The sequence below is a fragment of the Trachemys scripta genome, chromosome 2 (assembly GCF_013100865.1).
Source record: "Trachemys scripta elegans isolate TJP31775 chromosome 2, CAS_Tse_1.0, whole genome shotgun sequence".
NCBI lineage: Eukaryota > Metazoa > Chordata > Testudines > Emydidae > Trachemys > Trachemys scripta.
This window is the reverse complement of record NC_048299.1, coordinates 97,196,986-97,269,074: the sequence shown is the minus strand read 5'-3', so window position 1 is coordinate 97,269,074 and position 72,089 is coordinate 97,196,986.

Genomic DNA, 72,089 nt, shown 5'->3' with positions numbered 1-72,089 from the left:
CTGAGGCTGGCCCATCCTAGCTGATTCAGGCTCACAGGGCTCAGGCTTCAGAGCTGTTTCAGTGCTGTATAGACTTCTGGGCTCGGGCTAGAGCCTGAGCTCTGGGACACTCCCACCGTGCAGGATCCTAGAACCCAGGCTCCAACCTAGGCCAGGAAGTCTACACTACAGTGAAACAGCCCCACAGCCCAATCCCTGAGAGCCCTAATTGACTTGCAAGGGCCAGCTGTGAGTTTTTCTTTGCTGTGTAGACATATCCTTCAATTTTAAGTTTTCTGGGGCGAGGACTATCTGTTATATGTTTGTATAGCACCTAGCACAATGGGGACTTGGCCTCTAAGTGCTACCATAATATAAATAATGAGAACTAGTATATTGTGCTAGATAAAACCACAATATTGTAAAGGCAACTCCCTACAAGAGAAATACTTCATAAGAGGCAGATTCAGCACATTTTGGTGAACTTTGCCCTTGAATGGTTGTTCTGAAAACCAGTGGAGTTTTTCTTGGTTTCTATTTTTATGTTTCTAATTTTATTCCAGTTAAATAAACTGACTACAAATCGAGACCGGCTACCAAAATTATCTTCTCTAGCCACACCCTTATATAATTTCTTCTGTTCTGCCACCTGAATTTCAGGAGGTGTCCAGATTAGAGCTTGGCCAGCACACTGAAATAAATCAGGGGAAATATTTGGTTCAATTCTGAAAATATCTGGAATTTGTCAGAAAATTAGAAAAAAATCATTTTGGTCCAGAACATAGGAAGTGCTCCCCTTTTAACCTAGTGGTTGAGGCACTTGTCATGGATGTGAAAGACCCAGATTTGAATCCCCCCCTCTCTAGCACAGGGACTTGAACTCAAGCATCTCCCACCATGTTAGTGCTCTTACCCTCAGGCTAGAGGCTACTTTGTGATGGGGCTCTTGCAATCTCTCCTACTGAAGCAGTTCTACTTTGTAAAACTACTTAAATTTTCATTGTGCCATAGACTGAAGGTGAGAACAACTCTATAGCCTGGTAGACAAGGCTCTCCCCTTGGGGTGGGGGGTTGATGCTATGAATAAGGAAGATGACCATTTGTATAATTGTTGCTACCACTGTTATACAGTTGCAACAAATCTTATACAAGGTATGTCATGTAAGGTAGGTTTCAATGGAAAATGTACAATCTATTAAATATAGATACATGTACCATCTTTATATGTAAAGTTATGAATATTGGCTATGTATTTGATCCCAGATGTGTTTGTTCCTGGGTGACAGATAAGATTTACATTAGCACCAGGGAGCATTATGTTAACAGTTCATTGAAGGACACTTCACTCTAACGATGGGCCATAGAAGAAGCTCATCCCACTCCATGAGTTTTCCTGTGGACTCCCCAGCCAGAATATGGGTAATGGCTTCCTCTGTGAGTCAGCAAGCCATGTAAGGGCATGTGACTTGCTCAAGTGACCCTGAACTCCATCTTGTGCCTGTAACTTTCCACAAACTGAGGCTGTGGCTTTGTCTGAAACAGAAAATTATATCTTTGCCAGGTGCCTGGAAAAACACTGGAAACATCTCCATCTTGCCTCTTTCCTGCTATGATTCTCTGGACTTACAACTAAAAGGAGCATTCTAATCTATGGACTGAGGACCTTCCAATCTTTGGAACCAACCAGAGACTTTACAAGCCAGCAGTCCAACATCATTGCTACAAACCTAAGACAAGAACTTTGCAATGATTGTATGTATATGATCTATTAGCCAATTAAACTCTCTTCTTCTTTTCTCTTATAAATAAACCTCTTGATTTCAGCTACTAAAGGATTGGCAGCAGTGTGATTATTGGGTAAGATCTGAGTTATATACTGACCTGGCTTTGTGATTGGTCTCTTGAGATCAGAAGAACATTTTGTTCGATGAAACTGGTTTTCAGTAATCACTCATCATAAACTCTAGTGTCTGGGTGGTGAAATAAGGGCTGGGATGCTTAAGGAGACTGCAGTTTTTACTTCTTATTAATTGGTGTGGTGAGACAGAAGTTAACTTTTGTTACTGGCTTGGTATATTAATGATAGCATAACCACCAGTCTGGGGGTAAGCCTGCCCTATTTCTCAGCAGTTTGTCCTGAATCTGGCATCCTCAGCTGTTACCCACTGAGGCATGGTGACAGGTAGTCGGAGCTGTAGCTTCAAATCTTCTCTTTTCCTGATTCAAAGAACAGATCTGAGTTCCACATCCCCGGTAAGTCCCCTCCCTACTGAGCTAAAGTTTATAAAAGGGGGGCCAAGCGCACGCATACACACACTTTAGTTTTAGCTGGGGAAAAGATTTCAGGATCAATAATCAGCTAAAATTTGCAAATAGTTTGGGGTTGGCCAAAACTGCATTTTTTTTATGAATAAACTGTTTATGCCTCCAAAAAAAATTGTCCAGTTCTAGTCCAGATAGACAATACTCATATTCGAGAGACACTAGCAGCAGCAGTAGTGCAGTGTGCCCTGCTTCTAACTCTCTTTAACCAGCAAAACCTGTATAAATGGGACCCCATAAGGGTGGCTGTCTCATTAGTGATTTTCCCTTTTTTTTTCATTTTGCTTGACATTTTTGAGATTGAGATTTGTTATTGACTAGAATCCTATGACAGAGGGCTGAGAGATGAGTCTTCAGTGACAGAGAATATATAGCAAAGAAAGAAAGCAAGCTAGAAATTGAAATGACAGCTGTATTAATAGCTTGCTGTTGATGTTGCTTATTGTGCAGTGATGTAGTCAAGTGAACTATGTTCCCAATGTACCTGAAAAGAAATTTCAAACAGCAGCAACAAATTGCTATTTCTTTTTTACTATTATTAAGAACATATGTCTTTGGTGGTATTGCAACTTGTATAAATGAAATTGGTATTGAATGCTCACAATAATACAGCTAGTCATTACCAAACATTTTTGAAAAAATATGCAACTTGTACAAAACCACAAAATGCTTTCCAAGAAAAGTTTATTTGGGTAGCTGCTGTCCTCCCTGGATCTAATCCCTTATTCAGTCACCTGTTCAACTAGATCTATACTCCATGAAATTAGAGATCCTCATTTCAAACACCCAAACTCAGGGGAATATAGGAGGTGTCATAGATGTGGAAGTTTGTTTCAAGCCATTAGAAATAGGGACCAGTTATTACATTCATATCTGAATTTAGATGACCCCCCTACTCCAAATTTCAAGAGACCTTGCATTCGGAGTTTGCTTTGGGTCCATAATTAAACAGAAATAAAATACCAGGGGTTCCCAGTTGCCATATGTATCTTTTTTATAAGAGGATTCAGCTTAGAAGATGGAAAGTGGGGAGGTGGGTTGCAAGCTGGAATAAAACTGGAAAATCAAGATGGTGAAGAACAGATAGCATACAGAAAGCACAGCTACTAAAATAACAGCAGAAACTACAGGCAATCACTCCGTTGTGATGGCACAGGAATGAAACAAATGATGGAGTAATACACTAATAAAAATGGGCCAAATGAGAGATGGAACAGCACAGACATAAAATAAATCTCTTAAACCAGTTCTCTGTAAATTATTAAATAAGGATAGTTATAAAATGTTTTATTTAATACTGTGATTTTCATCCTAAGGCTGTTTAAAGCTGAGAGTATGGTAGTAAGTGTTTAATTATGCTTCCATCAGACGTCAGGATGCCGCATTATTGGAGTGATGGGGGCCATATAATCATCTAGTCAGACTGGTGTTCATGTGTGGGAGTTCTAATACTGCCCCACATTGACAGTGATGGGGAGCTGCCCTAACGCAGGAGGTATTGTGCCTTAGGACACATTCCCTTTGGTTATCTTCTTTTCACAAGAGCACTTATGCACCTGCTGTGCTACCCTTAGAATGATCTCCTTCTCAGATAGACAGCTATTCTAGACGGTGTGGAGATGACAGTCTGAGTCATCCTCTTGGGCTGGCTTTTGCCTCACAGATTGCTAGGAAAGAGAAGTTTGTGGACTCAGGGGAGCACTGGGACTGTTGTTCCTAGCTATTTTTGCCTGCTTAGAGAGGCACAATCTAGCCCTTAACTTCCTAATGCTACATCTGATCAGGCTGATTAAATATAAACTGTTCCATATATCATCATCTACTGTACAGAATAGCACATTGCCAGCATGTCATTTTATATTAGTGTGTAGTAGAGTTGATGGCCCAGGTCCCAGATATGTAAATCTCTGCACATTGTACATACATGTGAAATCTGAATGAGGTATTTGCCCAGTGGTACTGAATGTCATACTGCCTAGCACATGAGACACGCTGGAAGAAGTTATAAAGCCCTTCTCCTCTAATGTAATTGTTATTTACATAAATCTGAGCTCTGGTACATTCTGTAACTTCAGTAAAGAGCTGCATCAAAAACACACACATTGTTTTTTAATGTATGAAGTCAAACCCTAATACAATTCATGCACAAACATTTCACTGAACATCCAGTACCTTGTGAGATCAGCACCTTGATTTTTTTTTTTCTTATCACAATCAACATGGTAACTTAAAAGAAACTTGGAGTCAAATTCACGCCTGGTGTTAGTGGATATAATTCCATTGAAGGCAGCCATTTCTCACTCATCAATGTGTTCTCTTAATCCAATAATGCTTAGTCTTAGATAACACTTATTTTCTACAGATCTCAAAACACTTTACATAGGTCAGTATCATTATACCCCCTTCACAAATGGGGAAACTGAGGCACAGAGAAGTGAAATGACTTGTTTAAGGTCACCCAGCATGGCAGTGGCAGAGCCAGAACTTGAAACTAGAACTCCGGTGTCCCAATCTAGGGCTCTGTCACCTGGACCACACTCTCATAATGTCGTATCCTATGACATGCAAGAGATTGGCCCCTTAGAGAAGGACTTGAGATTCCAAGATGTATATTGCTTTATGTCTTGTGAACCTTTTTTTCCAGAATGCCCGCTTTGTTTTTTTTTTTTTAAACCCTAGCTAAACTACTCTATTGTTGCTTAGTGCTACAGTATTTCAGGACCACATGTTTGTGCAGCAGTCAAAGTAAGCATGCTCTGGAAAGTTTAATTATGAATATATTGAGATCTGTTAATTTAATTTATACCTTTGAATATTATTTGAACAAGAACTTTTACTCTGAATGAATAATGTTAATGATTTACTGTAAACCAATCATGTAAACTAATTTCTGACCTGCCATTAAATCTTGCATGGAGGTGTCATACTCTGAACTAATATTTCAGTAGAAAAAAGGACTAAAGGTCATGGGATCAAGTAGTCCAATATTTAGTATGTTACAATACAGATGCACATACATGTGCATGCAGTGTGATTACTGCTTAAAATGGAACCCTGCACTTCTCCTGTAGTGGGGGAAATTAGGAAGAGTTGCAAGATAAAAGAGAAGCTGGCTGTTTGGCTAAACAGCTCTATTATGCCACTACCCTCAAGGTGGGGAAGCTGCCATTCTGTCCATCTCCCACCCCCATAACTTTTCTCTGTACCCCCCCCCCCCCAACAATTTCTTCTTCCACTATTTCAGTCTCCCTCCTGCTCCCATTACTGCTCTCCCTTTAGATTCCTCCTCCCAGCACCTTTCCCCAGCCGCCCTCCATTCCCCATGCAAGTGCTAGATCTGGGCTCCTGTTCCACCAGTTCCATGCTCATCCCCTCAGTCTTTGCTGCTCCTCACAGTCCATTTCCTCAGAGTGTCCTGCCCAGCCCCATAAACCATACAGTGGCAGCCATTTTGTCTGTGGACATGGCTTCAGTCTTATTGAAAATATTGGGAGGTGGCAGCCATTTTTATTAGCAGCAGCTTCACTTAGGGTGACCAGATGTCCCCATTTTATAGGGACAGTCATGATTTTTGGGTCTCTTTCTTATATAGGCTCCTATTACTCCCCACCACCGTCCCGATTTTTCACATTTGCTGTCTGGTCACCTTAACTTCACTTCCACGTGCAGATAAACTTCAGGGAAGCAATGGCCATCTTGCTGGCTTCCTCTCCAATGACATGAGAGATGGAGGCCATTTTGAATAAGGGAAAATTTGTGAGCTGGAAGCCTTTCATCACATTTTCATGAGACAAATTAAAATAAAAGAAAAAGATCACCCCAAAATTGCTAGACTCATGACAAAATCATGAGATTTGTCAACATCGTATGTCTCATTTGGAGTATCACCAGATGCGTCACCTCTCAGGCACTATGGGCACATTCTTCTCTCAACGATGAGAATGCAGCTCTCCACTGGCTTCCATGCAGTGATTCTCAATTTACATCAGTGTGAATAACAGTAGAATCTGGTCCTGCAATTTTTCCACCAAGTTTGTAATGAGCCAGTGACATGGTTTGCTCTAAATATTGTTTGTATCCACACACAACACTCTCAGTTATTAACTGTGGCAGCTAACCATTTGTTCCCCTGGCAATACCTAGGCTAGCACGTGGTTGTCATGCTGCAGTGAGTTTGGCCCCTAATTCTTTGGCACAAAAAAAGCAAATTGAGAAGAAATTTATTTATTTTCTGAATTCAATTAGTAAAAGTGCCATGCCATTTTTTTGTTTTATACATGTTGGGAGGGTGCAAGCCATATGTTTCCTTTTTAAGACAAATATCTTCTGCATTGACTAGGGGGCTAAGTCAAATGGAAAAAACTGCCACTTATTTCCATGAAGTGAACATCTGACCAAACCTTCAGACTTTGTTCTTTTCAGAAACACAACTTTGTGAACTCAGCCTTGCATTTTGTGCTTTCTAATTCAACTTCTGTGCTTTTAAAAGCTGTAATGGTATGGTGGAGAACACTACATTACAGAAAAATGCAGATGGCACTTGTGAGACTTGACACAGATTTACAGACGAAGGCTCCTACTAAGTTAAAATGGGAAATCTCATGAGATTTGTCATGGTTGAACTTTAATTTAAAGCTTTTAATGTAGCTCAACTCAGGAGTAGAAAAAATACAGATCTGTGTTGGCTGATTGCTAAGTTACCATTCATTTCAGCTTCTAGAAAACAGTATAAGTTCTAAAAGAATGGAAGTTTTCAAAGGCAAACATAACTTTTGTACTAATTTTCACAGTGTGGAGGTCTTTATTAAGACATCAGAGATACCAGGACCAACTCTGACCGCCTCAAGCTCTGTTTTGGCAGCCTGCTAACCTTCCTCCTCAATAGGACAGGCTCCTCATGGGCCATTGAACAGCTACTAGACTACGTAAAACATGGTCCTGAACACCAGTATAACAGAGGAGCAATTTTTAAGGCCATAGGACAACATGAATGTTAATTCTGTTCCATTCAGCTTCTTATGCCATGGCTATTACTATGGTTATCTGAGGTTTGATCAAATTAGCACTCACTATGGGGAAATATAAGCAAATCTGAAAGCAAATATGAAGCAAATCTATAATAATATCCTACATTATTTAGTCTTTCATCTTGAAAGATCACAGAGGACTTTACAAATTGTGTACATACACGAATGACTTCATCTCTTCTGGGTTGTAAAGAAGAAGCTATTCTCCAATACAAAGAAAAACTTTACAAAATTTAGGAAAGCAAGGGAAGAATTGTGTATTCAGTGAAATTTAAAGAAGTCATTTAGGTATGTGGACTATAATTACCAAATTTTCTAGGACATTGGGTCTAACATCCACATTGTTAAAAAAATGGCCCAAAAGACCTTGATTCTGATGAATTCCCCATACAGCACCCCAAGTTCACTCTCAGATCAAAGAGTTGCAGAGCTTCTCCTCATGCTGTAGAATTTGAATCTAACTAGAACTGGTTAGAGAATGTGTGACAGAACCATATCTCATCAGACTATGTGGTTCCATCAAGATGGAATGTTTTGATCAATTTGAAACATTTTTTTTCAGAATTTTCCTTCATGAAGAATGTCAAAATGTTTGGGTTTCTTCCAATTCAGAATGAAGCCATAATTCTAAATCGCCAAATTGTTTGTGTTGACACTTAAAGAGAGGCAAAGAAAGATTGCAAGACTCCTATGATGCTTCATAGTTAAGATAAAGCTAACTTTAAAGAATGGTATTAACCAAGCAATAACCCCTAGCTTATTTTAAAAACCATTTAAGATATATTTTAAAATGTACCAACCACAAGATATATAATGGATGAAATTATCCAAAAAAGGGCATAGACACTGACTAACAACTAAATGTTGAGACAGTTGGACAATTGCAATGGAATAGAGATCCTTGGAAATACCCTAAGATAAGCAGAAGTATGTACCAAAAAAGAGAAAATAGGTAAGGGTTGGAATGATAAACAATGAAGGGCAACAAGGGTATAATTACCCTAAGAAGTCATGGGGAAGTAAGACCATCTGAACACAGGCTGTCAGAAACTACAGGGAAGGTCTTCCACAGATGTTGGTAACTGTATGCCTTTCTGTGTATGTGCTGTCTGTACTAACTGTTTGATTAATAAATCCAATCAAAGCTGACTTACCAAGGTTTATCAAAGCTGATTTATCTGAGGTTTATTATTAAACTAATCCAGATTCAGCAGAACACCTGTCACTAAACATAATCACAATTAAAATTTCTATCAATTATTGGCTATTGATAAATTATTGATCATGAGTTACTGATTATTAGCATTTGTGAAAAGGGACTTCTGTCCTCCACACAGGTCTAGATCTAAACCTGGCCTCCTACCACTCCGTCACCCTCCATTCTCCCATTGCAACATCCACATATGCTTTCTTCCCCCTTTGTTCTCTGTAATGCAGCCCCAAAAGGCTCTCTCACTACTTTCCCTAGCCAATTGCTACTTGTCCCACCACCGCTGCTCCTAGTGTACTTGACACTTATCCACCTTCCTGATGCCATTTCCCGTCATTTTGATTTTCCAGCTCTCTTCTTCCCCAAGCCCTTTCCTTCTGCTGGTCCAGTCAACAACTGGCTGAATCTCATGTAAGATTCCATTTCATCCTACGTAATTCAAGAACAAAGGGGTTAAAGACCAAAATGTGTCAAGACCCAGAGTGAAAAGTTGGCCCCACTGAAGTCCATGGGAGTTTTGCCATTGATTTCAATAAGGCTAGGATTTTACCCATAGACTTTATGTTAAATCCAAAACACAGAGGGCCTAATACATCAGGGGTGAAAGCGGGGCACATTCCCATCAGAGTCAATGGGAACTGTGCCAGACTGTATTTGATCCAGCATCTCCAGCACCAGTGCTAGGGCAATGGTTTAGTACTGACTCAGAAGAAAAAGTTCCACCTAGTGGATCATCAACATTTTCATGGAGCACCCTACATTTTCTTTGGGGTTTCTTCTTCAATTAATGACCAGGTTCTACCCAGCCTAACTTGGGAGATCTGATAAAATTACCGGAACTGGTATTTTTTTCTTACTCAAGAAACTTGAGACTAATTTCTCCTGATTGAAACTATGTTCCATTTATTTTTTTCTTTACTTTAGCAAAATGCCTTTGCTGCTAAATAGCTATGTTAAATTATAACTTCTCGCCCATGTGTGCCTTTCCTTACCTTTAATGCTCTCCACAACCTGCCATTGCCTTCTTGTCACTTATTTCATCATCCATCACTTCCCATCCTCCAACAGTGCCAACCTCGTCCACATGCATGTCAGCTTTTCATAAAAATAATTGTGCCTTCTTCTGTGATAGCTTTATGCATGAAAGGCCCTTGCTGATCTGACCTTTGAGGCCACACATTACTTTGTCCTTCAAATCCCTTCTCAAGACTCCAGGTAGAATTTTCAAAAGTGACATTAGGCCTTTAAATGAAACTTGGGCTCCTAAAATCAAATGTACAGGAAATGAGGCATCCATATCCAACAAAAGACAGAGAAATCTGGAAGGATATTGGAGAAGGTTTATCTGTTAGAAACAATATAAATTTGTACTAAGATATCACAATAATGGGTGCCCTATAAAACATGTAATAATGCATATTAATATCCTATATTATCTTGCAAATGTTATGTACTGTTAATTATACATTATCAGAGTACTGTCATCCTTCTTGGAGAAAATGGTACAAAGGATCTTTATGTATGTTAGGAACAAGTAAATAGCCAATGGGGGTGTTTGGAGGATACTGGTTTCAAGTTGATGGTACTTAGAAACTCCAAAGCATTTAAATTGCTGAAGCAGAACAAAATTACTTTCTAGGTTTCTCATACTAGCCTGGATGAAAGGCATTCTTGGAAATATGTGTATTTGGAACTGGCACAGTGTGAATGGCTGGCCCAGAATTGAGCCATATTTGTGGTAAGGCTTTGGCATGTCAAAACTTCTGGTCCCAGCTCTTTGCCAAACAACAGTGCTCTACACTTTCAGATACAGTCTTTGTTACTAACACCACTTATCCTTCAAAATTCAATAGGAAATCATTGCTAAGGTTAGGCTTCACAAAGTCAAAAAATACCTTTTTCTGGAGAAACGGAAGCACTTCACATACCAGCTTATAGTTTTTGGCTATAAATAGTATTTGCTCTTGCTCATATGCTAGTCTACAGCTGGCTAAAAATATTCATGAAGCCCAGAGCGGACAATAGATACTATATAGCATAACAGTATATGGCTGATCATTTTTTAAAGACTCGGATCCATTGCCAGATCTACAGCTGGGGCAAATCAGCACGGGTCCTTTGTCTTCAGTGCAGCTGTACTCCTTTACACCTGCTGAGAATCTGGTCGCAGTGTTTTAACGAGTGAAAAAAGGCAATGTAGTATTTTTTAGATCAAAATGTCTGAATTGCTGAAAATAAAATCTGAACATGTTCTTAGTTACTGATTAAACTCATAAGGTTCAAAGTTGGAATCTAGTTCAAAAAGTCAAATCTCCTGTGTCTGGGGAAAAAAAAAAAAAGTGACTGGAAATGTCTTAAGAAAAGGCTTTCTTGTAACGTTTCCAATACTTCCTGCTTCCAGTCAAGCAGAACACATTGCAAGAACAGCCTCCCTGGTGGGATTCAGGCATTCAGGTTCTGGTCCCAGCCAGAATTTAGACATGCAGAAATGCCCCAAAATGATACATAGTGAACAAAAGGGGAAAGGAACATCCAAATATTAATATTCCAGAACCATCCAAATTTGAGGTATTGTGAGTGCTGATTTCAAACTAGATTGCCAATCCCTTTTCCTTGTACTTTAAATATTTGTTTCCTTAGGGGTATATTTCCATGTGTATGTATTTCCAAAGTCATTAGCTGTGTGGGCTACTGGGAAAGGGAGTGATATGGCTACAGCCTCACATATCAAGTTGAGAACAATAAACCCATTAACTGAATTAAATAGCATGCAAGAGGATCAATTTCTGAGCTTGGGTGTTAATGAAAAGGCCAATTAAATCTTTGTGAAGCGTCTCATTGAGATTTAGCAGTGTGGTTGATGCACAGGGCATAGGATTTGGAAGAGTCAGGAGACCTGGATGCTATTCCTGGCTCCATTACTGACTCACTGTGTGTCCTTGGTCTAGTCACTTAACTACCGTGCAGTCCAGTTTCTCCATCTGTGAAGTGTAGATAATGATAGTTATCCACCTATGTGGATCAACTGAAATCTATGGATATATATGTGACTATTGTTACTAATTTTGGTAGCTTTCATAAGAGAACCCAATGGTTTCTAACAAACCGCTTTGCATCATTGGCAGACATAGGTATCTATATAGGCAGACCCTATATCTCAGGCCTTGTCTATAGAATGACATGTAGATTATATGTAGCTACACACCACAGTGAAAAGCAGGCTGTGTCCATACTGCACTGTGTAGCTACACATGGCAGTGAAAGGATCTGGTAGGGGGAGGCAGCAGGGAAAAGCTCCAGCAGTGGGGAGGTAGCAGGACACTACACTACTAAAATCAGCAGTGGGAGGCACGGCTAGGGTGAGTAGAGAGCCATGTAGGGTATATACCCTACGTTTGTGGTGTGTCTTTACTCTCTTCACCTAGGGAATGCCTCACCGTTTATAATGCTGTTTATACCTGTGCGCCTGTATGTACTCTACACGCCACTGTTAGTGTAGTCATAGCCTTAGTAGGGCTATAGTTATACTAACATTTGGGTTTATTTATTGTGCAGTATAAGAGAATAATAAAAGTTCTGGAGCTCCCTTGCATGATTACACTGGTCTACAATTTTTGAGAAGTCATCTGCTTCAGAGATAAAATGTGCTATTTATTATGAATTTTGATGTGCTGAATTCAAATATGACAATTAAAACAACTGATTGTCTACTGTTTCTAAGATATTTAAGTTTTTACATTTTATGTCTATGTATATTGGGTAGATAGTAGAGTTTTAATCATAAATTGTAAACCTAGGTCTTTTCATGTCTTTATGGTTGCTTTACATGATAATATTTCACCTGTCCTGTTTATGCAACGCTTTAAAAATCAGCAAAAGGGTTATAGAAATAAAATTTATTATGAAACAAAAGGCAAAAAATTATTATATACATAGTTTAGTCCTATTCAGTGTCTACTCAGCACTTCTTGGCTTGTCTCTTGTATTCATTAAATGGAGCATCTCTTGTCACTGTCCAGCAATAGTCTGCAAGCATTGATGGGCTCCATTTGCCCTGATAGCGTTTCTCCATTGTTGCAATGTCCTGGTGAAATCACTCGCCGTTCTCATCGCTCACTGCTCTGCAGTTCGGTGGAAAAAAATCTAGATGAGAGTGCAAAAAATGTATCATTAGTGACATGTTGCAACCAAGGCTTTTGTATGCCTTGAGGAGGTTTTCCACCAACAACCTGTAGTTGTCTGCCTTGTTGTTTCCGAGAAAATGTATTGGCACTAACTGGAAGACTTTCCATGCCGTCTTTTCCTTGCCACGCAGTGCATGGTCAAATGCATCATCTCGAAAAAGTTCACGAATATGAGGACCAACAAAGATACCTTCCTTTATCTTAGCTTCACTTAACCTTGGAAATTTTCCACGGAGGTACTTGAAAGCTGCTTGTGTTTTGTCAAGGCCTTGACAAAGTTCTTCATCAGACCCAGCTTGATGTGTAAGGGTGGTAACAAAATCTTCCTTGATTCAACAAGTGGTGGCTGCTGAACACTTTTCCTCCCAGGCTCCAATGACTGTCGGAGTGGCCAATCTTTCTTGATGTAGTGGGAATCTCTTGAACGACTATCCCATTCACAGAGAAAACAGCAGTACTTTGTGTATCCAGTCTGCAGACCAAGCAAGAGAGCAACAACCTTCAAATCATCACAAAGCTGCCACTGATGTTGGTCATAGTTTATGCACCTCAAAAGTTGTTTCATGTTGTCATAGGTTTCCTTCATATGGACTGCATGACCAACTGCAATTGATGGGAAAACATTGCCATTATGCAGTAAAACAGCTTTAAGACTCGTCTTCGATGAATCAATGAACAGCTTCCACTCATCTGGATCGTGAACGATGTTGAGGGCTGCCATCACACCATCAATGTTGTTGCAGGCTACAAGATCACCTTCTATGAAGAAGAATGGGACAAGATCCTTTTGACGGTCACAGAACATGGAAACCCTAACATCACCTGCCAGGAGATTCCACAGCGCCAGTCTGGAGCCCAACAGCTCTGCCTGACTCTTGGGTAGTTCCAAATCCCTGACAAGGTCATTCAGTTCACCTTGTGTTATGAGGTGTGGTTCAGAGGAGGAGGATGGGAGAAAATGTGGGTCCTGTGACATTGATGGTTCAGGACCAGAAGTTTCATCCTCTTCCTCGTCTGACTCAAGTGAGAATGATTCTGGTGCATCAGGAACCGGCAGTCCTTCTCCGTGGGGTACCGGGCGTATAGCTGATGGAATGTTTGGATAATGCACAGTCCACTTTTTCTTCTTTGACACACTTTTCCCAACTGGAGACATCATGCAGAAGTAACAATTGCTGGTATGATCTGTTGGCTCTCTCCAAATCATTGGCAATGCAAAAGGCATAGATTTCCTTTTCCTGTTCAACCACTGGCGAAGATTTGTTGCACAAGTGTTGCAGCATATGTATGGGGCCCACCTCTTGTCCTGATCTCCAATTTTGCAGCCAAAATAAAGGTGATAGGCTTTCTTAACCATAGTGGTTATACTGCGCTTTTGTGATGCAAAAGTCACTTCACCACAAACATAGCAGAAGTTATCTGCACTGTTCACACAAGTACGAGGCATCTCTGCTCACTTTGGCTAAACAGAAATGTGTCCCTTTGCAAAATCAAACACTGACAAATAAGAGAGCACGACATTGTATGATTTCTAGAACTGATATAGGGAAATTTGTTCAGCAGAGTGATGTAAGCTTTGTTATGATTGCATCATCCATGACTTCTAGGAATAACATGATGCAATTCATATCAAGTATGACACAATACCAGCTTCAGATTGCATCATTCATTGTTTTGCCTAAAAAGCAAGTACTGTCCAAACCCAGTCATAGATTTATTCATAGATCCAGTCAAAGATGTATTTTAGTCATTTCTGGTTTAAATTGAGATCCCTTCCCTTTATAACTCACTTATCCTCCGCCCTTCCCAAGTCAAGGGTCGTGTATACTGACCCAATAGCATATCTTGAAAACTAGAGCCAACAATTTTAAGCATCATTTTCGTTCTCAATGACCCAGAATCAGGGCCGGCTCCAGCATTTCTGCCGCCCCAAACAAACAAAAAAAAGCTGCGATAGGTGACGGCAGTTCAGCGGCAGGCCCTTCGCTCCTAGAGGGAGTGAGGGACCTGCCGCCCCCAAATTGCCGCAGGTGCCACCTCTCTCCCTTGGCTGCCCCAAGCACCTGCTTCTTAAGCTGGTGCCTGGAGCCGGCCCTGCCCAGAATTAGTAAAGTTTGACTACATTTATTTCAGAAGCATTTTGGCTGTAGAGCAGTGTTATTCTTGCTAAATTGTTATTGCTTCCTACACCCCTGCAGAGTGATGAGACAGGTGTTGGTACGTCTCCAAACTACCCACTTATGTGTATTTTTAGGAGCTTCACAAGGCCTATCTTTCATGGCCAGATTGTTCTTTCAAACCTGTGTCACTCATTTGTTACATCTTGTCTTAAATTAAATTGTAAGTTTGCTGGGACAGGGGCTTATTTCATTATATAAGTTTCTAGCACTATGGTATCCCAATCTGGCTGAAGTCTCTCAGGACTACTGCAATACAAATAATAATAAGAAGAAAATTATCCAGTTCCTTGGTACAAAGATTTGGTAATTGAAGCCATTACCTTTAGCAGGGATTCTTCAGTACAGAAGATTTTATTCAACAGAAATCTTTTCAGTGGAAATCACTAGCAATCACATTACCACTTTCATGTCTTTTCATAATGATATGTGCTTCAGTGACAGTTTCCTGTGTTATTTCTGTCTTTTTACGTAACTGTTGATCGATATCATCCCATGAGATATCACAGTCATAGCTCACATGAAAATAGTGATCTAGACAAAAGTTTTTTTTGAGACCTGGATATCCCAGCTTTTGACAGTAAATTTCAGAGCACAGGGACCCCTACAACGGAAAGCACAAATAGAGGGAGACTGTGGTTTGCTTAAACCCCCAAACACCACTGTAATGCATGTAAGTATATATTATCACCATAGCACAATGCGCCAAACCCAAACTCAAATTGACTTCAATGGGGAAAGGATTTCACCCTGAAGCATTCAAGGTTCGCCTAACACTACTATCTATTTACCCTGATATTCCTGACTTTTGTCAGTTTAAGCAAGAGCCAATGTCAATTAGAACTCATAGCCTATTAAATCAATATTGCCTCCATTGCAAAATCGTATTATAAAAGACAGCATAAGTTACTTAAGGTAGGATTCAAAGTTTGCAATTGTTTCAACAAAAGGACTGTAATTATAGTGTGTTACAAAAGGCTATTAGGCTAAATTGCAATTTTGCATTGCTTGTAAGATGAAGGAGGTTTCTTAATTCAAGGGAGATAATAAATGTAATGGTAACAAAGACACCATTATCTGTAGTCAGGTATGCAGAGCAAGCATTTGAATTAGGTACCATGCTATTTACTTTCAAGGATGGGTGACAATTAAAGTTGTTTTGTGGAATGGTGTCCCTTTGGTAGAATCTTATAGCAGTAACTCCAGATAATGCAAAATAAACATCCTTGGAAGTGTCATTACTTGGAAACTTGTTTAGATAAAGGAGATGCTATTCCAGGTTGGTTTCATGAGCCTATTATCTTCAGACAGTATAAAGCAGAGCGCTTTAGCCAGTTCTTCAGTTTGTGAAGGCAATAAATAAATAAATTCAACTTGGTTAAGGCCCGGTCTCTACTTTAAACTTATGCTGACATAGCTACAACTGTTAGAGGTGTGATTTATTTATTTACTGACATAGCTATGCTGATATAAGTCCTACTGTACACACACTTATACCAGCATAAAAGTGCTTTTACCAGTATAGCTTGTGTCTCGCAGGGAACTGATGTAAACTATGCCAGCAGAACACTTTTTATGCCAGTAAAACCTGTGTCTGCACTAGGAGGATTTGTCAGTACAGTGAAACCATTATTGCTGTGACAGGAAACTTTTCTAATGTAGACAAGGCCTAAGAAGGAATTCATGTTGAACAGACATAGGCCAATCTTTTCTGAAGGAGCCTTAAAAGAATGCTTCAATTATATATATCTTTAAAAAAAAAAAAACTAACAAAATGAATACCTTTCCCACATGGAGAAGCACACACTCCTCATTGAGGACTATTCATGTACCATTTCCTAAGTTCAGTCATTTCACCTATAAAAATGTCAGTTTTCTTGCAACAGAAGAAACAATAGCTTGAGGGAAACAATATTCATTTTTAAAAGTAAAAGGTGGTTGAACAGGTTTCACATTTAAAGAAGAAGGTTTAAGAAGAAACTTCCTGTGGGGGTTCTGTAATAATTAAAATATTTTTTTTTATTATAGCTAGAGAAATAAATCTGACTGATGTACATTCATCAATTTTCTGCCAACAAGTCACTAGCCGAAAGGTTTATCCTAGTCAGCAGGGTTTGTGAGCAGTGTAAGGGAAATATTGGCTCTATTCCCCTTTACTTGCCACTATCAGATGCCTTCCCTTTAAGACAGAACTTCTGTGGTGTTTACAAGCATAAGTGCTGATACTGAGCTCCTGCCATGCTGGCAAACATCTCTGCCGCAGCATATGCCACCTATGAATTTTAACTCTCAAAATACAAGCAGTCAAGTGGGCATGAAGTATGAATGAAAGTTTAACTTGCTGGGAGGTTCTGTTGCTTCTTTAGCTGCTTATAAGTGTGTCATTAACTGGATTAAGAGGCCTGTGACCTGACCCTATTACTGCCATTGCAAATGATGGTTAGATTGGTGAGGCCTGTTACATGAAGTTTGCTGGCCAAGGTCAGAATCAAAGGTAAAGAGTAGCCCAGCCAGTCATATAGGTAAATGTAATCACTCACCAAAAGGTAAGACACTATTAAAAAAACACACACACACACACACAAGGAATTTATTTCCTAGACTGTGAAGCAGGATACATATTTTTAAAATATCAGAGAACAATTTTTTTGCATGGCAATGCATTGTGCTAGCAATCATTTTGAGAATGAAAAATTGGGATATTTTTAGTCTCAAAGATACTGAGCGCAAAAATGCCATTTTGATAACAGGAAATACACCAACAATCTCAAACTAGTTCTTAATCTCATAGATGGTATTTTTTAAAATACCCTTTTCTCAAATACTATACAAGTGTCTAATCAAAATTATGATTATATAGAACTATACGTCGCTTTGACTCATTAGCTAAGGAAACAGTTAATGCCTCTACTACTTGTCAATCTCAAAAAGATGGAAGGTTGGTGCAGGTACGGTTTGTTAATTAACTCTTTAATCACTGGCATCTCAGAACAGTCACACTGAAAAGTCCATCAGCTTTAATGGTGTTTACAGACAAATGAGAAACTAAACCCTATTGATCATGAGGAATCTATAGACAGTGCAAAAATTAAGACAAAGGAAGAAGAAATTAAATGTTTAATACAATATTATCAATATTTTCCTATGAAGGACCTATTCCCTTCCAGAAGCTGACCATGAGTAAAGCCTTCATCCTCATTGTCTATTTCTGTAGATGTGACTTAACTTTCTCTCATCCTGGCAGCTATCATGATACTTTCCTTCTTCAGGTTCAGTTTTTAGTGGCACAATTTGCAAAGTTACTACTCAAGAGAGTGATAACACAATTAGGTCCTTTGGGAGAGTAAAGGAGTATTTTTAAGATTAGATAGGAGAAGCAGGCTGCATGCTAAAGCTAAAGGTTGTGAAGTGCAGTTTCACTGCAGTAGTCCATGGAGAGGCTGGTCAAAGTAGAACACAGAAGGAAGGTATCTACATATGATGCGGCATTTCTTGTTTGGGGAAAGACGGTACAGACAAAAGCAAGCAGTCAAATTCAGGACAAAACTGAAGGAAATATGAGAGTTTTTTTCCCAGCCTGAAATGTGCACCACATCATTTCCCATTGCATATAACCCTGTGTACCACATTTGTGTGATGGTAACATTTCAAATATAATTGCATCTTGAAACAAAATAAAAATATTCCAAAATGGGGACAATAAAGGCTGTGCTTCCTACCTATAAATTGGCAAGCTCTGCTTCAGATATTGGTTTATCATCCCTTTTACCAGCGTTCAACCCTCATCTTCTGACCCATCTCAGAGCTCTCCCTTTTCTTTTGGCCAGGAGGGGTGGTGGTCCTAGATAACTTGGATATCAACCAAGAAATGACTTTCCAACACCTTCAGCAAAACCATTGACCACCAAGAGGAACCTGAGTGTTTCTACTATTCCAACTGACTCCAGCAGGCCTACCAGTGCCCACAACCAAGCCAGGCAGCTTCAGTTATCAATTACCACAAACATTGTTGGTCAACTCAACACTTATCACTTGGTCATTTGGGTTGGCCAAAACTCATGACAAATCATTATCTACCATTAGACTGCCCAGTGTATCCTCTTTTCTGTGGACCACCCAGGGGCCTATAAGTTCACTGTTCAACTGTCAGCCATCAAGGAATATTTAGAACTCATACAGTTTTAACTTTTAAGGGACCATACCCCAAACTGGCCCTCAATAAGGCCCACAATGTGGCTTAAGAGGACCTCTTGGTGACCATTGACTGAGTCAACAGTGCACAAGTCATCACTGGCCCCTAAGAGCATGGATATACTGTACCACCAGCTATTAAGTGACTCGGTAGGCGCTTCATCCCCATCTACGACCAAAGGAGTCACCACTCCCACCCAAACCTACTGGTATCAGGAATTCCCTTCAGCACCCACACTACAAACAATATTTAGGTAAGAGATCCTTCAACATTCTGAATGCAATTGGAGCCACTGAATGGGCTTGCCAATGCCCCCACTAAAGAGAGGCCACAAAGCAGCCCATCAGAATCACCATTATTTCAGTAATGCTCCTTTAGAACCAGCTTCAAAGACATAATAGTGACAAAATTTAAAAGATTTCTTCTAGTCAAAGTTAAGAAAAATTGACTGATACAGAGAGAGAGAGAGAGAGAGAGAGAGCTTATGATTCTGCATCCCTAGTTTTGCATGAAAACTCATTGTGCTTTGCAAAACTGGGCACACATTGTTTTTCATGCACAAATAGGAATACCCGTCCCTCTTCAGCCCGATTTGCTTGGTAAAAATACTTTTTTTAAAAAAAGGTTTAAGTTTGCAGCAAATTTTGCAGGCACAATCATTTTCATACACAAGATTAGCCATGAAAATGCAAAGGCTTATTGCGACTGCCAGAATTTTAGATCTTTGAACTTTAAATCCTTATGATTTCTGCTGTGACACGTCTCTAGCTTTTATTATGCCATTTGCATATATCTCTTCCCTGCTTTCAGGTAGAATTTGAATCAGGTGCTCACACTCCAGTTTTTTAGTAATCTTCACCATCAATTTCAACAGCACAAGCACAACATACGCTATAGATTTTTGTCTTTTTTTTTAAGCGAGGAAAGCTTCTGAAAATGATACTTCATCAAAATGACCCAGGTAAGTGAACCACGAAGCTAAGTCTGGTTTAAAAGCAGAATCGTAGCTTGGGAATGGTGAACTTCATGGAGGTTAAAGTCCTGCAGAAATTATGAATGACTTCTTGACTTTCAAAAGTTTATAAATGTTTTTCCCCACTGCAGTTTCATCCCATATTCTACATTTTTCAGACCTTGGTGCATAAAGGAGAGGAGAAAGGAGATGGAAAGGGCTTCTTTTCTAATTACAACTACATTAAACACTTGGGCTAAATTTGTCATCTTTATTTTATTCTCATTTCCTAGAAACATTAAATACTGAGAACTCATGGAGTAGGGATTTCCTTCCAATATAATCAGACTTGCCACCGTTTTGTTTCGAAATGAAGGACAAGTATATTGAGTGATTAACACCTGGTTGCCAGTTGCCCTTTCTACATCCCTGTTTCTGTTAAGTGGTTTCTCCAATAAGCAGGCAAATTGAGCCATCTTATTTTACAAAGTATCTATACTTACTATCTGTATATCATCTTCTGTCAGCCAGCACTTAAACAGATTCATACAGTTTACAAAGAAGGATAAATATAATTTTCCCATTATCTCAGAGAGGATAAATGGTTGGCCAAATGCCACATAGAAAGCCAGGAAAAAAATGTTGGTCCACATATTGGTTTCATGCCCTATCCATGGGGCTATCTGAAGCGCAATTCTGTCACCAGCTTTGACACACCCCTGTCCCCACTCCTTTTGGATTTGCTTGATCTCATGTGAGCAGTGGCACATAGAAAATTGCTAGTGTTGGCATACAGTAGTTGCATAAATTTTACAACACTTGAAGGTCAATGTTGTAGGCGCTCCAACTATTAAAGCATCTAATGCTAATTAAGATTACTCAAGAATGACACTCGCAGGCAGGGGTCTTAATAAATCCACTAATAATGTTTCTGGTACCACACTCAAAACTTAGTTAATGCACCTTCACAATATGAAAGATGGGAGGATATGCAATAACATTTTTGGAATGAAGAGGCAGTCACAGTATGCACTTTTCCAGTTCATAGCCCTATTGTGTGGCTCTGTACAGTGTTCCCCACAAACGCACACTCAGGGTATGTCTGTTCCTTAAGCTGGAAGGTGTAATTTTCAGCTTGAGGAGACATATCTGAGCTAGCTCAGATCTAGTTAGTATGCTAAAAATGGAAGTGTAGTCATGGTGGCTTGAACAGCAAGATGGGCTAGCCACCCAAGTACGTACCCATCTGAGATGCTAGGTATGTACCTGAGCAAAACCTCTTTTGTCTAAGCAAACCTTTTCCTCCATGGGTCCCTCTAGCTCACCTGAGCCCATCCCTGGCTCTTTGACGCCCCCTGTCCCCCCCCAACAACCCAAAGGTTCACATAAGCATGGCTAACTCAATCAGACCTTATCTTTCTTCATTTGGATTTCAGGTGCCCCCTGAATTTTTTTCCCATTCTCGTAAAGGGACCTAATGTTGTCTTCCTTCTTTCTGCTGGAAATCAGGCCATTGGTCTCAAGTGTCCCACCTCCATAAACTCATGATGAATGTAAGGCAACAGTCTCAGCCCATCCTGGAATCTGACTGACTGGTTCCAAAGGAACTCAACAATCCATCAAAACCTGCTCTGTTCCTGCTATTGAAAGGACAGTAATAATAGTCCTTTAGGGACCATTACACACAGGATCAGAATGGTTCAGTAAGTACAGTCCTTTTCATCCAAGAGTAGAACCACACTTTAATATGCAGCTGTCTGATGAAGTACCTTTGCTATATTTTATATAGTAACTGTAATTTTTACCTCTTATGATACTATTTTGTCTTTTCGCTTTTCCGAACCAGGGACAGTGTGCATCAGGCATAAACTTCAAGGTAATGAACATTAAAACTGATCACATGTTTTTGTCACTTTTGTACAGACTTCTCTACACATATTATTAAACTACTATGATGTGCGCAAGGCATTAACATTGTAACCTTCATACTCCCTCTTCCCTTCCCACCATGTTGCTTTCCCCCTCACTTCATGTGTCTTATATTTACTTTTATCTCTTTGGAACAGGGAATGTCATTCTTATGTGCATGCAAAGTGTCCAGAATACTTCTGGGAATCAGAACTATATACTACTAATAATAAATACACAGGGCTTTGCCTCAATGCTTTGCCTTACTATGGTTTGAAAAGCATTGACTTCCCAAGATGAGTACTCTCCTGAAGTGTGTACCTTATAACCTAACAGAAGATGCTACTGCACATGTGCAGTATGTAATTTTCAAATCCTCTTAACTCTATTAAGTAAAGCCTAATTTCTTTTGAACATAAGCAAGCATGCTGGAGGCTTTTCTGTGCTCATTTCTAAGTTCGACCATTGTTTGCAGTAGTCTGGGCAAGAGACGAATGGTGAGAATTTTCTAAAAATGATGTCATAGGTGTTGGAGTTTTGTGTTTGTTTCTTTTTCTTAGAAAAATCTCTTAACTCAAAAATGGCGAAGGAGTTTTTCTTGAAATTTCCCAATAAAAATAATTTCATTTTTGAATAAGGGTCCAAGCTTAGAAACTTACATCCACCCCAAGTGAATTTCAGAAAATTGTGAGTGACTGAAAGCAAAAGGTATAGTGTTTTGCAACCTTTACTAAGTACACCTCTAATGTATAATGCAACCTGATATAACACGAATTTGGATAGAACGCAATAAAGCAGTGCTCCGGGGGACGGGGCTGTGCACTCCGGCGGATCAAAGCAAGTTCGATATAACGCAGTTTCACCTATAATACGGTAAGATTTTTTTGGCTCTTGAGGACAGCATTATATCGGGGTAGAGGTGTATTAGTGTTTGTAGGTGAAGGATATCATCTGACATATTAGAGAAAGAGAATAGAGTTTTATGCAGTAATGTCTGAAGGATTCATTTATTAAGGAGACATTTGGAGCTTTCATAGAGGACTGTTTATTTCATTAACAGACAGAACAGCGAGAAAGGAGGAACAGGTCAAATGCATAAGAGCCTTCCTGAAGGAAAAATTATGAGCTTAAGGTGGTAAGTGTCTCTGTATTGAATAATGCTTATATTTCCCCAATTTGGGAATGTTCTGAGTAGAAAGAGGCCAACTATAGTCCCCAGTTTCCAACCACCTCCAGTCACTGGAGAAAGGAAATTCGGGGTGGAGGGGCATAAACCCAAACTTTTGGATAGGTGGCTTCATCTGAATAGTTTGGCAAAATCACTGATGCTGAATAAACTTACTGCATGTCACCAGAATTATATGGGAACACACTGGGAAAAGGGAAAGAAATTTCTACCCAGACTTGAGTTGACCTCCCTATTTCAAATGTTAAAGCCATGAAGCACCATAAATGAGATGTCAAAGCAGAGGAAAATAAAAAAGATTCAGGATTTCTAGAGACACAAGCAGGGGACCCTGATTCTGTGGGAATGGAGTTGGGAAACAATTATTTTAGAAAAGGATGAGTGGAGGGGGTTCTGGATGCGATAGGTCACACTCAAAAGGCATTGCCAGATTCCTGATGTTGCTCTCCTGGTGTCCTTTCTGTCTCTTTACATTTCACTTCCATAATGCACCAATCTAAAAATAAAATCACACTGAGCTGCTTTTACTTACTCTTAAACTGCATGTCCACTGCTATTCCCCTTTTAACAAACACAAAGCATGACCGCTTGGGGAGCCAGCCACCTCTGCCAGTCAATTTGGGGAAGTTGGGGCCTTCATTCTCCTGCACAACCTCAAGAGAGTTGTGTGAAGAATCCCTTCACCAGCAGGTATTGGGGGTGCAAAAACAAACAGCTTGAATAGAATGTAGTAATTTGAGGAAGGTAGAATAGAAACACACTCATTCAAAATGTTATCTTCTGGGACCAAAAAACCAAAACCATCCAGTATTTTTCTAAGAAACTTGTGTGGGAAGAAGTAGGATTTTCCTGAGGAAGCTGCCAGTGATGAACTGCCGGTGTTTTCCACAAGCAGAAGTTCAGGTTGGCAGAGTATCGTGTGAATAGCTAAAGGTCTTGTTTGGCAAGCTGACCTATAGGTTTGTTTCACTGTCAATGCTGTTTTAGAGTTTCTAAGATAATTTTTCTCCTATCTGAATTTTATTTTGAAACTCCAATTTGTTGAAGTGCTCTACCTTCTTGCAAGACACTTTAAAAATCAGAGTATCTTAATTATCTGCATTTACTGCATATTGGCTTCCACCTGGAAGTAACAGGGGTTATTTTTAATTTATAAAACCACAAACTGCTTGAGATGTGCCTAACTGAAAGCCCACCTCTCCCACTGTGCTTAACTGCCACAGTTACAATTGTCAGAGGCTCTTGAGTTTTTGTCCTTCATTATATAGCTGGTAAAATGTTCTGAAAACTTTCAATTCTCTCCACTTCAACATCTCAAATAGCCCAAATATGTTGACTGTCTTTTTAAATTATAGATTCATAAAATCATAGCATATCAGGATTAGAAAGGACCTCAGGAGGTCATCTAGTCCAACCCCCTGCTCAAAGCAGGACCAATCCCCAACTAAATCATCCCAGTCAGGGCTTTGTCAAGTCTGACTTTAAAAACCTCTAAGGAAAGAGATTCTACCACCTCCCTAGGTAACCCATTCCAGTGCTTCACCACCCTCCTAGTGAAAAAGTTTTTCCTAATGTCCAACTAAAACCTCCCCACTGCAACTTGAGACCATTACTCCTTGTTCTGTCATCTGCTACCGCTGAGAACAGTCTAGATCCATCTTCTTTGGCGCCCCCTTTCAGGTAGTTGAAAGCAGCTATCAAATCCCTCCTCATTCTTCTCCTCTGCAGACTAAATAATCCCAGTTCCCACAGCCTCTCCTCATAAGTCATGTGCTCCAGGCCCCTAATCATTTTTGTTGCCATTGGTGGAAGGCTAAAGCAGTTAAGAAAGTGGGAAGAGGGTGGCTTAAACTGTATTGGTCATGGGGTAGCTGATTAAATGATGGTGAGGTAAGGAAGGAAGTGCTGAGACTGTTTTGGATACTTTAGACCAGGGGTCGGCAACGTTCGGCACGCGGATCGCCAGGGTAAGCACCCTAACGGGCCGGGCCAGTTTATTTACCTGCTGACGCAGCAGGTTCGGCCGATCGTGGCCCCCACTGGCTGCGGTTCGCCGTCCCGGGCCAATGGGGGCGGCGGGAAGCCGTGGCCAGCACATCCCTTGGCCCACGCTGCTTCCCACCTCCCCCATTGGCCCGGGACGGCGAACCGCGGCCAGTGGGGGCCACGATCGGCCGAACCTGCCGCGTCAGCAGGTAAATAAACTGGCCCGGCCCGCTAGGGTGCTTACCCTGGCGAGCTGCGTGCTGAACGTTGTCGACCCCTGAGCTTTGGATGGGCACGCTTATGGAATATAAATAAATAAAAACAATTATGGCATGGGGTGGGTCATCATCTATGGGCTTGCATTTGGTACAATCTTTTACACTTCTACAAACAGTTAATGTCGAGGTATAAATACAAACATAGGACACGGAAAAGAGAGAAAATAGAATAGATGAGTGATATGCTACTGCTCAATATTCCACAAAGTCAGCATTCTCAGAGATGGGTTTTAGGACTTCATGTCATCAGGATTTTAGAATATAAATGAAATAATAGCTCACCATCCTCCTCTTCCTCCACCCACTAGATCCTGAGGAACTAGGAACACTGAATCCAAGTGGCATTCTCCCACTACTGCCCAGCTCCTTATATAACACTTTCCTGAATGACGCCTCAAATCACTGGCACCAGACAAGAGCATTAGCAGTCTGCACCCTCCTAATATCTTTTAGAATCTGTGTGTCTTTCTCCACTGCCATCAGAATCATTTCTTTGGAGAGGCACAGACTCTAGTCTCTAGTTGAAATAGTCAATAACTTACTCTTTCCTCACCATTGCACCCTGATAAATCATGCCTCCTACTAGTAGCCTCCTGATACTTAACCTCCATCTCCACTCTGTTTCTGATGTCTCTCCACTCAGAGCTCCCTCTCTACATCCCACTCCCCTCCACATCCCAGCATCCTCTTTCATCCGCCCCCTCCTTCACTCCAGTCAGTTTCACTTCCCACCAGCAAGAAAAGATCCCTTTTAAAATTAATTTAATTGGAGTGAAAAAGTACCTTAAACATATCTTAATTTTGAGAGGCACCCACGAAATTCCTAAGCAACCTTGGTGCTCCCTCCTCCCTCTCGACAGCCCCTCTCACTGTTTCTTGCTTTCACATGTTTTGTCTTATATTTATCATAGATGGTAACCTCCTTGGAGAAGGGAATATTATTATTTATTTGTGAGGTGCCTAGCACACTTTTGGGATACTGACATATAATAATAATCCTGCAAAGGGGTCCAGGTGGCAATAGATCGGTCCATATCTTGTTTCCTGATAAGAGCCAATTCAGAAATGGCAGTATCCATTTATTACTGGAAGCAAGTGGACTCCCTGCTGGGGTGCCCCCTTGTGGCTGGTGTGGTATAGTAGGTTTTTCTTCTCTAGCACCCCCGGCACCAGCTGCTCTAGCCCTGCAGTTGTCCGCCTCTTCTCATGTCCCAGGCCTCCAGCCAGGCCATGTTTAGTCACACCCCTTTCAGGATAAATAATAAATCACATAAACTAAGCCAAAATAAACATAGTTCTTCACCCTTACCTGGGCTCACACCACAGACTCTTCACTGGCTTTCTGAAGGGTCACTCTCCCGCCCTTGCACAGTGATGCCTCTCAGGGCTTTCCCCCTGGAGTCCAGGTCCATACTCCTTCTCCCCCTTGTGTCAGAGTGTTTCAGCATTACCTTTTTGGGGGGATTGGTAGGTAGGGTGACCAGATGTCCCGATTTTTATAGGGACAATCCTGATATTTGGGGCTTTTTGTTATATAGGCTCCTATTACCCTCCACCCCCTGTCCCAATTTTTCACACTTGCTATCTGGTCACCCTACTGGTAGGGGACCCCAGGCCCTCTCTCTACTCGGGATTCCAGTCCATGGACTCCATGGCAAGCAACTAAGGTCTGCGCCCTCAGACGCCTCCCTGCAACCTTGGACTTCCTCCTAACTTGGCCTTTCCTCCGGCCCTTTCCCACAGCCCCTCCTTGGGCTTACTGTACAGCTGTCTCTGGCTAGGTCTTTCCTCCACACTCTGCCAACCACAGAGGGACTGCAGAGTTCTTTCCCTCTCTCCATGCAGCCTCCTTCTCATCTGGGATTCCTCCCTTAATGGACATCATTCACCTCCTCCCCCACCTGGTCTTCAGTTTCATTTGGGCCTGGCCCACCCTCCAGGTATATTAATTACTCTGTCTCCAGTTAACTCTTTCATTACCTGTGTAGGGTACATACCTCATCACATTAATAAAAATATATTGAACAATAAAGATCAGGAAGTGTATTTTCTTTAGTGCTGATGTGTTTTTTGAGAGTGTAAGAAATCTCAGAACTCAAGACGTGAAAAGCCACTGAGCTCATTCAGGAGGCTATGGAGTGGCCCAATGGGATTCCTAAACTCTAAAGCCACAGGTTTTAGTGCGTTTAGCATTTTGGATTAAAAATGTGGTGGTGGTAGGATATTGTCCATTCTGAAGGTGGTGTGTTTGAATGAAGTACATGCTACAATTTGTGCATCACATGCACCCCTTTCCTGGGGCACTTTTCCTCCTGTTGTAGTACCCCTTCTACAGCATTACCATATGATGGTCCAAACTGTAGGTGAATTCAAAGTGCAGGTAATAATCTGATTTACATAGTTTAACTGAAAGAGCCACATTTCCCAGCCCATGGCTTTAAATCACGCAAAGCAGAGAGAAAGTAGGTGATAAAGAAATAAGGCCCTTAACATCTGGCATAAAGCTTTTTAAAACAATGGCTATTATTCTCTCTGCAAACAGCTGACTTGATACAGTAGAGATGAAAACTGGGTCACTTAGGGACAATGAGTCTCTGAAGTCAGGCAGAACTTTATTCCTTATAGTTAACAAAGAAACATTATTGACCTGCTACAAAGTCAACTGCATCCATTCCTCCTTTACTGGCTGACAGCTGGAGATGCCAAAGGCATCCTGTTTGCCATTCCCCACTCCTCTAACATACCAGCAAGCTGGGTTAATCTACTGTTCTGTCCCAGATGATACCCGGTATGATAATGTAACAACCCCCTCCTCCCTTATCTCAAGGCTACAGGTTGGGATAGCCAGGCTCTGAGACAGAGAAGAGAGGACGTGAGTAATTTTATTTATCTTCAGCTACATTTGGCAAAGCATAAGGATAACCTGAACATTCTAGCAGACTTGAGGTCCTGCAAATTGGTGAGTTGTATAAAATAGAACATAAAATTCACCAGTATGCACACGCAGCCAAATGGTGGCCATGGACTGCTAGTACTTCATTTTATATGAGATTTCCATTGTATGAGTTTTCCAATGTGACCAGTTAGTAGGGAGACATTCACTTGTGCTGTAGAGACAGCAATTGTGCCACACTATGAGAGATCCCTAATTCCTAGGAAAGCAATGCAGCTAGCAAAAGACAGAGCAGCCTTGGTATTTGGGGAGAAAAAAGTGCTATTTTGCTGCCTCTGTAATAATGTGTGGATCATGTAAATGACTCCCAGCTCAGCTTTGCATAAGGGGTACCAAGCAGTGACTTTTTTAGTTAAAGTACAAGTGATATTAATTGGATCCATTAAGTTCTCTTCCCCAACAGGGAAACAGCAGACAGAGAAAGCCTGGCGGGCAGCGGGGAAATATTTATCTGAGGAGGTCCAACATACAGGTGACTGAATTTTCCCTACTTCCACTCTGTATAAAAGTAATCTTGAAACAGGAAAGTTCTTTTACTGGCAGAATTCACCCTCCCCATTTCTGTCTATCTTTGCCATTCTCATCTTTTAACATTTGAAATACTCAGTTATTCCATTTAACCTTCCATTGGATTTAGCTTTCACATAACTTTCTCCCCTCTATTAAAAAGCGAGGTTATATGCTGTAGCATCAAATGAAAAGCCATCATTAAAGCCATCCCAGGTCAGATTCTATTAGTTAGTTAGCCGGTGGGCAAAATGGCCACTCAGAGGCTTACACAAATTAGACAGAATACTTCAAAGACTCTGTAAATCTTGGTAAAGCTTTATATATTTGTACAAAAGCTGTGATCTGTAGGCTTTGCCTCCAGCCAACATCCACTCAAAGTGAAATGGGTCTAAAAAAAACCCCTCACAATAAATAGACACCTCATGAGGTATTATAGCCTACATATCTTCTCCTTTGTGCTTGGAATAAAGACACCAGGAAAACTTTGAAAATCTTCCATAGAAAGAAAAAAAAGAGAGAGGGGAAAAAAAAGAAACAGGGGAATTGCTTTCTATTTTTTCCCACATTTGGTAAGTGGCTTCCTTTCTGCACACATGTCACAAAAGATCTATTTTAAAACATAACATGAGGGGAATGTGACCCCCTCAGCAAAGCAGCAAAGTCCACCATTTCTCCATCTATTTCATGTTAGTCCCCCAAGAGTTGGCTTTTACTTTCCTAAGTCAGTTGCTAGATTATATGCTACTTACAGTGGGCTGTGCACTTTTCAGAAACCATTGTTTCTGGCAAAGTATTCTACAGGCCTGCATAGCCTTGTGTGAAAAATCCAGGTTTTATTTTGCTGCTGACCCTCATGATATTGGGTATCAACATAATGGAGTAGAAAGCTTTAAGGATTGCATGAAAGGTGCATGTTGGGTATGGCAGAGTTAACACTGAGAACGTTCTGGGACACAAAGTTCAAAAAGACTTTTCACTCATTACCAGTTCTTTTTTGTTGATATTGTTGGTGCAAGATCCTTTCTAATTCTAACAAGATGCATGCAGATTTTTAAGATCATGCTTGGCACTTATACAACACCCACCAAAACTTCAAAACACTTTACAAACAATAGATTTACCTTCAGATACCCCTATCATAGAGGGACTTTTTGGTATCTTCATTCGACACATAGGGAAATGAAGTCTCAGAGAGGTTTCAGTCACGTATGCCAAAGCCAGATAGAAAGAATGGGGCAGAGCTGGTAATAAAAAAAGACACCTCCTGACATTCCCAAGAGGGACTACTGGGAAACCAAGTCTCCTGTTTAACCATAAGATCATCCTTCTTCTCTTTGAGAATATCTCATTTACCATGATATTCTATTATAGGTTTGATTCCCCTCTAGTGTACATCTTGTAGTGATTTACCTCTGATCATGGTGGCTGTGATGTGCTACCATTCTGATCTGGTAGAGTTTTACACCCATTTTACATGCCCACCACCTGGATCTCAAAATACTATATTTTGTGGACCTCTAATGAGCATCAGACCAGTTTGTGAGCCAGTTTGAGAATCAACGTATAAGGTGATAAGATGAGAGGGAAAAGTCAGCATGAGATCACAAATGTGGAGGGTGGGGGGAAGAGGAGACAAAATATAGTAATGGTGTGATGACTCAAGAAATAACTTTAAGATACCTTCAAACAAAGCCTATTTGCTAACTTTCAGATAGAACATACTAAGCTCTCAGTTCTGCTTCTAGCATTTAGGTGTTTATAGGGCAGTGAGTTCTCTATGTGTTGCATGATAAAGCAATTTTTTTCTAAATGGCAATATACACACCCTATCAGAAACAGACATCTTACAGTGGTATACTTAGGAACCTTCTTCTTTTCATACTCCCAATAGTAGTGATTAGCAAAAAAAGTTAAAATAAAGTAACTACTGGCTACAACCTTTAGCCCAATTTCAAACTGAACTCAAACTAAATCTTTTCTGAATTTTGGAAATATTTGAATAATTTAATTTTTTTGACAGTAGGAATTCAAAGAGACCTATTGGGTGGTCAGCACTTTTGACAATGAGACTACTTATTTAGATGCTTTCATATGGATTTAGGAGACAAACTTTAGCACCTATTCTTGAAAATCTCAGAGCTTGTCTACACAGTTCGTGGCAAGCTGGAATCCAAATCTACCCTGCACATGGAGCCTGATGACATGCATTCCAATTTGTTAATGCACTTAGATCTAGTCTCCTTTGAAACAGGACTAATCAAAGCACATCACCAATCTGTTAGAATCATAAAATATCGGGGTTAGAAGAGCCCTCAGGAGGTCATCTAGTCCAACCGCTTGCTCAAAGCAGGACTAATCCCCAACTAAATCATCCCAGTCAGGGCTTTGTCAAGCCTGACCTTAAAAACCTCTAAGGAAGGAGATTCCACCACCTCCCTAGGTAACCCATTCTAGTGCTTCACCACCCTCCCAGTGAAAATGTTTTTCCTAATATCCAACCTAAACCTCCCCCACTGCAATTTGAGATCATTACTCCTTGTTCTGTCATCTGGTACCAATGAGAACAGTCCAGATCCATACTCTTCAGAACCTCCTTTTAGGTAGTTGAAAGCAGCTATCAAATCCCCCCTCATTCTTCTCTTCTGCAGACTAAATAATCCCAGTTCCCTCAGCCTCTCCTCAGAAGTCATGTGCTCCAGCTCCCTAATCATTTTTGTTGCCCTCTGCTGGACTCTTTCCAATTTTTCCACATCCTTCCTGTAGTGTGGGGCCCAAGTGGGTTCAGGGAAGCAGCAGGAAACAGGAAGCTCCCTGAGAAGCCGGTGTTAATCAATTCAGGCTCCTGGGGGGGCTAGAGAGGTACATAAGAGGCTCCTCCTCTCTCTCCCTGCAGCTCTTGCCTGTTGTCTCTTGTCCTCCTTCCTCCAGCACAGCATTCCACCATCCCTGTGCATCTAGAGTAGAGAGAATACACATGCACCAGCAGCAGACACAATTTTCTACACTCTGGGTCCTAGTGGCACCCCCCACAGTCTGGCACCTGAGGCAGCCGCCTCAGTTAGCCTCACGGTAAGGCCAGCCCTGCATGTTCTCCTTCAATTCTCTCCTCAGTGAACAATTTCTGCAAGGCCCATCAATGCTAATTCCAATTTTGAAAGCTCTAACTGTAGAACAGGTCTTTCATGCATATAGATTTGAACTTTATTTGACCCAAGTAAGGAGTGTAAAGGGTATTTGGATCAATAAGTTCCTATAAAATAGTAACAGGCATAAACAGCAGTCCTAGTCTCAAATCAATCTGAGAACATGCCGAAGATTCTAATATACATGGTTAAATTAACCTCTTTCGTCAGACCATTCTTTCTTCCCTTCCCCAGTCTGAGTTGCTTTTCAAATCCTGCTGTTCTCTGAAGAAACAGAGGAAGTTTGCCCTCCACCCCTCAAAACCTCTTCTATGCCCCTCTTCTCACTTTAGTACCATCCTCAGTTAAACAATAAATAAATCATGATTGATCATGCTGTATGTATGTAACTTATAGGTACTAATCACAGCTAGGTAAATAATGCAACAAATAAATCACACATTTATTTGTATCCAAAATGCAATTTTGTTCTGCCATATTTGAGACGGGAGCTGTGTGTGAGGGAGGAGATGGGGGAATCATCAATCAGATATATGAAAAACGTCACCAAATACCCACAACTTCTTCAGTGCAACATGTCTGTGAGCAGTCTGCCCTGCTCTAGTGCTATTGATCCCATTTCAATACCTCACAGTACTTGGGTTTGAAGAGTCTTAGTCTCAGTTCTGAAGTGGGTGTGGGTTCAGCCACACACCTGTGAGTCTCAGACATTAGAACCAGACAGAACTTAGAGTGTGCTGGAAACAGAGCAGGAGCAGCACACAACTCCTCTTCCACAGGCTGTGAAAGAGGAGTCCCCTCCCCTCCCTAAGTACAGTGGCATGAGAAGTTTTAACATTGTACATGGCTAATAAGAGCAAGAGTATTAGAGATAATTAGAGAGCACAGAATTTGACTGTGGCTTCCTCTGGTGGATTAGGAGGCTTCTACCTGTTTCCTGTCATGGCTGAAATGGCTCCCCCTAAAAAAAGTGGGAAGCTACCCCACCAGAGGTTATTATATAAAACATAATCCATTCCTATATTTTACTGCGTGGCTGATTAGGTATGATAATCACTTTTTCCTCTCATGTCTTCCCAAGATGTCCCTATAGTCTCACCCCATTACTGACATTAGATTTTTTGGATACTGAACTCCATAGAGAGCCAAAACTTTCCATATTCTATAGATCTGGGTTTTTTTGAATGAAGTCCTCTATCCCCGAAATTTTCCTCCATCACAGCCACAGCAGTACTACTTCAAAGAGCATGTATTAACACATTCTCCAGCGGATGTCTTCAACAGAATCAATTTGATCTAAAGGAGTACCCTCATGACAACACTTGCTTGCAGTATTTTTATTACATGAGTTCTGAAGTTTCCCTTTGAATTGTGGTGTTAGCAAATACACACACACACACACACACACACACACACACACACACACACACACACATAAATACTGAGAAATCAAGAGCTTATAATGCATTATTATTATTAACATTTATATTGCAGTTGTGCCTAAAGGCCAAACAATGATTTGGGCCATTTGTGCAAGGCAGTATACAAACCCTGAACATATGAGATCCCTACTCCTAAGAGTATTACAAATTTAAGTACTGAACACCATGTATGCACAGGATTGAAACCATCAGCTGCCAGACTGATACTCATGAAACGCTGAAGGTAGTGAAGGTGTGGAGGGATGGCTGGAGCCTTCAACATGACACTAATGGAGGACTTTTTTTTCCCCATTACTGAGTAAACCCCCCTAATCCAAAGGAGGTTCAGATCAAGTCTAAGTTCAGTAGACCTCTCTACAGAAAGGATAGTCCCCAAGGAAAAGGATAAGTGACTCTTGAGCTTTGCTGCAATATAATTCTGTTCAGCTTCCTAAGCAAGCATTCTCTGCCTCTCTATATTCCTCCCTAACCCCACTGTCTCACCTACTTCCAACCAGGGTGCACCATTTTTTCAGATTTATAAAATGACAAATAGGTGCCCATTCAAAAGCTTTGGGTAGCCTGCCGTTACTTACATTACACAGCAATTAGATAGACATGGTTACTGTTTAATTAACTGCTTGTAATATATTCAGCATATAGTTTACCATATACTGTATGCCAACAAACTATGTCAAGTGACAAAAAACAGTGGGTTGTCAGATGATTTAGCTGTAGAAACTATTGATTTTTTGCTACTTGACATAATCTGCTGATTAAACTACAGTATATACTAAGCATAGGGACAAGTGAAACTTTCCTGATGAAGGAGCAGGGCCACCCGGGGGGGGGGGGGGGAGGAAAGTGGGGCAATTTGCCTCAGGCCCCCACAAGAGTTTTTCGGGGCCCCTGGAGCGGGGTCCTTCACTCGCTCCAGGGGCCCCGGAAAACTCTCACAGGGCCCGGGCCCCCAGAGCTTCTTCTGCTCCAGGTCTTTGGCGGCAATTCGGTGGCGGGGGGTCCTTTCGCTCCGGGACCCGCCGCCAAAGTGCCCCAAAGACCCGCGGCGGGGGGTCCTTCTGCCCTGGGACCCACAGCCAAAGTGCTGGCGGCGGGGGGCCCCCGCCACCGAAAACCCCAGGCCCCCTGAATCCTCTGGGCGGCCCTGTGAAGGAGCTGCTGCTACAGCAGTGGAGCACAGAATTGAAACACCACAACTTGATAAATTAGGATATTGTTGAAGAAAGTAAATAAACAAGGAGCTGAAATTAGATGATTATGTAGTTAAATTAGTATATTACCAGGTAGATCAACAATTTATAAACCAGATTCTACCTGGCCCTTCATGAGATCATAGAGCAGGCAAGATGTGCAAGGATCCTTCTCATCCCCTATACAGCCTGTATTAAGAAACAAGTAGATTTGCAGCTTCCCTGCTCCTTCAGTGACACCTGGTGCTCCAAATGGGGCAGGGAAGGGCAAGCAGGAGACCGAGGCCGTGACTCCCCCTCCCTCTCTTCCACCTTGCACCTCTACCCCAAAACCCTGTCCGGCAATGCTGGCAGCCTGTACAGGGTGGGTGCAAATTGAAGCCCACCAACAGATAGAGTAGAAGGCACGTTGAATAATGCCTTCCAGTTTCCCCCTCTGGACCACTGTGGATGTATACAGTCCTCACAGAGTTAAGTCAAACAGGCACAAGCAAGCTCTGCATGAAAAACGTCATTACTGAAAGATGCAGCATTGACAGTACGCAAAAAGTAAAGCGTGCAATTTGATCATTTAGGGTTGGCTCTGATCTCAGAATATACTTGCGTGAATGTGGATTGACTTTAATGGGTTTAAACTGGTGTAAATGAAATCACACTCTTGCCTCTTAAGAGTGATAATAAAGCCCATGGAGGGAATGATTCTTATCCTAAAAGTAACAATACCATGGGGTAATTCTGACAAAGCATATGATCAAGAAGAAATTCTTCAGAACAAATAAGTATGTAAAGGAATGAATGCTAGGTAGTAGGCAGGACAACTGTTTGGATTCATACAACCACTTCTCTATCTAATCTAATCACTTCTTGGTTGTTTTCCCCCATCATTCTTAGATATTTTTAAATGAATTTAGGACACAATCTAGGAAAGCACTTAATATGTATCTAACTTTAAACACGTGAGTAATCTCAAATATTTTGCAAGCTTAGGGTCTTAATACTCATAGAAGGTGTTGTCTTGACAATCCTAGAGACTGAAGTCCAGTCTGTGCACAAAACAGGTGTATCACAAGGGTAGTACATGCATCCCTTTCAGCAACCTGTTACCCGTTTTATATGTGCAGGTTTCTGTGTGCAAAGCACACGTGCATATTTTATAGATGTAACAGAAACCCATATTTGAAACTTTTAAAAGCAAGTTTACTCCAGTAATCCTTTAAAAAGATTTCATTGCATTTCTCTCTCCATTCTCAGGCACAGAAAGTGTTTTCTTTTTTGCACATTCTTTCAAGTAGGCTTCCTTGTGCATTTTCCTTCTACTTCAGTTTATACAAGTAGATCTGTAGTGACATGGTAAAAACATGTCAGCCATTGGCTATCCAAGGATTTTAAAAAGGAAAATTTGTCATTTTTTCATAGATCAGAGACAGGCTGTATTTTGTAACATTCTTTTTCTTTAAGTTTCAGCAATTAACCTGAACTAGTGGGCCATAGGGCTTGTCTACACTGCAAGTGGTGCGTACCAAAGTGCTGCACTGTAACTCCCTCGTGTGGACACTGTGGGCATGAATTAAAAGATACCTAGTTCACATCCACATAGGTTGCCAGGTGTCCAATTTTCAACCGAACACCTGGTCAAAAAGGGATCCTGCCCAGCCCGGTGAAAAGGAGCAAGTGAGTGGGGCTGGGGGAGAGCGAGCGACGGATGGAGGGGGGATGGAGTAAGCGGGGAGGGGCCTGGGATCAGGGGTGGGGAAAGGGTGTTTGGTTTTGTTTGGTCAGAAAGTTGGCAACCCTAATCATAGTCCAAACTGTGGGGCAGCGCAGACATAATGTAATTGAGTTCTGTTGACTAGAGCCCTTCTCTTTTTAGCAGTTTATTTAATATGTATTTGTAAAAAGCAGCTGCCTCATTTTCTATTTTTAATTCCAAAATAATTAAAACACTCTCAGCATTCCCCAGTGTCTACAATAAAGAAATAGGAGAACCTTCTCTTTTTTGTTTTAAATTTCATGTTGCATTATAAACATAGATCTAATATACTAAACTGACTAAGCAGGCCTCTACAGAAGATATGGTTGAGGTTACCAACCCTGGTGTGGAACTACATTGTGAAAAGCGTATCTGACAGCAACCCTGTCCCACATCCACAAGACATGTAATGTTAGCTTATAAGGAACTTATTTATGTATAATACAAACAGCAAGATTCTAATAGGAAACAGTGATAAGTCCATTTCACACAGGAATAGTTGAAGTTAATCTAATGACTAGTGAAACCTTAAATCCTAGCTCCTCCCATCCACCTCCAAAATATAGAGGGAAAATACACCTCTACCCCGATATAACGTGACCCGATATGACACGAATTCGGATATAACGCGGTAAAGCAGTGCTCCGGGGGGGGTGGGGCTGCACACTCCGGTGGATCAAAGCAAGTTCGATATAACGCGGTTTCACCTATAACGTGATAAGATTTTTTGGCTCCCGAGGACAGCGTTATATCGAGGTAGAGGTGTATCTATTCCCAAGAATAAGTAATTAGAAGTAGATACCATTTCAAATCTTTCAACCCTGTTAGGATAAATAAAGTGGTTACTGAGTCCATTATCTACATTTTGTACTCCACAAATTTCTGTTACTCTGGGAACATCATCTAGATGTGACACGAAGCGTGCTAAAAATTGGTTGTGTAACAAAAGTGGTCTTCTAATGAGATGAGTGGAATGTTATAGAATACGGGTGTAGGACTGCATTGCATGAGATCTCTTAGGACAGGAGGGTCCCTCAGACAGATGGCATCTAGTACAGATTTCACTCTATTTGGGAATGACAGTCAAATATGAAAAAAAATTGTCTTTACTCTCTGTGAACCTGTACATGGAACAAATGCAGTCTTAATCACTGCTTACTGGTCAATTTATGAAGAATTTTGAGATAGAATTTGTATGACATTGGTTAACCAAAGTACAGTTGTATTCTATTAGCGCTGGTGGGCATGAAGCTGCAGTATTCCAGTGATAGAAATTGTTATGCTTACAGCACATAAACAGAATAGTTAGATAAAAACATAAAGTACTCTTTTAGGAATAACAAGGAGTACTTGTGGCACCTTAGAGACTAACATTTATTTGGGCATAAGCTTTTGTGGGCTAAAACCCACTTCATCAGATGCATAGAGTGGAAAATGCAGTAGGCAGGTATAAATACACAGTACATGAAAAGATGGGAGTTGCCTTACCAAGTGGGGGGGTCAGTGCTAATGAGACAATTCAATTAAGGTGGAAGTGGGCTATTCTCAACAGTAAGATACCAAGGGAGGAAAAATCACTTTTGTAGTGGTAATGAGGCCAATGTAATCAGGGTGGCCCATTTCAAACAGTTGACAAGAAGGTATGAGTATCAGTAGAGGGAAATTAGTTTTTGTAGTGACACATCCACTCCCAGTCTTTACTCAGGCCTAATTTGATGGTGTCCAGTTTGCAAATTAATTCTAGTTCTGCAGTCTGTTATTGAGTGTCCATTGGCCAAACCTGACAGTCTACGCAAAAGAATAAATGGACACAAATCAGATGTCAAGAATTATAACATTCAAAAACCAGTTGGAGAACACTTCAATCTCCCTGGACACTCAGTAACAGACTTAAAAGTGGCAATTCTTCAACAAAAAAACTTCAAAAACAGACTACAACGAGAAACTCACAGTAACCAAAAACAGAGAGAGAAAGCAGGCTATTCCTTAAGGCAGAGAGGCACAACTCACCCTTCTTTACTCTAGGCTGGCTCTCTGTAGACTGTCTCTAATTCCACACTTCTCTACAGGGCACCCTAAAATGCAAGCAGGACCAGGAAAACCCTTAGTATTTAAAGTGACAGCTTATATTTTTGACACAGTTTTCAATAAATTGGTGCCTTGTCTAAAGTTTATTAAAGTCAATAGAAGTATTCCATTGTGTTCAGTGGTCTCTAAATCAGGCACTACTGTATCAATTCAGAAGTCTTTCTGATTAAAATAGAGATTCACATTGTTTCAGTTACTACATGTTGATCCAGCTGACCAGTTTTCTGGAGTTGTTTTAATAACCATGAAGGGCCAAATTGCACTCTTTGATGTTCACATGTAACTCTTGTTGACATTACTGGCTGTCATGCACATGCCTTCCAGGGCAGAGTTTAAATCATAGATAAATAAGACAAAGTTAGAAAATATCAGAATGCAGAGTAGCAATTTGACTGTGTCTGGAATTTCCTGTGCCTGTTTACATAGGGCTCCTTATACTTAATTATAATAAATAATCATTACAATTGTTTTGGACTGATCACGAAGAAGAAACTAATTGTGAAGGGCTTCTCACAAGACAAGCCATTCTACTTAAGTGAGTGAGCTCTAATGCTTCAAAAAGTTACTAAATGTTACTTTATCTCTCATTTACATCTCAGCAGGCCTTTCACTGTCTAGGGCCATGAGCCATGCAAAATTTTATCAGTGGGCTTCACTCAAAAGTGACCACTTGAAAATAGTCAAAGGATTAATTTTTTTTCTCGTATTTTATTGGTGTAATGAAAACCCATATTTAGGTTAATTCCCCCCTTCTGCTCCTGCATTTCATTAACATGGAAGCTATTGTGATGTGACAAAAGCCGGACTATGGCATCACTGAATGAATTGAGCAACCGGAATATGGCAATCAGGAGGGAGTTAGTGCTGTGGATTTCCAAATAGCTTTCTGATCAATGCAAGAATGGGAAAGGAAATATGGAAAGTGTGTCTAACATTACAGGCCCAGATTCACCAGAGAACTTAAATGTAGGCATATGCTAAGTCCATCCCTATTCAACAAAGCATTTAAACTTATGTTTAGCTTCAATGCAACATAAGCATATGCTTAAAGTTAATCATGCTGCTTAATAGAGATGAACTTATGTACAAGATTAAGTACTTTGCTGACTCCTTAGTACCTGATCCTGCAAGATGTTGAGTGCCCTCATCTATTACTGAGTCAATGAAACTGGAATGGCTAAATCTCTCACAAGGTCAAGATCTTAATTCGTTCTGGTAAAATATGTTTTTAAAATTTTCCCTCGGTGAATAAGTTTTTGTTTGTTTTGTTTTTAACCTGGATTGAGCCAGATGAAATTCATTCCTGTTGTAAATTGAGTGAAGTCAAATTTGGCTTGTAGGGGTCAAGCATTTTGCAAGCTCTCCCAATGCACATCAACTTGCAAGAGCCCTTTTGCTAGGTCCTCCTGGTTCCCTCTTGATAGCAACTCCTAATTGTACCAAATTGTTCAGTGCAACATGGAGTGGGATGAAAAAACAATCACTCTCACTTACAATCAAATCAGGAACTAAACCTATCACTCTACAAGTGAAAGACTACTATACTAATCTAATGTACTACCCAGTCCCATCAGAAATTATCTTTTAAAGTAGATCTAGGGAGACTTGTCAAGCTGCCCTGAAGTCATACAATCTTTCATTAGGCAGTAAAATGTATGGACTCAGCCATATCTATTATTAAATTGGAAAGGTGCAAAAAATATTTGAAATCTCTGGGGTGGAAGTCATACATGTAATAGACAGGGTTTTTAGTTAATAAAATATCAGATTAAATAACATTCCACCATTCTCCTGTAACTAATAATACTTAAAATTAACTATACTAATTAAAACTTTCATAAACCCATCCAGAATTGATGAATTTCCTAAAGGGATACTACTGATTCAGATTCATATTTATTCTCAGTTAATTGGACTGTGCAAATTTAATATTGTGTTTTTACCTGCAAGAAATATTATTAAATTGCACCATCTTTTATGAATTGCTAAACAGATGAAGACTGCTTAATCTCAAAGAGAGATTAAGAGGTGTGGGGGGGACACAACACCTTGAGATGTCCACATTTTCCACTGAAATGACTATTTTATTTAACTCATAACAAAAACCTCCCTTTTTTGATTCAGTGAAGTCTTGGAGAGAGGGAAGCAATGTACTTAGCTCTTCATGTTAAGAATGAATTGTAAAAAAGCCACATTCCCATCAAATAAACAATTAGATTTTCTGAAAATTAAAAGTGACCTGTTTTTATTAATTGGAATTAATGTCATATTATTTTTACAGTTTGGAATTATCACTGCCTCATACTTGACAGTCACTCTTGCCAAGTTGTTCTCAACAACACCTGATGGTCTCCTGTGACATTTAACAAATCAGACCAGTTAGCTGCAGACATTCCTGTAAATCTGTCACTTCACTCATGAACACCTGCGGGGGCAGCTGCCCTCTAACTCAGCGGGCAGGATACTCATACACTTCTAAGTCTATATTCTTCATTACAGATTTTATCCAGATCGTAATAATATTTATTGTGACTGGCCTGCAGGGAGGAGTTGCTGTGGTTCCAAAAATATCTATTCCAATCATTCAATGTATTGTCTTACACAGGAAAGGATTCAAACTAGTTTCTGACTGTGACCCAGGGACTCCTTGATGCCAGCAGGCAGAGGACAAAGGGGGTGCTTAGGGTTTTAGAGGGATCCCCTAAGTTGGATATACCAGTATATATAATAGTCCACCAAAGGGTGGCAGAATTGGATCTCTACCAAGATCCAGTAGTTCACTGGTTGTCATAATCATTGCAAAATGTACATACAGATAATAATTAAGGAGTTATGTATTTACACTAAAAATTATGTTCTTAAGGTCATTGAGTCAAGGCATGTCACAAGGCGGTGACATACCTCAGAAACATTCCTTCTAGGTGGGAGGTTACAGATGTCTAGCTCCCTGCCTGGCCAGTTATGTATTGTATGCCTCACCATGTATTCCTATTTGTATACTGAGTCAGCTGCAAACCGAGAGATTGTGAAATCTACAAGAATAAAGAAACAGCAGAGGGGGGTGTCCAGTTTATGAATAAAGACAAAGGATTGTTCTGGTATGTAATAAATGAGGGGGCGGGTATCTCCCTTTTATGGACACCCAGCCAGCCAGTAGCTATAAAATCCCTCTTAGTAGCTGTTCTCTAATTGCTCTACCTGTAAAGGATTAAAAAGTCTCACTGCTATGCATGGGTAAAAGGAAGTGAGTGGGCACCTGGCCAAGAGAGCCAATGGGAAGGCTAGAACTTTTAAAATTGAAAAATGACTCCCCTTTTGTTTCTTTGTTGTTGTTCTCTGAGGGAGAGGGGACAGGGTAGAGCTATGCTGTAAGAAGCTTGGGGCCAGGTATGAAAAAATCATCAGTACCATACCTAAAAACTACTCATTTGAAAACCCAGATATGTAAGTAGATCAGGAAATGTCTAGGAAGATGTGATTAGGTTTATCCCTTTTATTTCTTTATGGCTTGTGGATTCCTCTGTGCTAACCCCAGGTGCTTTTGTTTTGCTTGTAACCTTTAAGCTGGACTTCAAGGAAGTTATTCTTGGTGTTTAATCCTTGTAGTACTCTTTTAAAATCCACCAATAGTCTGAATTCCCAGATGTATTTTCTCTTCTTCTTTTTTTAATAAAATTTACCTTTTTTAAGAATAGAATTGGAATTTTGTGTCTTAAGAGGTTTATGCACATGTTGTTTAATTAGCTGATTGCAACAGCTAATTTCCTTTTTTTTTTTCCTTTCTCCACTCTTGCCTGGAGGCGGGGTGAAAGGGCTTGAGGGTACCCCACAGGGAGGAATTCCCAAGTGTGCCTTCCTGGGCTCTCAAAGGGGTGGCAGCATCTACCAATCAAAGGTCAGAGAAAAGCTGTAATCTTGGGAGTTTAATACAAGCCTGGAGTGGCCAATATTAATTTTTAGAATCCTTGCGAGCACCCACCCCCTGTCCCCCATCAAAGTGTCAGAGTGGAGAATTAGCCTTGTCCTGGTATATCTTGGAGTACAAGGGGACACATTGAGTCCTTCCCCAAGAAGGCAAACTGATAGCCTGTATGTCTCATGAAAGCAGGGTCACAGTCAGCCTGGCTGTAAAACTACTGCAGAGATTTTAGGTGAGCAATACTCTACAAGACATGAGTGTATCTTGTTAATTAAGTTTAGACACTAGAATGCTAGAATTTTATTTTCTATGTAGCCATTTGTTTCCAATGCTTCTACTTGCTCTCACTTGAATCTCTGTGCTTCTTTAAATAAACTTGTACTTGATTTCACTATAAACATATCTAGGTGCTGTGTGTTATGTGGAGCAATGATCTGAGATGTATCTGGTAAGCTGAGGGGTATTGCTTTTTTGGAAAGCAGTGAATCTGTGAATACTGGTAGTATCCAGTGGATCTGGGGGCTGGACAGTTTCCAGGTAGATGCTCGGAGGGCTCAGGAGTTGGGGTGTGCTTATTGCTAACCTGTAAAGTGACAGCCAGGCCTGCAAGGCCCAGAGGGGAGTGCTTGTGTTGCCCATGGCCGGTGGAGTAGGGGAGCTGACCCAACGCAGGCACAGATAAGTCTTCCTAATGGTTAGAGAAGATGGTAGTGAGGAATCTCACAGCCCTGGGTACCTCCAGGAAGTGACACACTGGTCCTGTAAAGATTTATGAATACGTTTAACTTTACGCATTGTTAGGATTCTGTAATGGAATAAACTCATCATCAAATTGTCCCCTCAAGCCAGGATGTGGCATTGTAGGGGTTTTCCCATTCTAGTGTTCCCTGTCTACAGGTCTGGTTCTGCCACAGACTGCAGCTTCCATGGCCAAGTCCCTCAGCCAGATCACCTTTCAAGGCCAGTCCCCTTCTGGGGTAACACAAAGTCCAACTAAACACCCAAACAAACAAAAGGTTCTTCCTCTCCTCTTGTGCTACTCTTCACTCTACCTTCTGGGCTCAGTTCCCAGCCCCTTCTGGGCTACCTTTAAGTCCTTCCCTGTGCTGTTAGAGTGCAGTGACACCCAGGTGGCTTTCCCCAGCAATCTATCACTCACTGAAGTTCACTTAACTCCTACTCCCAGGCCCTAAAGACTTTTTCTTGTAGTGAACACTGCCTTTCAGGAAGCCCTTTTCCCCAAGCAGGTTCCCACTGCCTCCCCTCCCAGGGAACGGTGGCAGCTTCTCTCAAAGACCTTCTTGCAGATTCTACCTCCAGTCATCCCACACATTCCTAACCTGCTTTCTGTAGTTCCACCTCTGAGTTCACTCAGCCATTTTTTTTTAAATGAGGCCAAAGTGTTCATCAGTCTGACTTTTGATCTCATTAGTCCCACCCTTCAGGCTGGAAAGCAACTAATTTTGGCCCCTTAAAGGGTCCAATTTCTCCATGACATAGTCCCATTGATGTCCCTAGGACTTAGGTTCTCAATGCCTATGTCACTTTTGAAAATGGGATTTAGGTTCTTAAGTCAGTTAGGCATTGCCATGCTGAGCTGAGAAATGGCTAAATACCTTTCAGAATTTGGGCACGAGCCTTAAATCCTGAAAGGACATTTTTACCTCACAGAACAAAGACCATATAAACTGCATTATACGTTTTGTTGGCTGCATGTCTTTCAATCTGAAAATAGGACCTCAACTGTTCGTTCCTGAAATCCTGTGTTCTGCCAGCAAACATGGAATTGTCTGGAAATCTTTCACCACAAGATTGTCTCTCTGTACCCTCTGCATCTGGGTCATCATGTTCAGCTTCACGCTACCATTGCGAACTATTTTAAGAACCACTGGACTGGATGTAAAGTCAGAAGGAACCGAATCTCAGGAAATCTGTCCTATTAGTTGATAGTCATTCATCTTTTAATCAATCTCATCTTCTCCATGTCTACTAAAATCAAAGGGCAATATTCTAATTAATCTCTAGACACAGCAGCTTCACATGTATGGGGATTCAAACATATTCAACAACAGTTAAGCTAGTGGGTTGTAGTCTGCTTCAACCAATCTCCATAAAGATTATCAGTGCAAGAGTTCAATGAAATCTCATTCTGAAATCAGGATTAAATCAGTATACAGTAAATCCAATCCCGCCATTATTTCTCTTTTGACATCATAGTTTAGGGAGTTCATTTTTTAAAATTTACATATTTTCTCAGTCTTATAGATGAATACTGGTTCCACGATTGCCTCACTCACCCTGTTGTTACTAATTCACGATTTGTATATCTTAACCACAATTAAGATTACAAAGTTGGCATTTATGTGCTTTTGCTTCAGAATGGAGCAACAAACAAGCACAAGAAATGACAACTTGAAAATTTCAGCTGAAGTCCGAGCTGCCCAGGGGGGAAGGGGAAGAAACGGGCAGTTTGCCCTGAGTCCCCCATTGGAGAGGGCCTCCAGATCAAGTGGCATTGCAATGAGGTCACAGAACCACTCAGGCTTGGCCTAGCAGCCCCTGTCATAATAGAGGGATGGCTGGAAGAAACCCGAGTTGTACTGCAACTCCACATGCCAGATTACAGTGCCACTCACTGAAATTTGGCCCAGTGGCACTTCTGTCACAATGGAAGGTGCATCCAGGCCAAACCTGAGGGTGTTGCTGTATACCCAGAGTTTGACAGTACTGCAGTCAGCCATCTTGTGTGTTCAGCCATTGCCAGCTGAAAACCAAACATCATATAGCTAGAAATAAAATTAGACGCTGAGAGGCCTAAATCTAGCTGTCTAGGAATAAGGAAAAGTTATTTACTTGTTCCCACAATATAAGAACTAGGGACCACCAAATGAAATTAATGGGCAGCAGGTTTAAAACAAATAGAAGGAAGTTCTTCTTCACACAGCACACAATCAACCTGTGGAACTCCTTGCTTGAGGAGGTTGTGAAGGCTAGGACTATAACAGGGTTTAAAAGAGAGCTAGATAAATTCATGGAGGTTAAGTCCATTAATGGCTATTAGCCAGAAAGGGTAAGGAATAGTGTCTCTAGCTTCTGTTTGTCAGAGGGTAGAGATGGATGGCAGAAGAGAGATCACTTGATCATTACCTGTTAGGTTCACTCCCTCTGGGATACCTGGCATTGGTCATTGTTAGTAGATAGGATATTGGGCTGGATGGACCTTTGGTCTGACCCAGTACGGCCATTCTTATGAGGCAATGTCATGTAGCTGCATGTTTGCAGCCCTGCTAATCAGAATGGGAGTTTGGGACAGGGAGTTAATGTTCCATGAAAATAGAAGGAATGTTTGGACAGCCGACCTCGGTTTTAGGTGCCTCTGACATGTAAGTTTTAATGTTGTTATGACTAGAAATGCTTTGCTGATAAGGAAAATAATGAATTGTTATTGGTTGTTGCTAGGGAAATTGTTAGTTTATTAAGGGCTATTATGAGTTACGTGCTTAGTGAGGAGAAAATTTTTAAAAAGTTTAGTTAGAAAGTGTGCTTTGGAGCAGTCCAATGAAGCTTTTCTTTGGGCAAGGATTTGACACCTAAGTTCCCCAGCAGTCAGATGGAAGGAGGGCCCCCAGAAGCCTGTGTCAATTGCTCAAAACCATTTCAAACTTTTCGGGCATCTATAAATGTTTGGAATTCTCTGAACCTACTGCTACAGCCTGTGTGTGCATGTGCTTGAGACCTAATCAAAAAGTAGTTTTAGGTGAAAGCATTCTGGTTTGTATCAATCATTTATCAGACGGAGGGGCTGTGCCCCCATTGATTTATTCCTGACACTGCCAGGAGAGAAACAGTTAAGTTACCACTGCTTTGGGTTCTGAAAACCTGTATAACATTGTGACCCATGTACCAGATTGCACTATTTGGCGTGGGGAGCTGGGCACAGACCTGTAGGAGAGGAGCTGCCACTGTGCTATAAGAGTGGTGGGGATTCACTCTCCAGCACCTCCCCTCTGCTTTCACGCAATAATTTTGCTTGAAGAGTGGGGGGGCTCCGTTTTAGATTTTGAGCCCTCCAAAACCTCTGTGCAACCCTGGTTGAAGTAGTTTGGCAAAATGTCACTGACTCCAATGGAGCTATGCCGATTTGAACCAGCTGAGAATCTGGCCCTTGATTTTATAAAGGACATGGAAGATTGTGACAAGCCCATGGGACAAGGGCTTGAACCATAGAACTGCATGTGATTTTTCATTCTGTCTGAATAACTGAAAAATATTTATAGATTCTGAATGAAGTGTCACAGAGTTCTCTGCTCTGCTGCCTTGAATGGCAAGGAACAGCAAAACTGGAAACAGTGCTGTCATATGTATCTACCCAGTGAATGAATCTAGTCTTATGGGTGCTGACTCCAGTGTTGTTTCTTATTGTTTGTAAATATTGGAGTTTATAATTGGCATAGAACATTTTAGCATCTTGTAGGAGCACACCCTTGCCTCTACAGTGCCTCCCTGTGTCCAGAAACAGTGTTGCAGGGGTCCTTTCAGTTTAAGGCCCCCTCCAACCCATCTGGTGTCAAAGACAGTTGGTTGTCGTATGTGGCCTAGCTCTCCAACCAAGTCACTGCTCAGTCTATCCCCTTTCATGGTTAACAGAAAAGTCCAAAAATAAGGAACTCAAAGTCAAGCACTCTTGGAATCTCTCCTCCAGCCGTTGTGTAACATTTTTTGTTCTTAACCATTTTCCCTCTCCCTTCTGTCAGATGAGGTGGTTGTATCATTCCCATTTTAAACATGGGGAATTGAGCCACATATATTAATGCCAAAATTAATTGCTAATTTTAGTTTTGGTTAGAATTAAAAAAAAATCCCCCCAAAAAATCAAAATATTTCATTTTGACATTTTTTGAAATAAATCGTTTTGAGGTTTCAGTTCACAATGATTATTCATTTCATATTTCCTTTAACTTTTTTTGAAGCTTAAAAACAGGTCAAAGTGTAAATAAACCTTTTTTTTTTAAGCCTGAAATGAAATTTGACTTCAATTTGCCAAAATTTTCAAAAAACATTCCTTTTTTGGTTTGATCCAAAACTAATTTTTATTTTTCAGAATCACCAGTGAACTGAAAAATCTGTTATTTGCACAGCTCTACTCAGCGTTTTTGCAAGTCAGACTCCATGGGTTTCACATTGGGCACCCAGAAAAATAAGAACACATACTTTGTGAAATGTTTGGTTTAAGTAACTTTCCCAGCATCACATAGGAACTCTATAGCAGAGGCAGGGATAGAATCCAGTTTTTCAGGGCCCCATTCAACTGTCTTAATAAAGAAACCATCCTTTCTCTTCCTGCAGTCCCCGACCTCATTCACTACACGCCTTCCAGCTGCTGCAACAAATGAAGCAAGGGTCCGTCAGACAACAGCTACATTCATTATACAACCCTGATCTATTTGCAGGGTGCTGTCCATTCTTGTTTGCTGCAGATTGCCTGTATGTTTTTGTCTGAGTTTTACTACCAAAAAGTTCTGTATATATATATTTGAGGATCACTGTGAAATTAAGGACTCACTGGAAACAAATTCAGAGGGATTAGACCAATGCTTAAGTTGCCAACTCTTAGAGACAGATGTTACATTAAGTGTCAGCCTATAGCAAAAGGAGGGGTCTGCTGTAACATTGCTGATCCTGGAAATAGGAATGGTTAATAGGTCTACAAATCTTTTTAGAGCCTATTCTTAGATTTTTATAGTGAGTACTAGGGCTACTGATAAATTGACTTACACATGCCATATGTCAGATGCATTCTATCTGGGGAAAATGTGTATTTAATGGGGTAAGGCAGTATAGAGGCTTAAAAACCCATGGAAAAAACTAGAGACCATGAGTTCTAATAGCTAAAATGATCATTTTTGGGTATCCAATTTAAGAAACCTTAAAGGGACATGATTTTCAGAGGGTGAGTGCTCAGCAGTTTCAAAAACTCAGGTCCCTTTAAGATATGTCAAATTATGTTTCCAAAAATTCAGAAACCCCAAATCACCAGGCAGTTTCAAAAATCTAGGCGAAATGGTTTACTTCCTTTCTATTTCTTGGCTGCTGCTTGGAAAAAGAATGCCTCCCGCCCCCATTCCTGTGCCAACTTTTGAGCACCTCTGATTATTTTAACGGAGAGTGGAGAAGGTGAAAGGCTAAACATTGAGAGTGTGGTGCTTCACTTTCCAAGCAACCTTGGCAGACAAATATTTCCCTGCTTTCCTAGCCTTAATTAATAGATCCTTTAGGCTTCTGGCATACAGCATGTCCTGAAATAATTGGGGGAGAAAAGGAAGTAATTAAGCCAATTAATCTGGTTAGATGCCTGTGGGAGAATATCCAACCTTGAGGGTGAAGTGACGTTTCTAAATAAGCGATAGTAATTTACATAAAGAAACTAAAGTTTAAATCTTTGAAAATTAGCAAAGGGAAAAAATAGAGGGTACTTGTAATTCTCTCTCCCTATCCCCCTCCCAACTGAAAATCAAAAGACCCTGAAGATCTTTAAAAACACATGCCATTTCCAAGTTCTTTGTTCTGGCCTGGAGGGCAGAATCCAGAAAATAGGTAGCATTGTCTAGTGGATAAGATATTAGACTCAGAGTCAGGAGTCTGTGTTCTACTTACAGTTTTGCCACTGACTTGCTGGGCAGGCAGGGCCGGCTTCAAGGTTTTGGCCACCCCAAGCAGACAAAAAAAAAAAAAAAAAGCCGCGATCACGATCTGCGGCGGCAATTTGGCAGAAGGTCCTTCGCTCCAAGCGGGAGTGAGGCACCGTCCGCCGAATTGCCGCCGAATAGCTGGACCTGCCACCCCTCTCCGGAGTGGCCGTCCCAAGCACCTGCTTGCCTGTGGGCAGATAGCCTCTCACCTCTTCGTACCTGCTTCTCCTCCCACCCTACATCTGTTGTGCCTATTCAGGGCCAGATTGTGATCCTCTTCCTCATGATGGATAGTACTTTACACCCAGGGCCGGCTCCAGGCACTAGCCGAGCAAGCTCGTGCTTGGAGCGGCTGATTCTACAAGGCGGCTTTTTTTTTTTTTTTTTTGCTTGGGGCTGCAAAAAAGTCAGAGCCGGCCCTGTTTACACCTACCATTAATTGTGGAGTAAGGTGCAAGTAAGGATATCACAATCTGGTCTTTAGCTTGTAAGCAATTTGAGTAGGCACTATTTTTTACTAGGGCTTGTAGAGTGCCTAGCACAAGGTGGGTTCAGCTACTATAGCTGCTACTATATTACTACCCCCAGGATCAATAAGTGTTGCCTTGTATGTCCTGTCAGATTTCACTTGTCATACCTTTATATATACACATACACACAGCTAGACCAAAGACCAAATAACACATTGTTCTCCAACCCACACAAATTATTTTTGAATCTTGGTCTCTACATTGATGACTCAAACATCCTAGCTTATCAACAGACCTCTTGAACAATTACATTTGTTCTTACATCCATGGAAGAACTGCTTTTAATAATGATTTCAGCCTAACACGTCCATGTTTGCTCTAAATATCTTATGTGAAATGCATTTAAGCAATAAAATGCAAGTGAGTAATGACCCAAACTGCACATCACCTGACTGGCTAATATTGCAAGATACTGTTCTCAAATGGAATTGATGTTTACTCCGGTACAGAGAAGCTGCCAGATATCATTAAGTGAAGAAATGAGACAAATGAAATAGCAAATTAACAAGTGTGAGGTAATATGCATATGAAAATTAAAGATAAAGAAAATCCAGAAAATGCATGGTCTCTGCCTGTTCTTTCCACGGACATCTCTAGAATACAAATTTGTAAGTGCTGAATTACTACATTTTCAGATTTGGTTCAGGCTAATATCCAAAGTTTGGATCTGGACAGAAACTTCACCAGGTTCAGTGAGGTTTGGATCTAGGGGATAAGTTTGGGCTCTATCTCCATATCAGATTTGAAATACCACTCCTAGAACTAATTATTATTCATTGGTTTTGTTAGTACTTTAATGTTTGCTCTCATACAGTGCTATTCATCCATAGATTTCAAAGCACGAAACAGTATTTCCATGGTTTCCCAATACAGTTAAAAGACCAGTGCAACTATGGCCCTAGGCTGTATCTACACTAGCCTATTTTTTCCACAGTGGCTTCAACACTGGCCGCTGGTCTGTGCTTTTGCTCCCAGCATTGTTAGCAACAGCGGAAATACAACTGTGGAAAATTTTAATGAAAAGAGGCTAGTATAGATGAGACCTTAATTTGCTTCTTTCATCTACTGACCCAATCAGTTGACAAATGGCATCAGGCCTGTAACACAGTAAAAAAATAATAGTAACCTTAAGTTTTTGTAAGATGCCCAACTGTCAAAAAATGGCTCTATATGTCCCTGAATCAAGTGAATAATGTTCTGGTCCACTTTGTTCCAGTGGCTTTGATTTTATTTTTCTGAATCATTTGTCTTATTGTATTAATTTCATACCGAATTGGGTTCAGGTCTTGATATTACACACTCAAGGAGCACTGTGAAAACACATCTAAAGTTCTTAGTAGGAGAAAAGATTAGGGCAGGTAAGATTAGGAAGTGCTTTACTGCATTAGAGCTTGTTTAGTGCCATTGCTATACACATTCATATGTTTATCTTTGAAATTTTAACATTGATTGAGATGATTTGAGACCAAAATGTTGATTTTCCACAAAAGACACAAACACTTGAATTCATCAGAGTTTAAACTTTAAGCTTCACTTGAGAGACTATAATTTGTCACGAGGACTCCCTTTGATGTCCTTAAGTAAACTTTATCTCTAAGTATATAATTACTTTGATGTCCTTTTTAATTCAAAGTAGCCAGCAGCAGTTTGAAGTGCTACAGAATAAACTGTAGTTAAAAAAAGATTTTTTCCCTCCACCATTTTTATAGCAGAGGAGCAAATCAGATATATTTAATTGAAATCTCTTCAAAATAACTCTTACACGGTAGCCTAGTGGTTCTAAGGTAGCCCATTTTAGCATTATACATATCCAAATTCTATGCCAGCACATTTCTTGCCCATGTACTGTACTACTCTGGCTGAAATTCAGCCAGCCCACATGCACCCTCCCAAATACATGTATTTTAATGATAGCTGCCTGCATATGCACAAGACTATTTCCATAACTGCTTTGTGTCAGATGATTTACATTAAAACCTTGAGATAAATCTGTAACAACAACATTTTTTACTGGCCTCAGACCCATTTGAGAAAAATGGGAGGCAGTGGCCATTTTGAAAGAGTAACATAACTGAGGGCACTCTGTGGCGTCAGTCCTGTTGAAAACAATAACGGTTAGTAGACATATTGAAAGAGAGACAGTCTTCATGGAAGTCTCTAAAGGGGAACATTATTCGTCAGCCTGGGCTGAAGGAGAAACTTTTAACTGTGAAGAACAACAACAATCAATGACCATTAATCCTAAAAAAAAGCATCAGCAAATGTAGCCTATGCACAAGATGTCTGAGTTTTAACTATACAGGAGGTTTTAAGAGTCTGTTAGTTATTCCATTATTAAGATTAATAGGTAAAATAAAACAGTCTGCCACCAGGTGCTAAATTTCTGAAAGGACTCGTTTTTAGTTTAGTTTAGTTTTAGTTAAAATTAATTAACAGATAGATGTGTAAATTCTTTCTATTCAAACAATAAGAGGGTAATTTTGGCAATCATAGGCTGTACTTTTCCTACAGAACAATAAAATTGACTGCTTGCTTTCAGTTCAAATCTCAACTCAACCTTAACTATAGAGCCACAGCTGGTGCTTCCATAATAAAATAATAATAATAATGATATTACTCATTGTATTGGCTACTTAAAAAGATATTGACTGCAAAGCATCATATATCATCATATATTTAATATTTGTCTGTATTAATATATGGTATAGTCACTTGTCACCATTCAGCCTTCAGGAAAGCAGGATCATCCTAGTCCCAATACTGAAACTTTGTGCAAATGATCTTTCCCCAAACAAGATTTTCACCTTTTTCATGATCACATACATGGATTTGTAACTTTCTTTGGAAGCCCAGAGGGAGGACCCTGAGGGGATGGAAAAAGCAGCAAAGGTGCTAAGAAGCCACAAAGCTAGAGACAGTGACAGAGGCAGGTACCAATTGATGAGGGGGAGGGGGGAAAACAATGAAGGAGGAGACAGTGAAGAAGACAGAAGCTGTAAAACACTTTAAAGAAGCAGCCAAATATCAGAGCTGATTGAGAAGCAGAAGATGCAAGTCAAAAAGAAAGAGGCAGCAGGAAAAACATGAAAAGCAGGAGAGAGAGGACAGGAGATGATGCAGAAAGGAGAATGAGAGATGCCACAAAGAACTCTGGAGGAAGAGAAGGGGAGGTAATCAGTCCGAACCTGGTGAAAGGGGATGTGGAGGATGATGAGAAGGAGGTAGCTAAAAAGGAGCACTTAATTTCAGGAAATTACTTCAGAAGAATAGATGTTACCCTACTAGCCAGACATGTAATTTATACAGTTTCCCTCCTTCCTTGCCTACTTGCAGTCCCCACCCTATTGTTAATATATATCACCACCACCATTCATACAAAGCAGAGGAATTCTGTCCTCTATGACTTCAAAGAACAATTTAAAGGATGTTCAAGTTGTAATGATCAGGAGTGTATACCCCATTAGTCATCTCTAGATATAATGCTTCTGTCTTTGGTGGTCAGTTAGGAAAGCTGGTGTTTATTTTTTGTAAAGGGACCATTCAAGTGCAACAACAACAACAACAACAAGATAACCACTCTACTCACAGTATTTGTAGGCTGGGAACTTGCTGTTTTATTAAACTGCATAACAAACAGAGTGGGAGGAAAAGCCCCCTAACAAAACAGAAAGTAATGCAGTAGTGGAGCATGGCGCCGTCCCCTAATACTTCAGGTAACCCAGTTAACCCTGCTTTACTACAATATCCTTATCTCTTGTCTCTCTGGGTCTTTATAGGTTTTTGAGGGAGATGTGAATTAATTCTCTTAAAAACAAACAGATACAGCCTCATTTAATCTCTCACTTTGTTTCTCCTCCTCTGACATCTTCAGGTGCAGCTGAAAAAAAAAAACCAAAATAACCACCAGATGACAACCTACAAACACAGCCCCTAATTTTATAACATGCATTGCTAACAGTGGGTATGTCTGCACTGCACATGAAGCCCAAGTCTGTGGAACCCAGGCTTGCAGACTCAGTTTCTCTAAGCCCATGCTTGAGCCACCCCCACTGCACTGGAAACCTGGATTTACAGTTCCTGGACTCTACTTACAGCCGTGCTAACGTGTTCATTCTGCTTATGCAGACCTTCCAACTTGGGACTGCAGCTTCACCTGCACCCACACCACAAAATGAGAGGGCTTGGGCCAGAGTCACAGCGGGACTCGGGCTCTGATGCACCCTGCTAGCAGGGACCCAGATCATGAGTGCTTGCGGACCCAAGTCAGACTGATTTGCCTGTGGACAGAAGTGGGGCTTGAGCTCAAATCTGAGTCAGAGCCTGATCTTAATGTGCAATGTAGACATACCCAATGAGTTCAAGCAGTAATATTGAAAGCATACACTCATGTTAATGGAAAGTAATAATCAGTGACATCTGAATAATGGAGCATTGTAAATGCAGTGTAAACATTGTATGCAAGATTGCTTAGAACATACCACCGGTATTCTTGCTTTCAGGTAAGATTTGAGTCATCACTGCACTCTGTGTACATTCTGGAATTCTTCTGAACCTCACTATATAGTCTACAGCCATTTCCAGAACTTGCACTTCTTCAAGCAGATGAACTAACTTTCTATTGCATGTGTTTTATCCAATGGAAACTTTGAAACAGCATCTTCAGTATTACAGATTGAGTCACATTTTCAAAAGTAACCAAGAACTTAATTTTCAAAAATGATTTAGGCACTTGGGCTTAAGTTTCAATGAAAAAAACTGTGGGAGTTAGGCAACTAACTTGCTTAGCTACTTTTGAAAATTCACACTAGGCATCTTCATCTTTGGGTACCTAAATACCTTTAAAAATCTGGCCCTAAGTGCCCAAGGCTCAGATTCTCAAAGGTATTTAGGTTCCTAACTTCCACTGATTTAAATGGAAGTTAGGAGCCTAAATACTTTTGAGACTCTGAGCCCTACTGTCTTTTGAAAATGGGACATAGACTCCTAAGTCATTTAGGCACTTATGAACATTTTACCCTTTTGTCTTTTGCTGCACTGCTTCTAGCAAAGATTTTGTTCTTTTTTAAAACACTTCAGCTGTTTCTTTTGTTGAGTTCTGCAAACTGCTTAGCAATGGAGCAGTCACATAGCCACCAGGCTGTGGCTAAAAAACAGCTTTTATTCTACTTATTTTCAGCTCAAAACACTTTCATTCTATCAGGCAGGCAAAAGGGGATTATAGCCCCGCTGTGATGGTTCTTGGAGTAGCCAGGACTGAGAGTTACCCTGTTACCTTCTGCCTCCAGTGAGAGAGAGTCTTTCTTGTGGTAGCTGGGTGTTAGCTCCCTGGCATCACAAGCCTTTTAGCCACTCAAGCACTCTTCTTTGGGCTGTTTTAGCCGTATCCCTTGCAGGTTAACAATAGGTGCACCCCAATCCCTGAACCCCCTTGAATCTTTCTCCTGTGCTGTCCAGCCCTTGACTCTATCTACTCACAGAATTTCCACATATTCTGCATCCAAAGCTGCAGTGTAACCCAATTTACCAGTTTTACCTTAAACCACTGCTCCTCGGAACTACACAGCACTTTGAACACTCATGATAAATAATCTTTTATTTTATTTTAAAAAGAATAAAGAGTTACCTAGAAACAAGGGAGAGAGGAAGAAACAAGTGTTTACAATAAAAAACAAAACATAAAATGTGAACCTGGGTCTAAACTTATCAATAATTAACTTTCCAACCTAATAAAGTAGATTACCCTCAAAAAATCAGTCTTTTGCAGAGCTGGCTGGTTTCAGACAAACCAGGATCCAAGTGTTCATGAATGCAGCCCTGCTCTTCAAGGGGTTTCCTCAGTGAATGGATACAGAGTGTCCTGTTATACTGTAAGCAGTCTGTTGTTTCTATTCAGAGATAGGGCGAGCTCCTGTCTTGTTCCAAAGTTTCTTTTTTACCTTTACGTGGTTCTGATAGCTTGTCCTTGCCTCCGATGGTTCCCATTACAAGTCTTACTATTGTGCAAGTTTTGTCTTGCTTTGCAATAGCGGCCAGATTTGGAGGGGTAATAATTCCCCCTTGCCTAAATGGGCCATGACAGACACAAATCTTTACTTTTTAGTCCAAGTCTATAAAACATACTTTCAGTATAAATACACTTTTCCTTAAATATTAGCTGTAAAACCATCTCACAATGAATAGGAGCCTTGACAAGTTATGAGCTGTCTGTAGATACCTCACATGATAACACACTTATGGATAAATACCCTACAAGATATGTATTTGGTATAATGAGTTTGTCAGGTCTGAGACAAGAGCTGTTTACCAACAACAGGAGACCCTTTGCCAGTGGGTCTCTGTTTCACACTCCCCCCACTTTTTTTTGTACGTTTGGAACTTTAAAACCTCCCCTCTCCTGAGAAGCACAATTTGTTCTTCATCTTCTGTTTTTTCTATATCAAACTGAACTCCTGATAAAGCCTATTTTTCAGCCTTTGAACCAAATTGGGTGTGGCTTTGCATCGAATCTCCACTAAGACACCAAGAAATTTAGTTAGGCTCCACATTTTCAGCATACCTATTCTTCCCCAAATGGAGCGTGGCACAGCACTTCATCTTTGTTTAAGTCTAGCTTTAAGATTGGGAGGGAAGCATCCTATTTAGGTCACTTAAGATTTTGTTACATTTATTGTGATCATCAATCTTTCATGGATTCCAATGAGTACTGTGGTATCAGCATTTTTCTTCAAACAGTCCCTAACTGTGCACCAAATGCAACATGGCAGAGGCAAATGCTGTAGGCAGTTAAGCTGCTAAGGCCCTAATGGATCACGCTATGCATTCTCCAACTGTCTTCAACACTACCCAAGGAAACCTAGACACCCTGCCTCCACAGCCTACTCAGAGTGGAATATCATCTATATAAGGAGACACTTAAATGTCCATCTTCTCACATGTCCCTATCCCCCCCCCCTTGCAAAAAATTTCCAGTGAAATCTAGTAGTAAGGACAGACAGCTCTTCTCCTTTCTTCCACTCCTCACAGGCCCCCCAAGAGATGAGCAAGAGGTGATTCTTGATGGTTCTTAGGGGCCACCTGTTATAATCCTGCGACCCAATGAAAGAGAGGATGATTCCCCTGCCTCTGACAGTCTCCTCTTCGTGTGCTGCTGAAGCATCCCTTTCAGAGATCACAGGGCTTATACAAATACTAATGAAGAGTAAATTTTTTATCTTTGGAATGGACCAGATTGCATCAACTGGCATATATTTTTTATTTTAAAAGTCTGCCCTTTTTATTTATTTTTATTCACATGGGAAAACAAATGAATAGATTCCCATATCTTCCCTACCCCTGTAGCACATACAAACATTTCCCTCCTTCCATGCTCTGTAGGATATTTGTAGGCCAATCTCTACTTTTACCTGTGCCTGGCAAAGAAAATCCTATTAGATAGTTTTGAAGGCTTTCCCCATATCTGTGGTGAAGGCCCCAACAGGCTCCTTGACTTCTCTTTGCAGTATGAATTATAATTAGTTTGGCAACAAGCAGCCTTTCGCAGATCACACCTGTTCTTGTCCAATTTAAATTCCTTAGCACTCCCTTGAGGCATCATGCCTTGACACCTTATAATCAGCATTGATTTGTGATACTGGAATAGAACTACCATAAGAAAAGGGGTATCTAACCTTTTTTTAATAGAATAATTTTAGCTTTATTCGTGAGGTAGGAAGGAACCGGTTTCTAAGATGTAACTAAATGCTCCAGCCAGCATAGAAATAAATGCTTTCTAAAATAAAAGAATAAAATCATATTCACTGTTAATAGCACTTTCTCCCAATCTTAACAGTCCAAAGTTGCTAAGGTTTTGTCAAGGTATTCTCTGTTCCCTTACCTGCAGTTTAGAATACTTTTAGAGTCATTTAGGACACTTTTAGAAGCTAATTATAAGGAGTTTGAAATCTTTTACCAAAGATTTCCTTTGGGGTTTTTGCAATGTTTACAATTCCCTCACTTTTAATGGTTTCTGTAATTGTACTTATGTGATTGTACTTAATCTTCCCAATCATCTATTGTCAAGCTTTCCCTCCTCACATTACAAAGGTTTCAGTCCTCTCCTTTAAGATGTTTAGAATTTCTTCTCTTGCATTTTTATCCATGAACTATTCTAAAGATTATGTGTGATCTCAGATTAAGGGAAAATTTTGAGAGGTACAGCTCCACCCTCTTTTGCTTTTGAGAGGCCTCTCTACATCAGAGGTTATTTGCTTAAATTGTATGTTTTGTTTACCAAATAAAACCATGACACTACTAGATTTCGTAATGAGCACCTAGAGCAGGAATGGACTCTGCACCCCTTGATAGACTTGCTTGAATACCTTTGTAGTGGGCTTTGTAAGTGGAAAAGTGAATTAAGGAATGTTTTTTTTCTCCATTAGGAAGCTAACATGCAACAGGGGCTTTCTTCATCCAAAGTCAAGTTGTAACACCCTGCCTGCTTCAGCCATCTCACAGCAGAGGTCTAAAATATGGCTCATTTAGCCAAGTCCCTTGATTCCACCATCCTGATTCTCCTCTCAGCTACTTCTTAGAGCTCCTGACTCTCACTGCCAGACCCAGTGCTTAATTTCCAAACAGTTTCCTCTTATGGTGTAGTCAAGGAGACTTAACTACCACATGTGGCCCACATCTACCTGCTACCCTACCGATCCTATGCTGAAGGCAGACAGCTGTGGTCCTTCCTTTGCTCAGAGGATTAACTCCTTCCCTGCCAGACTCTGGATAGAGTTATATAGTCTATCACATATGGGAAGATATTGTCAATTTTTTCATCTCCTTGTCATTTTAAAAGCTTCATTTATATCAAGATGAGTTTCCCAAGGATAGCCCAGATTAGCATGCATAAATAATGGGATAGAGATTAATACGGAAAATATAATACCACTATATAAATCAATGGCGCAGCTTCATCGGGAATACTTTGTGCTGTACCACTCACCTCATCTCAAAAAGGATATTGCAAGACTGGAGTGGGTTCAGAGAAGGGTGACAAGAATGATTAAGGGCCCAGAAAGACTCATAGGAAGGAGGATTGAAGACTTGGATCACTCACTTTAGAAGATAATCAAAAGGACATGATAGAAGTATATAAAATCATGATTGACATAGAGAAGGTAAGATTGGGAACTTCTGTTCTCTGTGTCTCAGCACAAGAACAAGTGGACATTCAAATAAATTCAAAGGTCGAAAATTCAAAACCAATAAAAAAAATACATATTCACTTAATGTGTAATTAAACTGTGGAACTCATTGCCACAGGATGTCATTGAGGCTAAGAATATAACAATGTTAAAAATGGGATTAGACATCTATGGAGATAATAAGAAGATCCAATATTATCATAATTAATGATAACAGAAATTTAAGGAGGTATATTAAATCCCTCCCCTCTTCACATGGCCTTGGGGGAAGCCTGCAGAGAACAGCCAGCCAGAAACGTCAGCCCATAGGAAAAGAAGCAGCCAAAGCAGGGACCTCAGGACATTCTGGTCAAAACTAAAATGTTCTCTAATATTCTCGGCCCTATGCTGATTGGCTGTTGCCCCAACCCTCCCTCATCTTCTCCCTCAGTCTCTTCACCTTAGATTCGCTACGTACCTGCCCTTCCCACTCGCTCCATCTCCCGCCTCATCTCCCTTACTCCTTTTCATTTATCTGATCACCTCTGTGGTGGTGGCAGACCAGGTCATGTCAAAGTGTATCCAGGCCAATTCACTTGTGTATTAATATAGATCAAAGCAATTGTTAAATGTATAAGTGTTTGGGTGTTTAAACTTCACAAAACTAATGGGACATTATATGCATTGTTTTCTCTTATCTGTATCCTGTTATGATGCAACAGCAAACATTTACATTTTAAATACCCCTATAACTAAATAGCATCAGATTATCACATCTGCCTACTGCAAAATTCTTGCACCTTCCTCTGAAGCATCTGGTACTGGCCCCACTCCTGGAAAAAAGCATATTGGACTAGATGCACCTTCGGTCTGATCCAGTGTGGGTGTTCCTATTAGAACTTCATTTTTTAAGATGTTGTAATTAGAGATGATATCTGAACCCCAGATCCAGATTCTCATTTGAGTTTCACTTGACTATTACTGTAATAGTTTGAATTCAAATAACCTGAATGTTTAGATATTTATCCAGATTTAGAATATGCCTGTTTGAGAGTGTTCAATTATGGGGTCTTAGTTTTGTCCATTATAAAGATAAGAAGTTTACAACCAGACCTAACAGTTTGGGCCAAGCCCTCTCTAGCTGTAGAGTTGCCAACTTTCTAATCACACAAACCTGAACATCCTTGCCCCTCCCCCTGCCCCACCCATTCTCCAAGACCCTTCCCCCACTGATTCCATCCCTCCTCCTTCTGTTGCTTGTTCTCTCCCACTCATTTTCCCCAGGCTGGCACAGGGGGTTGCGGTGCAGGAGGGGGTGAAGGCTCCGGCTGGGGGTGCGGGCTCTGTAGTGCAGGAGGGGGCTCTGGGCTGGGAATGAGGTGTTCGGCGTATGGAATGGGGCTCAGGGCTGGGGCAAGTGGTTGGGTGAGGGAAGGGGTGAGGGCTTCAGTTTGGGGTGCAGGCTCTGGGGTGGGGCTGAGGGGTGCAGGAGGGGGCTCTGGGTTGGGGAGTTTGGGTGCAGGAGGGGGAGAGGGGTACGGGCTCTGGCTGGGCAGTGCTTACCTCGGGCAGCTCCTGGAAGTGGCCGGCATGTCCAGCTCCTAGGTTTAGGGGCAGCCAGATGACTCCACCCGCTGCCCCTGCCTGCAGGCACCGCCCCCACAGTTCCCGGCAACTGGAAGCTGTGGAGTCAGCGCTCGGGGTGGGGAACGGGGGCAGCATGCAGAGACCCCCTGGCTGCCCCTATGCCTCTGAGCTGGACATGCCAGCCACTTCCGGGAGCCATGTGGAAGCAGGGCAGGTAGGGAGCCTGTCTTAGCCCCACTGCACTGCTGACTGGACTTTTGGCCTATTAAAATCGCCCAGATTGCTTTTAATAGGCACCATGAGATTAAGGCTGATTCCAGTAGATTCCTGGCCAATCCAGCAGGATTGGCAACCCTATCTAGCTGTAAAGTTTGTACTTTTGCCCCCAGGGTTTTGAACTTCTTAATAACATTCCCTGAGGTAACAGTGTGTGCTTGAATCTCTTTTCTTTCCTATGGAAGTTTGCTTTCTATCTTGTTCAACCTCTAGGACATGGGTTTCAGTAATAGGATTATTAATGACTACGTGTTGGACATTTCTTCCCTCTGTTACTGTAACCTTCTGCTGCCTAGCTTCCCAGACTCTGACTACTCTTTTAAAAGCTGCTTAAAAAGCCATGGTTAAAGTAATCTTCTTTTCTTCAACTTTAAGACCACTGGCTTCCTGTCCCTTACCACATCAAAGTCCAGGCCTCCATAATCCTCCCAGAGAAGGCTCTACACAATCTTGCTATTCTTATTTCTCCATATTCCTCTCTCACTTCCTATGCTAGAGGTTCCAAACCTAGATATTGGGCTCCCTTTGCAGCAACTAAACTATTGCAAGGACTTTGAAGCCATTTCAGCAGCAACCTGTGCCACCCAGCCTGAAACACTAGTGGTGAAAACACTAAATTAAAGGAGCCTCTGTGCAAATCTTTCCATTTCCCCTTCGCTCTGCCTCTTACTGGCCCCCCTGAGGTAGGAGGAGGATTTTTTCAGACACAGGCCTGGGGATAAGCATCATTATATGGCCCGTAAAAAAGGATATTCTCTATGATTAAGTTCTAGAGGGTTTTTTGAGTAATTTTTAATAACTTTATTTAATTTAAAACACTTCTGGTTTCATCCTTATTCTCTGGGACAATTGTTCTAAATGTGCCCAGAGATTGTGAGAAATGCTGATTTTATTAAACAAAAAATACAATGGGCCGCATTTTGATACTCTCACACTGAATAGGACCTTACTCTGGAAAGTTCTATTGACTTCAGTGGAACTGTTTGAGTCATAAGGAACAATTCATCACAAGTACAGGTATCACCAATTGGTCCAATGAGAATAGTCTTTCCCCCATTATTATGGTATTTCCACTTCTAGTTCCACATGTAACCACCCTTACATGCAATAATGGTCCAAAACACTATATTAAAATAACATTCCTTAAAGTTTTGCAGTGTTTTGGACTGCTAGGCCCAAATCCCTCTTATCTTAGTGGTGTACAGTTCCCATTAGACCCTTAACATAGAATGGTTTGGGAAGTGGAGAGAGGGTTAAAAAGAGAAGGAAGTGCTAAAGCATATGGAATTTATTTTCCAAAGCTGTTAACCAACAATTTAAAACTTCAACTTTGAGTTCTGAGTGAAGTTTGGGTCAGTTCTTATATTCACCTAAAATGTTTATCCATCCCCAGATAGAAGATCACTGCAGTAGGGATTTCAATAGATATGTGCTCAGTAAAACACATACTACTAGGTTCATCTCAGGAGAAAAACAGAAAACATGCTTGTAGCTGTCATCACAAATTGCTTTCATGACATTGACTCTACTGTCAAAAACTATATATTCAAGTCTCAGTGCTCCTACTGTTTTTGAGATCTCTGCTTCAGTTTAAGCTAATTAAAAAAAAATAAATAGCAAATTTGCTAAAGCCTTGAAAGCACAGAGGAGCTATTTAATTGTATTTTTTGATTTCTCAGTGTGCTGGAAAAGAATTTCTAGTGAACAGATATTTGCCATGTCATTCTGTCTTTACCACCAATTCATCCACTTAAAGTAAAAAACTTAGATATTTCTAAAAAGACCCTCCCCCAATGTGTTTTCTATATGGATTGTGTTAATAATATTATATAAATGGAATATTCCAAGTGTCAACCTACAATGTAGGTGAGGGCCCACTTTCATTAATCTTAATGAACATGCCTCTTTTATTATACCTCTTTCAATTTCAGCAGAAGCGTGTTTCTCTACACTTAGAAAAGTAAATAACCGCAGGATCTAAAATCTCACTGTGTGGTAAATGGGAATAAATATTGACATTTTAATGTCAACCACTGCAGTTGTTCCACAGTCAATCATTGCAGTTCTTCATGTTGCACATAGATAATTAGATACCTTTGTGTTTGATGGCAGTGGGGATAAAGTGTGCAGGTGTCTGTGTAAATGAATCATGCAGCTGTTATGGGTTTCAGATAATGTTAAAGTTCTGTAATAATTATAAGATTGCAAAGAAATGGGAATAAAGAAACCTTCCCACACACACACTTTTGGATGCATCTACCTCCAAGTTCTTCTCAATCTGGAATCAAACTTTATAGAACAGATTTAAAATTGCTTGCGATGGTCTTCAGACAAATTACTTTTCACAAACCATATATTGAAACTTAATAATCAACAATATTTAACAGTGAGAAATCTAAGTATTTAGTGTTCTCTTTAAAAAAAAGAAAACAAAAAAAAAAAAACCACCACCACTACAGAACTATATTTGTCCACCTTCACGGACTATCATGACTCCTAGGAAAATTTTATTTGCAGTCCTGAGGCCATATGCCTTGTCATAAGTAGATCTATTATATCAGCATCTTTACCTCCTGCTATTATGTATTTTCATCACAAATGCATCATTCTTGAAACTGAAATCAACCGATTTCTCATGTCTCCAATTGCCTGTGGTATTTTCAGGTTCTGCTACCTCTTACTAGCTTGTAAGATAACGGAAAGAAAAAAAAAAACCCAGCCAAAACACATTCAGATGCTTCTTCCTTCCAGATCTCCTCAGTTTGGAAAGAAAGTGGATCCCTTACTAATGTGTTGTCCATAGGTCAATTCTCTTTTTAGTGCAGTGATACTTAGACTTCAGGAGCCAAATTAGCCATCAACATTACCCAAAAGAACCACAGTCATGTGAATTCATTGTTTAATTTACTTTATATATAAAAATAATTCTCACAGCAAAATGACTAAGTATTATTATTTTATCAACTACTATTGGGTAATAACATAGTAAAAGCATCCAGATTGCTTAATAACTTAGACTGGTGAATAATTAAATCACACAGTGTTTTTATATCATGTGCTGAAAAGAGCCACAGAGACACATTAAAGAGACACTTGCGGCTTGTGAGCCTCAGTCTGAGTATCTCTGTTTTAATGGCACCTGCTATTGGTCAAGTGGCTTGTCTGGTTCTTCTTTATAGCATATAATTACATAGTGTCGTGGAGTGCATTTAACATGTTGACGGAAGCTGGATATTTTCCTGGCTCACACACAGCCAACATAAATAACACTGGTCTACAATTTTTGAGAAGTCGTCTGCTTCAGAGATAAAATGTGCTATTCATTATGTATTTTGATGTGCTGAATTCAAATATGACAATTAAAACAACTGATTGGCTACTGTTTCTAAGATATTTAAGTTTTTACATTTTATGTCTATGTATATTGTGTAGATAGTAGAGTTTTAATCATAAATTGTAAACCTAGGTCTTTTCATGTGTTTATGGTTGCTTTACATGATACTATTTCACCTGTCCTGTTTATGTAACACTTTAAAAATCAGCAAAGGGTTATATAAATAAAATTTATTATGAAACAAAAGGCAAAAAACTATTATGTACATAGTTTAGTCCTATTCAGTGTCTACTTGGTGCTTCTTGGCTTGTCTCTTGTATTCATTAAATGGAGCATCTCTTGTCACTGTCCAGGAATAGTCTGCATGCATTGATGGGCTCCATTTGCCCTGATAGCGTTTCTCCATTGTTGCAATGTCCTGGTGAAATCGCTCGCCGTGCTCGTCGCTCACTGCTCCGCAGTTCAGTGGAAAAAAATCTAGATGAGAGTGCAAAAAATGTATCTTTAGTGACATGTTGCAACCAAGGCTTTTGTATGCCTTGAGGAGGTTTTCCACCAACAACCTGTAGTTGTCTGCCTTGTTGTTTCAGAGAAAATTTATTGCCACTAACTGGAAGGCTTTCCATGCCGTCTTTTCCTTGCCATGCAGTGCATGGTCAAATGCATCATCTTGAAGAAGTTCACGAATCTGAGGACCAACAAAGACACCTTCCTTTATCTTAGCTTCACTTAACCTTGGAAATTTTCCACGGAGGTACTTGAAAGCTGCTTGTGTTTTGTCAATGGCCTTGACAAAGTTCTTCATCAGACCCAGCTTGATGTGTAAGGGTGGTAACAAAATCTTCCTTGATTCAACAAGTGGTAGATGCTGAACACTTTTCCTCCCAGGCTCCAATGACTGTCGGAGTGGCCAATCTTTCTTGATGTAGTGGGAATCTCTTGCACGACTATCCCATTCGCAGAGAAAACAGCAGTACTTTGTGTATCCAGTCTGCAGACCAAGCAAGAGAGCAACAACCTTCAAATAGTCACAAAGCTGCCACTGATGTTGGTCATAGTTTATGCACCTCAAAAGTTGTTTCATGTTGTCATAGGTTTTCTTCATATGGACTGCATGACCAACTGGAATTGATGGCAAAACATTGCCATTATGCAGTAAAACAGCTTTAAGACTCTTCTTCGATGAATCAATGAACAGTCTCCACTCATCTGGATCATGAACGATGTTGAGGGCTGCCATCACACCATCGATGTTGTTGCAGGCTACAAGATCACCTTCCATGAAGAAGAATGGGACAAGATCCTTTTGATGGTCACGGAACATGGAAACCCTAACATCACCTGCCAGGAGATTTCACTGCTGTAGTCTGTAGTCCAACAGCTCTGCCTTACTCTTGGGTAGTTCCAAATCCCTGACAAGGTCATTCAGTTCACCTTGTGTTATGAGGTGTGGTTCAGAGGAGGAGAATGGGAGAAAATGTGGGTCCTGTGACATTGATGGTTCAGGACCAGAAGTTTCATCCTCTTCCTTGTCTGACTCAAGTGAGAATGATTCTGGTGCATCAGGAACCGGCAGTCCTTCTCCGTGGGGTACTGGGCGTATAGCTGATGGAATGTTTGGATAATGCACAGTCCACTTTTTCTTCTTTGACACACCTTTCCCAACTGGAGGCACCATGCAGAAGTAACAATTGCTGGTATGATCTGTTGGCTCTCTCCAAATCATTGGCACTGCAAAAGGCATAGATTTCCTTTTCCTGTTCAACCACTGGCGAAGATTTGTTGCACAAGTGTTGCAGCATATGTATGGGACCCACCTCTTGTCCTGATCTCCAATTTTGCAGCCAAAATAAAGGTGATAGGCTCTCTTAACCATAGTGGTTATACTGCGCTTTTGTGATGCAAAAGTCACTTCACCACAAACATAGCAGAAGTTATCTGCACTGTTCACACAAGTACGAGGCATCTCTGCTCACTTTGACTAAACAGAAACGTGTCCCCTTGCAAAATCAAACACTGACAAATAAGAGAGCATGACACTGTATGATTTCTAGAGCTGATATAGGGCAATTTGTTCAGCAGAGTAATGTAAGCTTCGTTATGAGTGCATCATCCATGATTTCTAGGAATAACATGATGCAATTCATATCAAGTATGACACAATACCAGCTTCAGATTGCATCATTCATTGTTTTGCCTAAAAAGCAAGTACTGTCCAAACCCAGTCATAGATTTATTCATAGATCCAGTCAAAGATGTATTTTAGTCATTTCTGGTTTAAATTGAGATCCCTTCCCTTTATAACTCACTTATCCTCCGCCCTTCCCAAGTCAAGGGTCGTATATACCGACCCAATAGCATATCTTGAAAACTAGAACCAATCAACAATTTTAAGCATCATTTTCGTTCTCAGTGACCCAGAATTAGTAAAGTTTGACTACATTTGTTTCAGAAGCATTTTGGCTGTAGAGCAGTGTAATAACCACTGTTCCTTCTAGTTTCCCCGCCCCTCCCCGTGTCTGGAATAAATGTCTGAGAGTACCAGCAAATATGATAGTGGGGAGTTGCTGGCAAATGAAAAAGTAGGTTTTTCAAGTTTCATCATGGCTTTCCAGGGTTGTTTATATTTCACATTTCTGTGACTCTGAAATCTTTTCATAAACACAATATGTATTTAAAAGTTTTTTCATGTTAGAAAGGTTAGGATCTAATTTCAACCAGGGAAAGAAAACGGTAAATATGCTAAAAAAAATTAAAGTGGAAGCAACCACAGAGTCAGAGAAGACCATTAAAGTTCCTGTTATTAGGAAACAAGTAGAAAGTTATAGAACAGTCCAGAGAGGAAGGGGAGTGGGTGTGTGGAGAGAGGTAGATAGGAAGTGGATGGAATCAATAGTCACTGAAAGCCGGAGGAAGGAGTAGATATGATCAAACTAAACTTCAAACCTTCACTAGAAAAGAAATACTGCAATATACGATATACTCCTAAAGTACATAAGATTATGTTCTTCTACAACTGCCTTCCGAACTAGAGTTGGGTGAGTGAAAGAGGAGGATTTATGCCCCATGACAACATTCTATGGAACCCTCATGAAGATTACATCTCTCCAATTGTATCCAAATAATGCAACTATGATGAAATTCAGACGGAGGACATAGAATACTTTTATAACAGCTAGCATACATTTTACACCACATGGGATTGTACAAAATAGTACTATATTTACAAAAGCAATTTAAAGTTGAAGGGACTTCATAGATTTAAAGTCAGAAGGGACCACTATAATCATCTAGTCTGACCTCTTGCATAACACCATCCAAAGAACATCACCAACTAATCTCTGCATCAAACTTCTGGTTGAATATAGCAAATCTTTTAGAACATGATAGAGAATCCATCACATCTCTAGGTTAATTATTCCAATGGTTAATTACCCTTGCTGTTAAAAAGGTGTGCCTTATTTCTAGTCTGAATTTGTCTTGCTTAAGCTTCCAACAATTGGATCTCGTTATGCTTTTTTTTTTTTTTTTTTAAGATTAAAGAGTTGTCTACAATCAGAAATCTCTTCCTCATGTAGATACCTGTAGACTGTGCTCAAGTCACCTCAATTTTCACTTGGATAAACTAAATAGATCAAGCTCTTAAGTTTCTCACTATAAGGCATAATTCCCAAGACTGAAAGATTATTGATTGAGGACACAACTACATCAGTCTCAGTGGAAATCTGGCTTGCTCTAATTAACAAAAACATATACAAGGACAAAAATTGAAAAATGATTTGAAGAAGCTGTGGAACCTTTTCATTTCATAGAAAACATGACTGATCTTAAAATATTGATAAGGTAGGTACTGAAGAGTGGCAGATGTAGGCTGCAGTTGAAGCTGGGGAAAATTTAGTTTTGAGACTGACTTTAAACATGTTTCCTTTACCATTACCCTCACTCACCATTCTTCAATCACTCCACTTCCCTCTCTCACTTTCCTTTGTTGTCTTCTTAAGATGAATATTGAATACCATTTCTGAAATACATTTATTTATTCAGACCCTTTTATTTCCTTTACACCAGTGGTCACCAACCCATAGATTATGATCGACTGGTCGATCCTGGAGCCTCTTCCAGTCGATCATGATCTCTGGCCACTTAAAGGGGTCTCTGAGTGCTGCTCCTGCTTGCAAACACTGCCACTACAGCTCCTATTGGCTGTAGTGCTTGCAGGCAGGAGCAGCGTGCAGAGCCATGTGTCCCCCCAGGGGCCGCAGGCCACTTCCGGGAGCGGCGTGGGGCCGAGACAGGCAGGGAGCATGCCTTAGCCCCACTGTACCGCTGACCAGGAGCTGTCCAAGGTAAGTGCCGCTTGGCGGAGAGCCCGCACCCCAACCCCCAGCCCTAAACCCCCTCACTGAGCCAGCTGCCCTTACCCCCTCCTTTACCCCAACCCCCTGCTTCAGCCCTGACTTCCCTCCCAGAGTCAGCACCTTGTACCTCCTCCTGCTCCCCAACACTGTGCCCCAGCCTGGAGCCCCCTCCTGCAACCAAACTCCCTCCCAGAGCTTGCACCCCTCACCTCCTCTTACATCCCAACCCACTACCCAAGGCTCAGCCTCCTACACTCCAACCCCCACAGCCCTAGCCCAGAGCCCGCAACCCTCCCGAACCCCAACCCCCTTCCCCAGCCCAATGAAAGTAAATAAGGGTGGGGGAGAGTGAGGGCCAGAGGGAGGCGGGGGATGGAGTGGGCAGGGCTTTGGGGAAAGGGTCTAGCCTCGCAGAAGGGGTGAGATATATACTGGGCTGCACTTAAATTAAAAAAAATGTGATCTTGTGCATAAAAAACAAAAACAAAAAGAGGTTAGAGACCACTGACCTCTCACATTCAGGAAGGTGCAATTTTGATGTAAGGACTCAAGGCACAGATCCTCATAGGTAGACACCTAACTCTAATTGATTTCACAGGTAGATAGGCACCTTAAATACCTGTGAGGATATGCAACCTAGGAGCTTGTATTACTGGCAAACAAAACAATCTAACATCAAGACCAGTTGAATTATGTACCTGGAGCACTAATGAAGCTCTAAAGTTGACTATTTAAGATGTTTTGATCAAACATTTCAAGGAGGAGATATTTCAGGTAAGTAATTTCCTAAATTTGTCAAGATCAACCTTGTCTTAAGAATAAGAAGAAAACAAAAAGAAACTGAACAAGATTGGGTTCCCAGGTATCTTTGTTTTGTGTTTTGCTACATTACATGTGTATCCTCCAATTGTCTCCCCCATACAATGCTCCACAAATCCATCATGTTGAAAACTGTGTGTCTTAGACAGTACCAGTTCATCAGGCCCAAGAATTCATTAGACAGATACAAAGGAAAACTGATGCTTAACTCCCCTCAACCCAGTACAAACATCAACTGCTACAATTGCCTTTCATAGCTCTCAGTCATATCCTCTCCTCTCCAAACACATGCTGGTTACTGCAACATGACAGGATCCACCCTTCTACAAATTCTTTCTTTTACAGTCCACAAATCCATCAACTGCTTCTTCTATCTACTCTCCCATCCAAGTCCATCAACTGGTTTCCCACTATCTCCTCAAAATTAACCAACATTCTGCCCTCTCACATCCACCACACATTTCTCTCATCCCTTTACTCAAAGTGTTAATCCTACCCCATATCCCCATTCAAATTCTTCAACTTCGCTCCGGTCTCCAATGGGTGAATAGCAATGTATCACACGTGAAGACAAGACAGGATAATCTGTTTAAGAGCAGCAAAACTTCTGGCTTCTCTGCTTTACCATATCCCTTCTTTCAACCACTCTCTGCAGAGCTTGGCTGTTGACCATGCAGGCAATATGTACCCACCGAACCATCTCCCCAACTCCAATTTCATCCTCTTTTGCACAACAGCACTACCATTGGTTCTTCTGCTAATATGATCTCCATTGCTGTTGTGATACAGCAGGGCCAGGGAGCAGTGGGAGAGTGGTTGAGGGGAGGTATATAAACCATAGGCTAATTAAGGCATGGTTCCCTATAGACTAGGGAAGGTTACCACAGGTTTATTGGAGCACCTGTAGCCAATTAAGGCCCTGTCAGGAACTTAATTAAAAAAACCCTGCAGACAGGGTGGAGTGAGGAAGGAGAGAGGACTGGAGGTGTATTGCTGAGAATGGAAAGACCAGAGAACCAGAGGAAGGGAGGCCCTGCCCCGCAGAGCAGGGAGACTCCCTCCCCCAGCATCAAGGACTGAGGGTAACCCTACCCAGGGGGAAGGGGGTAAGAAACCCACACGGATTGAGAGGGGCTGGGGCTCAGAGTGAGGAGCAAACCCAGACCCCCTTCCCCATTTCATTCCTCTACCACCTTCCTGGGCCCCAAAAGCAGGGTTAAGGGGTAGTGTTGTAGCCCCCCTGCCAAGAAAAGTGTGGGACCCACCATACCAACATTGGCCATTTTGTCACACTGTGCAGGGATGGGAGAGGAGAGTTCTCCTTAGGAATCTGTTATAGTGGATGGGGCCAAGCTCTGAAAGACTACTCTAATTCAGGAGACAAATATTCTTCTTGCCTCTCCTGTGACAAACAGAAGGTGGCAGAGTCCATAGAGCGATGACAAACAACAAAAGTCATGCCTTAAGCAGCAACTAGAGAACTGTTTGACAGGGAAGTTCATAATTTTATTAAGCTCCTCCTGCAACACTTACTGGTACTCTCTGGTAACTGAGGAGGACCAGGAACTCTATAACCACTCTGCAGAGTGGAGGTCTAAAGTGTAGAGATTTACTATTACAAAATAGCTACTCAATGCATACTATGCCGGGGGTAGCGTGAGGATTGCCATCTTGACAACATATTGGGGAGTGAACCAGGGACTTACAGCAGCTCATGCCGTTTAGTGCTGGATCTTGAGCTAAAGCATCAACATTCTAGAAATAGGGACTGTGACAACTCATATCATCCCTGAATTGATACAAAGGTGGACTTGTAACATTCACCAGTGGGTTACATTAGCATTCAACTAGGTTGCCATGATGCAGTGACATCATATGCTCAAATGGAACATAACATCAAGGCTAAAATGGGGATAACTGAAGCATATTTTGCTATGTTTATCCTATTCTGACTTTTTTTTTAAATGAAGTGGAAAAGATATAAGCCAAAGCAAGTATTTTGCCTCCAAACAGCCATAGGGCATCTTTTCTGATGGTGCAGATTTGTCCTTCCCCTAAAGAGTGCCACTATCTCAGTAGCAAACCACATACTTTGAGCATAGAAAGGGTGCCAAGGAAAAAAGTAAAGCACACCAATGGCCCAAAGGCAACTGATATCACCATAGATAATAGGTAAGGATCACGTGCCATCTAGCAGAAGAGTATTTAAGTGGATTTCTTATTGATTTTTGTGTCATTCTTTGTTCCTCTGTGTGTTCTGCCAGGAATTGAAGAGTTTATTTAGTATTTAATAAATTTTAGTATTATTCATTTAGCATAAGGCATTCCCCCCCCCCATCCCCCAAAGTGGCTGTGCAGTTGTCTGGTGCATTATTACACAAGACGACACCACTCAAGGAAGCATCCTCAATACATACTGCAATGCAAGATGGACAAGTATCTCTATTTAATGAGAGTTTTTGATGTGGACTGGTTTCTACAGAAGAGCTGCACCGTGGGTAAATAAATCCTACTACATTATGCAGAAATTAAAGGAGGTAACAGATTTTAAAATGACTGACACCAAACTATCAGGGCTAAATTCATCCCTGTGTTGGTGCAGGAAGGAGAGGTTTGGCATATGCGTCCCCTATTCAGGGGCTGCCAGGGGTCAGTTGCTTTTCCAACACAGCTTGGGCAGCCTTTAGGTGCATATAATAGCTAGGACACAAGGACTGACCTAGTCACATCCTCCCCAAACCTCAATCAGTCTCCTCCCTCCTCTTGTCCACTGCACCCTGCCCCAGAACACCCTGAGGCCACAGTTGTGAAGAGGTGGTGCAAAGGAGGTGGAAAGATGGCAGAGTTTAGGGCTAGATTATGATGCTTTTGTGCCAACTTAGGTGACCCAAACAGTCTTCCCAACTCCTTGTCCTTTCTCCTGCTCCTTCTAGGATTTCTTC